Source organism: Gossypium hirsutum, chromosome A11, assembly GCF_007990345.1.
Source record: "Gossypium hirsutum isolate 1008001.06 chromosome A11, Gossypium_hirsutum_v2.1, whole genome shotgun sequence".
Classification (NCBI taxonomy): domain Eukaryota; kingdom Viridiplantae; phylum Streptophyta; class Magnoliopsida; order Malvales; family Malvaceae; genus Gossypium; species Gossypium hirsutum.
In genome coordinates this window covers 90,996,966-91,069,054 of record NC_053434.1, presented here as the reverse complement: position 1 = coordinate 91,069,054, position 72,089 = coordinate 90,996,966, and the positions used below count along the sequence as shown (strand labels likewise).

At 32.9% G+C, this 72,089-nt stretch overlaps 2 protein-coding genes across 4 annotated transcripts; both read left to right on the top strand.

The window, feature by feature from the left end:
* The first annotated feature begins 15,949 nt into the window (after window positions 1–15,949).
* Window positions 15,950–18,561, top strand: LOC107956267 (NADH--cytochrome b5 reductase 1). 2 transcript variants are annotated; one of them, XM_041082251.1, is made up of 7 exons: window positions 15,950–16,016; window positions 16,133–16,223; window positions 16,331–16,408; window positions 16,775–16,855; window positions 17,017–17,106; window positions 17,754–17,819; window positions 17,909–18,561. In XM_041082251.1, exons 3-7 carry the CDS (start codon window positions 16,331–16,333, stop codon window positions 17,927–17,929), a joined length of 336 nt encoding a protein of 111 aa, XP_040938185.1. In that variant the 5' UTR covers window positions 15,950–16,016; window positions 16,133–16,223; the 3' UTR covers window positions 17,930–18,561. The 2 variants fall into 2 exon arrangements, with proteins under 2 accessions (XP_040938185.1, XP_040938184.1); XM_041082250.1 differs by having other exon boundaries at window positions 17,903–18,561.
* Window positions 18,562–24,615: 6,054 nt separating this feature from the next.
* LOC107890103 (probable arabinosyltransferase ARAD1) lies at window positions 24,616–26,762 on the top strand. 2 transcript variants are annotated; one of them, XM_041082249.1, is made up of 3 exons: window positions 24,616–24,659; window positions 24,786–25,940; window positions 26,018–26,762. In XM_041082249.1, the coding sequence occupies exons 2-3, from the start codon at window positions 25,005–25,007 to the stop codon at window positions 26,573–26,575; spliced, it is 1,494 nt and encodes a 497-aa protein (XP_040938183.1). In that variant the 5' UTR covers window positions 24,616–24,659; window positions 24,786–25,004; the 3' UTR covers window positions 26,576–26,762. The 2 variants fall into 2 exon arrangements, with proteins under 2 accessions (XP_040938183.1, XP_016670106.2); XM_016814617.2 differs by lacking the exon at window positions 24,616–24,659 and having other exon boundaries at window positions 24,669–25,940.
* The last annotated feature ends 45,327 nt before the right edge of the window (window positions 26,763–72,089 follow it).

Sequence of the window (72,089 nt, the reverse complement as noted above, 5' to 3'; positions counted from 1 at the left end):
TCATCTATAATCAACCCTCATACACCTAAGCATCAAAAACAACTCAAAGAAATACAAACATCCATGACCGAATGTCATCTTCATAAATTTAAAAAACATTTGCCATGAGTTACTTCTATACTTGATGACCACTCCAAATATACAAAGACTTTCAAGAAAGAGCATTAACATACCTCTTCCTAACATCAACCAACCCATCATGAAGCAGAAAATCCTCTTCTCTTCCTTCCTATGTCACGGCAATAGGGGAGCAAGGATGAGACAACTTTGTTTTCATACCCTCCCTTTTTATTACTTTATTATACCTTTTATTTTATTATTTCTAACATAAATCACTAACACAAAAATGTTTATAATAGGCTTTAACCCATAACATGGCCGACACTACTTGTCATAGGTGGAAATTGACATGCAAGCCCATTATTTCATAACATGCACTAATAGGTCCTTATAGATTAACCTATCACCTTTTAAAAGTGCCACACATAAGTCCTATTAATTAAATTCACATGCAATCGACTAAATCGAAGCTCAAAACTTTCACACATTCATATTCACATATTTTAGACAATAATATAATATTCAAATAATTAGTGACTCGGTTAGCGGTCCCGAAACCGCTTTCCAACTAGGGTCATTTTAGGCTGTCACAGGGGCACTGGTTAATATGACTCCTCAGAGAGCACAGGGGTTGTTTTCGACAATGTTGTTAATCTCAAAAATTCGACCGGCCATAGAACCACGAACGGTTCATGGGTTAAATTCTTTATCCTTAGAAGATAAATTGATAAGCTAATTAACATTGTTCAAACTTTTCTTATAGATAAAACGGGTCCAACACGGTTGTGCAAAATTTGCGCTAGGCAGACCATCCGACGGACTCATGTCTGATTTTACATGAGGATTCGACACAACAAGCAAATTTCATCGAGACTTTCTAGGGACCACCCTAAAGGCGATATGACCCCTACTCGAACTCATATAATGTGGGGTGGAAAGATCATCCGAATCTAAGTTATCAGTCAAATCCGTGGTTCAATCAATCGTACCAACAAAGGCCGTCTCAGAATCAACATTTACCACCTCCAAAGTCATATTTGGAAGCCGTAGTGGAAAGGCTAGCCAACAGTACTGAGAAATTTCAACAAAAAACTAGCATACATTTGCAGGAATTGGATAAACAAGTGAGCAAACTCGCGCTTATGATTAGCCGTTGGAGTCCAAGGTAAGTTATCATCCCAAAACTAAGTCAAACCCTCAACACAATGCAAGTGCTATGACATTAAGGAGTGGAAACGTTTTGGAGCCCATACTTGACACGATTCGTGCCCACGACACTAGTCGAGATAAGATAACTTGAACAGAGGCTCCAATAGAATCAACACCACAAAAATCATTTGCAGTACACCTCCATTTCCAAGAAGACTTGTCCAGTGCAGAAGGAGCGAGAAGAGTGATCCTCGACACCTTTTGAAGGTAGAATCAACATACCTCTTCTCGATGTGATTAAACATTCCACGATATGCCAAATTCCTGAAAGAATATGCATGAGTAAGAGGAAGCTCTAGGCAATGAAAAGGTAAGTATAGGAGAAAATGTCTTTGCCGTTCTACAAAGGAAAATACCGCCAAATGTAAGGACCAATGTATGTTTTATATATTGTAAAATAGGTCGTGTGAAATTAAAAAAGCGAGTGTGACTTAGGTGCATCAATTAATGTTATACCTTTTTCAATTTATAAACTACTTAACTCGGGTTTTTGAGGAAACATGTTAATTATTCAGCTTGCAGATAGATCTGTGGTGCATCTAGAAGGAGTGTTGGAGGACGTTCTTGTCAGGTAAACTAGCTAATATTTCTACAAACTTCTACATTATCGAAATGGAGGATAACATTCAGCTAATTTGTTTGGCATACTTCTTAGAAGGCCATTTTTGAGTACCGCACAAACAAAATTGATGTGCAAAATGGGATACTCATATAGAGTTCGAGGGGAATGGTGAAATTTAATGTCTATGAGCCATGAACCGCCCTAGCATGATTTCTAATGTTTCTAATATTGATATAATCGACCATTTTACTGAATTACTCTAGAATATCATGACGAGGATGAATTACGAATTGTTCTTTGCAGAAGTCTAAACTTTGATGCCATGGAGGAACTAGAGGAGTAGATAAGCTTTGAAAAGTTTGTTCACGAAACAGTGACTCTTATGGAGGCATCGCAATTATGGAGAATCCAAGTAAAATTTTTAAATTATCTCCTTCACAACTAAGCTTGTACCATCTATTTTGGGGCTCTAGAGTTGGACTCAAACCACTTTTAGACCATTTAAAGTACTATTTTCTCGGAAAAGAATACCTTACCGGTAATAATCTTGAGTAACTTTGAAGATAGAGAGGAAAAACTGGTACAGTTCTTAGAGACTAAAGAGGTAAGTGGATGGACGATAGCGACATTAAGGGTTGAGCCCTTCGACTTGCATGCATAAATTCAAGTTGTGGATAATGCTATTCCAAAAAGAGGCTCAAAGCGTCTCAATCCGCCCATAATGGAAGTGGTAAAGAAAGAAGTGCAAAAGTACTTGATGCAGGGATGATCTATCCCATTTCTGACAGTTTGGGTCAGCCAGTCCATGTATACTAAAAAAACCGGCATAATCATAATTGAGAATTCGGTAGGTGAGATGGTTCCCACTTGGGTCCAAAATGGGTGAGAGTCTGCATCGATTACATGAAGTTGAATTCCTTAACTTGGAAAGATCATTTTCCATTTCCTTTTATTGACTAGATGTTTAAACGTTTAGCTTGGAAGTCTCATTATTGTTGTCTTGATGGTTACTCAGGGTTTTTCCAGATTTCAATGCACCAGAGGATCAAGAGAAGATGATGTTTATATATCTATTTGGCAGGTTCGCTTACAGACAGATGCTGTTCAAACTTTGCAACACACCAGCCACATTTTAGAGGTGCATGATAAGTATATTTTCCGACTATGTCGAGAGAATAATTGAGGTGTCCGTGGATGACTTTACTGTGTATGGTGAGTCTTTTAAGTTGTGTTTGTCAAATCTTGCAAAAATTTTGGAAAGCTGCTTAGAATTTAACCTTGTTCTAAATTATGAGAAATGTCATTTTATGGTAGATAAAGGATTAGTTCTAGGTCATATCATCTCTGCTGAGGGAATTTCTATCATAAAGCAAAAATTGACATCATTAACTCACTGCCATACCCCACAACTGTGAGGGAGATTCGTTCTTTCCTTGGTCGTGCAGGTTTCTACAGGTTGTTCATTAAAGGCTTTTCAAAGTTTCACAACTGCTTGCAATCTACTGCAGAAGAACAAGGAGTTTGAATTGACCAATCATGCAGAGATGTGTTGACACGCTCAAACATAAGCTCATTTCGGCACCTATTGTTCAACCACCAAATTGGAATTATCCTTTCGAGATAATGTGTGACGCAAGTGGCCATAGCTTAGGACTAATCATTGGGCAAAGAATCGAGAAAGAACTACACGTTATCTCCTATGCGTCTAAGACTTTAGATGTTGCCCAAACAATTACTAGACTACTCAAAAGAGTTTCTAACTATAGTTTTTGCTTTGGTAAAATTTCATTTGCATTTGTTCGAGACTAAAATTTTCGTTTTCTCTAATCATGCAGCTCTTAAATATCTGATCGGGAAAAATGAAGCAAAACCAAGGCTTATTAGGTGGATATTACTTTTGCAAGAGTTTGATCTCGAAATAAAGGATAAAAAAGGACACGAAATTTGGCAACCGACCATTTGAGCCAAATACCACCATTGAAAGACTTCACACCACTTAAAGACATTTTTCTGGATGAAAGCTTGCTTGTTAATCATACAATTTTCCCTTGGTACGCAGACATGGTGAATTACCTTGCTACATGTATAGTCTCTTCTAACTTATCGCGATCTGAAAAAATAAGATAAAATGTGAATCACGATACTATATTTGGGATGACCCTTACCTTTGGAAATACTGTTCCGATCAGGTAATTCGACGATGCGTTGCAGAAACTGAGGTAAAATCGATTCTATCTTTTGTCATTCTTATGCATGTGGTAGACATTTTGGCCCTACATGAACTGCGCATAAAGTACTTGAATGTGGATTATATTGGCCACATATTTTTCTAGATGCATATATGTTCTGTAAAACATGCAAAAAGTGTCAAAGGGTAGGAAATTTGAGCCGAAAAATGAAATACCTCTAACCCCTGTACATGTCTGTGAAATATTTGATATATGGGACATTGATTTTATGAGACGTTTTGTCTCGTCATACGGTAACATCTATATTTTACTTGCAGTTCACTATGTGCCAAAGTGGGTGGAAGAAAAAGCCACCTGTCATGCTGATGCCAAAACGGTAGTCGATTTTCTAAAGAGTTATATTTTTTCCAGATTTGGCACACCGTGGGCATTAATCAGCGATCGTGGAACACATTTTCTGTAATAAGGTAATCAACACACTTTTGAAAAAATATGGAGTAGTGCAACGAGTCACTACGGCTTATCACTCTCAATCAAATAGTCAAGCGGAAGTGTAGAATCGAGAAATCATGTTGATTTTGGAGAAGACCGTTAAGCCAGATAGGAAAGATTGGAGTTTGCAACTAAATGATGCACTGTGGGCGTACAGTACAACTTATAAAGGACTCATAAGTATGTCTCCTTATTAACTAATTTTTGGTAAACCGTGTCATCTTCTTGTTGAGCTAGAACATAAAGTATTTTGGGCGATCAAGCAATGCAACATGGAGTTGGAAGCTGTAGGTAAGTATTGTAAGTTACATATTCAGGAACTTGAGAAAATTCAACGAGAAGCGTATGAAAGTGCCTACTTTTATAAGGATAAGGTCAAAGCATACCATGACTAAAAGATAACATGTAAACAATTTATGGTGGGATAGAAGTATTACTTTATGACCCTACATTAAGAATTTTTGCAGGTAAGCTTCAGACAAAGTGGTTAAGGCCTTTTGTTGTTACTCATATGTTTCCACATGGTGTAGTTAAGGTTAAAAGCGAAGAATTCGAAAAAAAATTTAAGGTCAACGGACAACGATTAAAGCCTTTCTACAAGAATTTTCAAGTCCACATGGTTGAGGAATTAGTCCTCAGAGAATCGGTTAAATAAATTTCCAGGTCGTCGAGCTAACGACATTAAACAAAAGTGCTTCTTTGGGAGGCAACCCAAATTTATTTTCATTTATTTAATTTTGAGTTTAATAAGATTTAGATTGTACATAAATAAATTTTTATTTAATCCAGTTAATTTGATGTTTACAGGAACGTAATTGAGGTTATGAATTTTTTCAAAAAGTCGGATAATGGTGGTGGAGTGGACATGACATGCTAAAAGGTGAAAAATATTTACATACAAATAAAAAACCCCAATAACCTAACCTTTATAAAAACCCCAAAACCCAATCAAATAACCACCTACCAACCCATTTAACCAACATACCCAAATCCACTTACCCAAATACCGAATTACCACATAAAAACACCAAATGCCATGAACCAAGCCTAATACCCAAATAGGCCCAAAAGAAGTAAAAAGAAAGAAATTGGGCCGAACAACCTACCAGCCAAAAAGAAAAAAAATATTAAAAGGAAAATGAGTGGACAAGAAAGCCAACAGGCCACAAGGGAAAAAGAGAAAAAAAGAAAAAGAGAAAAAATAAAACACCCAAATCTTTAAATCCCCAAACCCTCTCTTCATATTCTTAACAAAATAACCCTAAACCCACACCAAATCCACATTACGTCGTCGCCCCCAAATGTCGACTCGTCGCTGCCACGTTGTTGCGCTATCGTCACCCCTTTTTTCAGCATTGTTGATAGCATGACCAACAATCCCTTTCTTTTCTTTTCCATTTTTCCCCTCTACCTAAAACCACCATTCGTCGGCCTTTTTCACCACGTCAACGCTGCGCTGCTTGTAGATTGAGCCCTCACCGCGCGCCGTCGCTTATCCCTTTAACAAACACCATCTCCTCTATTTATTTTCTTTTTCTCCATCACCAAACACCCAAACCACCCTCACCATCTGAACTAACACCATACCCGAAGTTCTCACCGTCACCTTCAAACAAATTGGCCCAAACCACACCGTCACCGTTCGCCACCGTTGCTGTTGCCACTGCAAGCAGAACCGTTTATTCTTGAGGCTTACACGAAAACCATGGTTCGAACCCAGAAGCAAATGAATGACAATATTCTGATTTCACTCAATCAAAGTCGACATCAATTTTCAAAGCCTTCAGTCATTGATATAGCCGATGACGACTCAGAACCTTTTCCACCTCCTCCAAAACGAACGGTTGCACCAATGAGAACCCGTCATCGAAGAAGCCTGACTCTGATCGAAATAGAACATTTAGACAGTAGCTCCACTACTCTCGAAAGGTCGATCCCTAATCCTTAACTTATTTTACCTTTACTATCGTATTATGCAGGTCATTCAAAGGAGGTTGGGACTTCTAATGACAATGTGGAAGGTCACTTAACTATGAACGAGTGTGTCTTTCAACGTTGAACACAATCATCCACCACTCGAGCTTGTCGACGACCAACACATTAGTCAGCGACATCCCCACACACCAGTACTAACGCTGCCCGAAATTCAAGTCCACCCGACTCGCCTAACGAATATGTTCGATCATTACAAGACGGCTAACGTAATAGACGAGGTCGTGCAAACACTATTCCTATCAAAGAACGATTACGAGGATTTTTAGACTGACCTCAGAGCATCGCGCAAGATAAGACGAAATCCGACAACGTCCGTTCCCGGCCTGTAAGCAAATCGATCTCTCCACTCTTGATATGTTAAATATTCACAATGCTGTGATTGATTATTTTGATGCTATTAGTTGGAACTCATTTGCAAATATTTCCTGTAATGCATATTATGAGTTGATTTATGAATTCTATACCAAATTTAGTTTCAATATTAATGCATTATGAACTGTTGAAACACAAAGCATTATCTGTTTTGTTTACTTGGTAAGGACTTTCGGATGTCGATTTCTGAATTTAACATTGCCATGGGTTTCGTCGACCCTAACAATATTCAAATCTAATTCCTATCATACTGCTCTGTTAGATATTCCAAGTAACTTTAATGCTCAAGATGTTTATTGTGCTTTAACTCATTCTAATCAACTTGATCATTTGAAGACCACAAAAGACTTATTGGTGCATGAACCTGCTTTAGATATATTCACTGATTTTAGCCTTTAATTTTTCAGGACGAAATGATTTGTCCTTTGTCCTAACTAGAACTGAATTGTTTTTTTTTGTGGTGTATGCATTATGGATTTAAAGTTAATTTAGGATATTAGTTTGCACGAAACTTCATGTTATTTTCTGATGTAATCGTCTACTAATACTGGGTCATAAATTACGAATTTAACCTCTAGACTTTTTCCATTTGAAATCAATTTCTCGTCCTTAACATGCGCATATAGTATAGACAGCCTAGATAAATATTGTCTGGATTCTATGGGTTTGCTTGCTTTCATCTCTATTGTGTGTTACGAAAATCTGGTTTTTCGCCAAAGCCCACACTTCAATACGAGGGAGCAAGAGGAGCAACCATTAACTTTGGAGGCACGTTTAAGCCAGATCGAAGGTCGACTTGGAACAATGGAAGCCCAAGTTTCCACAATCCTCGACATCCTGCAAAGTCATTACTCCCAACACTGACAACATCGTTAAAAGACACATGAGGAGTATTACTAACTTTTCTTTTGAATTGTTATTTGGGTTGCTGCCTTTTATTTCATATGAAACGTGATTGAGGACAAGCAAAGTTTAAGTGGGGGTTGAAATGGTAAATATGCATGATTTTTGCTGTATGTCTCTCTTTTGCATATGTTCAATCTTATGCTAGAATTATTTGATAGTTTATTCTGACATTGAGCCTCTAATCTCATTACTTAGTTAATTTGGACAATTAGGCAAATTTTGAATTAAAGTGTTCAAGTATCTAGATTAGTCGACAATTGTGTTTTAAGGTTGATATATGTAACAAGATTTTTCATATAAATTGATTGTTTGAAAAAAAATATTTGCTTGTACATAAATAAATAAATAAAGGCTCAAGTAATGAGTGAAAGTTTAAAAAACGTGACCGAATTTAGTAACCCGGGTAAGGTGCTTGGGTTGTTATCTTATCTCGCGAAAAAAAGGTTCAAGTGACAAATCGATAACTTACAAACATTCCGCTAACCAAGCCTTCAAAAAATTGAAAAAAAAGACTATTGGAACTGAGTAACCGGGATAGGATGCTTGGGTTGTCATCCTAGTTCGCGTAAAAAGGTTTGACCATGTCTAAAAAATTTATTAATGCGTAGTTAATTAATAATACCTTGCAAATTTTGGATTCAAACTAAATTTAGTGAAATGATTTAGTTCACATATTTCAGTTTTATGACACTTGTTGATCAAACTATATATTTTGAGCATTTATTTATTTTTGCCTATGTTGTTTGAATTGATTATGGATGCAGAAAAGAGGCTCGATTTTTAATAAATTGTAGAATAATTTCTAATGTTTGAAGGAACAATATGCTTGAGGACAAGCATGAGCTAAGTAGGGGGATTTGATAACATGTTAATCTGCATGACATTTTTATTTTTAATTCGATTTATTTCTGAATTGATCCTTGCTAAATTAGTGCTTTTATGTTTTAACCTTATTAAGGACGCAATTGAGACATTAAGAGGCAACTACAAGAAGAAAAGGACCAAATTGAAACACAATCAATGAAATGAGGCCAATAAAAAATGTGGAGAAAGCCAATGACTCATCAGAATTTTGAATTTGTAAAAGTCAAAAATAGAAAAAAATCTTATTTTATTATTTTATTTTATGTTAAAATTAATTAAGTCTAAAATTAGTAAATTCTATGTATATAAATAAGGCCTTAATGTTTTTAGGAAAGACAATCTAATTCTGCATTCTACTTCAATTTGGAATTGAATAAAATAATTTTCATTTTCCTTTCAGTTTGCAGTGAGAATTCTGTTACTTTCATTTCAATTTCTTTGTTCTTTCAAAATTCATCCAATTGCCTTCCAAGTCCTTTCAATTTCCAATTTCCTCCATTATCATCAAACCACCTTTCATAACCTAAAAAGCATGATTAAATCCATGTTTCACTAAATACCATCTTAACTTTAGGTCGGTGTTCTTTCCGATCGGGAATCATGAGATACGCATTTGAGCTAAAAATCCTTCCAATCGGTATTCACATTTTTCTTAAGTATCGGGATTGACAACTCATCCCTTAAAGTTAACTCGATTTCAAGTCAAAAAGTGAACGTTGGGTTGGAGTCATGTTTGCTAAAAGTTGGAGAAATGAGTCGATCGTGCTGTATTTGGATCTCCGAGAACAAATTAAGGAGGAAGTGATCGGGTTTAAACGACCCAAACGATTGAGGCCGTTAATTCGAGTTGGGTTCTTTAGAGTGCAAAATTGTCAAAATCTGGAATCGGGAACACGTGTATCTTGGTTAGATAATCGGTAAGGGTTGTTTTGCAGGTCGTACTGGGACCACTATGAGAGGAAGAATTGGTGGTTAGGACGTTCTTAACTGCTATAACCGTCTTATCGTTTAGAGGAGAAAATTAAATTTTCGAGGATCGATTCTTAATCCGGAATCTACCGAGTCTAAGGCTAAGGCTTATTATCTCTGTTTACAAAAATCTAAATTTATTTCTCGATTTAAATTTATTTTCAATATTAATTAATTGTTTATTTACGCTGATTCAATTATTTAATTTCTAAACATTTTCAAAACCCCTGATTTATTAGTTTATTTTTTTGCAAGTTCATTTAGAGTCACGGGCACGACTTTTTCCACGAATTTCGACACGACAAACATTTTGTTCACAAGTTAAACGCAGAAGTAGATTATAACATTCAATCCTTGTGGACTTGATCTTACTACTACTCTTTACTACTATTTACAGTTATTTTTGTAGGAATTATTTTTTGTGGTTTCGACACCCATCAATAGGCCTAACACACGCACGGATTTTTTATTGTTACGAAAATTTGGAAAAAAAAATATTTTTAACTGTTGTGTGAAACCCTAGAATATTTTACTCTTTTGCCCCTACATATTTACTATTTTAACCTTCTGTTACTAGTATAAATAGAGAGCTATTTTCCTCATTTTTACACAGAAAGCAAAACAAAGCAATCAAAAAATTCTTTCCTCCTCATCACCACTTTTTCCATCCCTTTTAAAATTCTAGCATTTTCCTCTAAATTACATTAGAGGAAATTCAGCTTAGGAATTTAGGTTTTAAGCGAGACCGACTGTGAACTCTCCAAACTTTCCTGAAAATTGATCCTAGTATGATTTCCCTGATAAGAGCAATAGGAATTGTGTTTCACTTTTCTTATTCAGGTGTACGAATATTGAAACATTATGTTAACTTTAGGGGACGACGTCCACTACATGATTACACCGATCAGGGTAAATTCATTTTTAAGACAATAATTTTACACGGCACAATAAATTTTAATTTTTTAATTCTTAATTTATATTTTTTAATCAATACTAACAAATTTATTTTACAATAATATATTTCCAACTAATCTAAACTTCATCAACTATCAATCAATATTATGAAAGAAAGAAAAAAGCCCTTACAGCAACAGAGTACAACATGATTGTTTTAACTTCAATGTGTTTTAAGTCTTTAATTAATTATATTTTTATTTATGCTATGCTCCTGTATATGTGTATATATGTGTAAATATTTTTAACATATTGTCCTAAACATTTATATGTACATATTAATAGTAACTAATAATAGACATGTTTGCGTGGTGACCGTTGGGATTTTAACATATGTAGTTTATTGTTATTATTTCTTACGTCTTCATGTTTCCTATAACACATGTAATTGTATGATTCATTCACTTTATCAGGAGAGCTTTCATTGATTATAACTAAAAAAGAATATCCTTCTCAAAATTGAGTGACAATTCTCAAATGTAAAAACAAAATTTTTTATGTTTCATCGACTTGAGAGATATGAGGAAAAGATATTTATTTATGTATTTTTGTTAATATAATAATTTGATTCACTTAAAAAATAAAACTACTTTTTCATTAAATATATTTGGGATTATAATTAAAAATAAAAATTTGATTTTTTTAATTTTCAAAGCTCCAGCAACATATAGTTAAAAGGTACTAAATTTAAGCGTTGTGGGAGTGCTACAACCTTGCCTACACATAACTAATTCCCAAACTCAATTTTTTTTAAACATCAACATAGACACAAAAATTATCTTCTTAATAATACATTAAATATAAATTAATCTAATATTATAAATATCATTTAAATAATTAATATAAATACAAATAACCTCAATGAGAAGAGTAATAAGTTCTAGGCACGAGAGTTTGAGTTTGATCCTAAGTAACCCCATTTTCTTTCTTTAATTATTAAATTAAAATAAATAAGTAATTTTGATAATTTCACTTCAAAACATAAAAGATAAAAATAAAAAATAAAAACACCTAAATTTCAACATTTATGAAAAAACATTTTTTTGACAATATTTTTACTAAAAAATAAAAAAAAATTCATACTTTTTTAAGATTGAAAAATGCTTTAGTAACCAAATGAGCAGGAGTGAAAGTTACTTGTTAAGCGCAGGGTTAGTGTACTCAACCTACTACAACAATCATGAAATTTTGGAAGTCATCCTTTCTATGTGATAATGAGTACATATGCATTCCAAATTGATATTGTTTAATTTGAATTCAAAGTAACTTAAAATAAATGAATTTATGATTTTCTGGTCTATTTATTAAGATTGCTTATCTAGTATTTACATTGCGGATTTGAGTAGTAAGGATTACTTATTATTTATATAAATAGTAGTGATTTGCTACTGATATTAACGTATGATTTGCTACTTATTATATTAATTTATTTTTGTGCTTTTAAAATATTTGTATATTTAAATACATTTTAATATGTCAAATGTTTATTTTATGTGGATTTTAAAATTTTTATATATACATCATATTTTAAGTAATTTTTCATATAATATTTTCATCATATTTCATTTTTCTTTTCAAATTATTTGATTTAAGCAATGTCTGCTTTTTTCTTTTTCTTTTTTTCATATCATACTATCTTATGGTGTTAGAACAATGTGAGTAAAAAAATATATGGAAATTATATATTTATAAAAAATTTGTATAAAAAAATTGACTCTCTAATTAAAATGATAAAATTAATATTTTAAAGACTAAGGTTCAAATCTCACCACAGGTTGATCTTTTTTATAGATATATTGTGTTTCAAATGATTTTTATAAATTTAATATATATATATACATATAAGTATGATCATAGTAGTATATGAAACTTTATAAGAAGAATGAGTTTTTAGTCATCTTTTAATTAATTTTGTACTCAATAAATTTTTGATACCAATTCAATAAAAAAATTAAATATAATAATAATTATAGATATATTACAATTGATATAATAATTAGTTTAATTTTTTTAGAAAGTGTGCCTAAGAAGAGCAAAGGCATTTTTATCTTTGAATTTATTTTAGTAGTTGTTATAAATAAAATATTTTGAATTTAATTTAATTGTTGATGGAGATCTCTGTAATTCTTTTTATAATGAAAATAGTCAACACTATTTTTTATATTTCAAATTGCATTTGTAAGAAGTTGTGATTATTAATAGATTTATATAATTTTTAAATAAGAATATTAATTTTATTTAAATTCTTCTATTAAATATCTTTATATTTATAAAGTTTTCAATTGAGTTGATGCCATAGATTAATTGGGCATCAATTTAATTAAAAAAATATAAAAAACCCTTATTTTATAAAATAAATTGTATTATTTTAAAAGTATTTTTGGTATTGTATATCTTTTATATAGAAAAATAGAAAAACAAATACATGCACAATAAAATTTAAACCCATATCTTTTTAACTTTTTTACATTAATAATTTACCATTCAATCAAAATCTTACTTATTATTTATATTATTCTTCTTCAAATTTATTTATTACACATAGTTTTATTTTTCACTCAATAGCCATAATATAATCTAATAGGAATTATATCACATCACCCTATTTCTGAAAGAAATAAAAAAAATTATCTTCGTAATTATGTTAGATTTTAAAGATAAAGAAGATTTTTTAAAAGGGGGGTTTTAGTGATTTACATTATTTTATTTAAATAAATTACCTTAAAACTTAGAAATAAAAGACATTTAAAATAACATTTTTATTTTTAAAAAATAATTGTTTTTATATTTTTTTCTTAATTAATGGGTTGTTTGATAAATAAAAAAATTAAGTACTAAAATATTAAGTATCGAATTTATATTATAATACTTAAGTGCAAAATATAATTATGTCATTTGATAATAATAAATCTTGATTTTTGAAAATTATTTATTTTATAATTTTAATATAATATTTTATATCATTGTAGACAATTTTGAAAAAAAAACTAAATATAATAATTTTGATATTTTATTCTTTAAAAAAATTAAAGAAATAATTTATTTTAAATATATTTTTAAAAGATAAAAAATTTTATTTTCTATTTATTCTATTCAACATTTTTTTATAAAAAAGTTGAATTAAACAAAAATTTATTACGGTGATGAAATAGGTTGAATTTTTTATTATAAAACATAAATCGAATTAGTGTCTAATTTATGGCTAACACCAAAGTCAATTAATTTATATTAATATAAAATAAATTCCGGATTAACAGCACCGCACTCAATTAATTTAATATTAATATAAATTGAATTAATGATACTTCAAAAAATTATTAATTGAATTTCTTTCACTAGTGTTATAATATAATAATTTTTATTTAAAAATGAATTTATATTTAATAAATTTATTTGATAAAAAATGAAAAAGACAAATTTATATGTAATTTTATTACTTATATAACTAAATTAAAAGATAAATATTTGGAACAGGGAAAGGCACAAGGAAGAAGTCTGAACTGTAAAGAAAGCCCACTTCTTCAGTAAGACCTCCATTCAGAAATCAAGAGAAAACTGAAACATAAAATCAAAACTAACGACGTCTAATTACTTACTGTTTCTTTTTCTTTTACAGTTTTGTTTTTTCTTGTCCATCAGTTCACCTTCACTGATAATAGTTTAATTTCCCTTCTGAGAGTCTGGATTGGTTTTATTCCACTCTGGGGTTGTTTCCTTTGTCAGCTTTTGGAAAGAAATTAGCTAATTTCACATACAACAAAGGGTCTCGAAGTATAGAGAGCATCGAAGAGAATATTCTTGAATGGAGGAAGAGGAAATGGTGAGGATGGTGCAACGCACATCTTTTCTTGTGTTATTCTTGAAGTTGTAAGATATTCCGGTACCATCTTCATCTACTATAAACATTGAATCTCCTTCTTCCTCGGAGTGAGTCACACACAAGAGCTTAAATACCATACGTTTCATCTTTAGAATACGGTACGGATCAGCTTCAAGATTTAAACTGTACTTCAAGTGCCAATGGGAATGATCCTCCGCCATCTCAAATACACTGTACTCTAAAAGACTAGGCACAAGGGCAACTACAAGATTCAAATAGCCTCCACACTCTCCGAACCAGCGATACCCTTGGCGATGAACCTCAGATGTCAATGGTTTCAAACATTCATTTTCAACATCAAAATATTGTGATTCAAAGACCTCACTCTCCCAATAAATCGTACCCTTAAGAAAACCCCTTGATAAAATTTCATACCCTCTTCCCAACTGAAATTGATTTTTCGGTAACTCCAATGACAGTTTTGTGATGAATATATGTCAATAAAATATTCAGCTTTCCTCTCCATCTTCATCCCCATCTCCATCTCCATCCCCATCTCCTCCAATATTAAATAACGTCTCTGTTGCCAAACTGAAATAATTTTGTAATAAGATGATTTAAGAGGGTCAAAAGCAAGATTAACCCCACACAGCTCATACTGTTTAAATATAGGGAATGGAAGAGGGAGCATCTTAAATTTCCTGGTAGCAGGGTTACAGATAAAAACCTTACACAAACAAACATAAGGATTTTTACTGAAGGAATCGCAAAGAAGCAAGCCTTGACACGATTGCAATATCTAGTTGAGGAGATCTATAAAATCTCAGCAGGGGACTTGGATGCAGTCACGAGTTAAAGGAAGGAATCCCAATGACATCGAGGAATACAGCACGAGGGTTGAGAGAAGCTTTGGCATGCCAGGAGCGAATGTGGGCGAGGCTAAACTTTTTGCTAGAAATAAGATACATCCATTGTTTCGACACCGCCTTGTATCTCAGAAGCGATTTTGTGGGCAATTTAAGAAAGATTTCAGTTAAAAGATCTTCATTGTATCTTATTCGCTGTCTAAAGTTGAAACCCATCGTCGTTATTTTCGTCTCGTATCTAAACTTGAAACCCTTTATTTATTTACAGGTGATCCCTGAGTGGAGGTGTAAACGACTTTTGACTACTCAAGAATTTTAATCTGAGTGGAAAACAACCTTCGAAGATGTACTTCAATTTTCTTTTTAGGGAGGATACGAAATTCTAATAAGACCACAACTCAAAACTCTTCAGCAAAATATCCTATTACACGTGGAGTTGAGTTGGTGAGATATATATATATTTTTTTAAATTTTGTTAGTTATTCACTTAATGTATTATTTAATAAAATTACTTAATAAAATTACTAGTATAATTTTATTTTATTATATTATATTTTATAATTTTTTTAAAAGGGACTGATTTATTATTTCACACAAGGTCTAAAAATATCAAGAATGGACCTAAGCAGAAGGAAGTCTAAAAATATCAAGAATGGACCTAAGCAGAAGGAAGTCATAATGTGACAGAAGTTGACATTTGAACTTCCTACTCCTACTTTAGTTTTGGGTCTTCCCATCGAACAGCATATATGTTGCAGGTTCAGTTTATTGTATTCATCCTTTTTGTATTTCTTCTTATATTATGGTTTTAGATACTTCCCAAATGCTTGCGAACTGGACTAGTATGCAAGTTAGATGCTTCTCATCTTAACAGGGGCAAGGATAGCCAAGGTGAGGAGGTTATTAAACCATATACGCCTACTACATTGGATTCTGATGTTGGTCATTTTGAATTAGTTATTAAGGTACTTTCCTAAAATTTCTTGCTGGTTAGAGTGAACTTTAGTGTGATATTTATATATACGAGTGTTCCCATCTTCTAACTGTATGATGGAAATTTTCTTGTAAGTAGATGTATCCTCAAGGAAGGATGTTACACCATTTCAGAGAGTTGTGTGTTGGTGATTATCTTGCTGTGAAGGGTCCCAAGGTATACAGTTTCTTAAATATGAATTCATAGAGTGCTCTTGTCTATAGTGTACTCCATTACATTTCCTGCATGTTTCTTTGTTAACATTGCTTTTGATGTTAGCAACAACTTTTTTTTCAGGCGAGCTACTTATCTTGCTTTTATTGCAACCTGAAATATTAGATTATCTCCATAAATTGCAACCTTACCATTGCAATGCATTTCCTATAGAATACAAACACATCATGTTTGTTTAAACGCTTTCCTTGTATTATCGAAGGCTTGCTGCCTAGGGCTTTTTTTTGCCTTGTCTGAATCTTGTTCAACTTGAGAATTCACCTTTGATTATAATTTTCTTAATGTTGTTCCATGAATTGTTTCTTCCAGGGGCGGTTCAGGTATCAACCTGGTCAAGTTAGAGCATTTGGGATGATTGCTGGAGGCTCTGGCATTACTCCAATGTTCCAAGTATGTCAATCATTTGTCAACTAGTTCTTCTTTTAATGTATTTGGTCCTATTAGAGACATGTTGCCTTTTCACATGTTTTTATTTTTAGCCTATTGCAAAATTTTAAATATTTGTATAACATGTCTCCGATATTTGTTTTCTGGTTTTGGTTTGTGATTAGGTAGCCAGAGCCATATTGGAGAACCCAAAAGACATGACAAACGTACACCTTATTTATGCCAATGTTACATATGAGGACATTCTTTTGAAGGTATTTTACTTTCTACTTTGTTTATTATCTTTCAACGACTCAATTGGTCCAAAGTAACAAACCCCGGACAGGCTTCTTCTGTCTTCCATTGTGGAGAACAGAATAGCCTGTCTCTACGAGCAATGCTGAGCTATATTGGGCCCTGAATGGAATTGTGTACTAGGCCTGACCCTTTTGTATGGTGCAGCAGGGTCGGAGCATATGATTGGCCCAAACCCTTGTTTATGTCCTTTTTTTTTTTTTTTTTGATGTTGCCAAGGTTTGACCCCTGGTCTCTGGAACTAAGAGTCCAACACTCTACCAACAGATCACATGCCTGTTGGTGCTTATATCTTACCCCGGGCAGGACCTTTAGGGTCACCTCGTATGACTTGGAATGACTCGAACTTTTAGTTTATTTTATAATAAAAAACATCATGGTGGATTTTATAATTTCCATTCCATGTTATCATTATTATAGACCACATTCCAAGTTTCCTTGAATAGATTTATTTATTTTTGAATGTTGTACATTCAATGTGCAATGATTATTATGGCTGCTGTGAATGTACACACTGAGGATGAAATACGGCCATGGGTGCTTAGTGACTAGTTTACAAGAATTAGGAAATGGATCAAGAAGTGAAATTCAAGTGGTTTATTTGCAGGAAGAGTTGGATAGCCTTGTTGCCAACTACCCTGGTCGCTTCAAAGTCCACTACGTTTTGAACCAGGTTTGTTGCCTTTCTCATGTGGCTATCTCCTAACATGTTTTCTTTCATTCTTTATCTGGCTCAGATTTCTGTAAATCTCGTAGGAGCAGAGAAGTTTTATCGGAATATGAAGTCCCGAAATATTCTTCTCCCCTTTTTCATGCATAGCACCAATGCAAGTACAAATATGACCGATAATACTGATAAGCTTTTCTCGGAATGAAGAATAATAAATGCAAGAAAACTTTTCTGCTTTGACAGAAACGCACAATAATTATTTTTTAAAATATAAAAAATCTTCATATGTAGAAAGGACAGGCATAGTGGCTGTTACATGGGCTTGTGATGAGATTCGGATGAGTATGCGTCTGACTTGGCTATGCTCTTTAGTTTTTCAAGTTTTTCCATGTACTTGGATGCCCAATCATGTTTTAGGTACAGATACTTAAAAAAAAAAAAAAAAGGGAAGAGCATGACATAGTGGAGCCTGTTAGAGAAATTATTTGAAAAGCTTATGGCTTTTGAAATTTCTATCTATGATTCAACTTTCTCACTCCATTTAGCTGAGCAGATACCATTTTCTCTGATCAGGTAATGCAAATGGTTTGTGGTTTGAACAATCTTAATATAAGTGTCACTTTGTCTTGAAAATCATGTCATCGTTAGACTAATTAATGGTATTCTTACATGATTCACTAAGCTGTTGTGATATGTGATGTAACTTTCATGTGCATTCCATATATAAAGATTTTATATTCTTGCATCTCTTTCAATGTGTATGCAATCTTGAAGTTGATCGGCTGTGGTTAGTTTCTTTTTACATACTATACGTTAATTCTAATAGCCATTTTTACATTTGCGTTTCTTCTCTTCTTCTTTTTTTATTTTATTTTATTTTATTTATTCTTTTCTTATATTTTTTCTTCTTCCAACAGCTAGGATTCTTAAATTGAGTTTCCATATAGTAACTAATTAACATCCAATAACATTAGTTAGTATGTAACTTTTCAAATTTTAATGATTGTTTTGCTGCGAATGTACTTCACTCAAAAAATAATTATTAGCTCAAATACAGGATGATTTTAATGGCAAATTTTTCATTTGGATTTTTTTAGATTTTCAAACAATGATTTGTAAAAGCAAATGCCAAACTTATTTATTCAGTATTGCATTTTAAGGAAAGCCAATATATTTCAATTTTTTATTTTTAAATTTAATTTTTGCCAAAAAACATAGAATCTAGTGATCTTATTTTTACCAACTTTTAACTTTAAACATTTAATTGAGTTTATGTGATGAATTAATCAAATATTAATTTGATTAGAAAAATGATTTTTTTATATACAAAATAAATTATATTATTATGAAAGTATTTTTATTTTTTTATAATTTTATAAAATAAATAAAAAACTTAAATAGTGATATTTAAACTTATATCTCACATCTATTATGATTTTGATATCAATTTTTTTTATATTTTTATACAATTTTTTCATTCACATCATTATGTTAATATTAGCTTTAAACCTCTGGATATTATTTTTATACATGCACTTGTATTATAATTACGTAATTTTAACTATTAAACATTTATTATTTTTATTATTTTTCATTTTTTCTCTGTTTCGCAATAGGAAGATGGTGCGAATGTTGTATTCAGTGAAAAGGCGTTCAATTTTTGTTAGGTTTTCACCTATATCTAGTTTATTGTTATTATTTTAATATATGTAGTTTTATTACAAGTAGGCCGGGCTTTATTAACTTTCAAAAATCATTACAACTAATTAATGGCCCAACAAACTAACCTGCGGGCCTTCAAAGAAAATAAAATAAAAATACTTGATCCAAAACAAAAGAAACAAACAAAAATAAAAACTGCCCAACCGTGCTTTCATTTCCCAAAAAAACCGACGGTTTCAGCTTCCAAAGAACACAGCCCCATTTCGACCTGTCGTTTCATGTTCTTTCATATTTTGTATAACTTATGATTCATTCACCTTGTTAGGAGAGATTTTATTTATTGTAGTTAAAGAAATTCCCAAAATTGAGTCACAATTCTCTAATGTAAAAACAACATTTCTTATGTCCCATCCAATCGAGAGAAATGAAAATAAATATTTATTTATATAATAATATGATTCATTCGAAAAAAAATAAAATTACTTTTTTCTTAAATATATTTGGGATCATAATTAAATATGAAAATTTGATCTTTTAATTTTCAGGATTTAAGTAACGTATAGTTAAAAGATATCAAGTTTGAGAGTTGTGGAAGTGCTACAACCTTATTCATATGTAATTGACTCCCAAATTTAATTTTTCTTTGGATATCAACATAAACACAAAAATTTCTTCTTAACAATACATTAAATATAAATTAATCTAATATTATAGATATTATTTAAATAATTAATATAAATACAAACAACGTCTTAAACCAATGATAAAAATAATAAGTTCTAGGCAAGAGTAAAGGTGTAAAGGTGACACCAATACTTCTTGTCTCGTTCTTACCATGAAATTTTACATCCTCTTATTTAAGCACAAGGTTAGTTTTACTCAACCTACTACAATAATCATGGAATTTTGGAAGTCATCCTTTATATGTGATAATGAGTATACATGCATTCCAAATGATGTATATTATTTAACTTAAGCATTATTGGGTTTAGATCCTTGTAAATTTAATTTGAATTTGAAGTAACTTAAATTTTTTTTTATTTTTTGGACTATTTGTTAAAATTATTTATATGATATTTACGTTACGGGTTTGAATAGTAAGAATTACTTATTATTTATGTAAATAGTAGTGATTTACTACTAATATTAAATATTTGTATATTAATTTATATTAATTTTATGCTACTTATTATATTAATTTATTTTTATGCTTTTAAGATATTTGTATATTTAAATACATTTTAATATGTCAAATGTTTATTTTATGTAGATTTAAAAACGTTTATGTATATATATATTATAAATAATTTTTCATATAATATTTTCGTCATATTTCATTTTTCTTTTCAAATTATTTGATTTAAGCAAAGGTTTTTTTTTTTGTTTTCATATCATACTACATTATGGCATAACAACAATGTGAGTAAAAAATTATATGTAAAATAGATAATTATAAAAATTTTGTATAAAAAATTGAATCTCTAATTAAAATGATAAAATTGATATTTTAAAGACTGAGGTTCAAGTTTCATCACAAGTCAATTTTTTTTAGATATATTGTGTTTAAAATGATTATAGTGGTATATGAAACTTTGAAAAAAAATGTGTTTTTAGTCCATTTTTAATTAAATTTGTACCCAATTAATTTATGTTACTAATTCAGTAAAAAAACTTAAATATAATAATAACTATAGAAATATTAAAATTGATATAAATGGTCTAATTTTGTTAGAAAGTGTGCCTAAAAAGAGCAAAGACATTTTTAACTTTGAATTTATTTTAGTTGCTGATGCAGATATCTGTAAATAGTCAATGCTATTTTTTTATATTTTAAATTGTGTTTGTAATTTTTAAATAAGAATATTAATTTTATTTTAAATTTTCTATTAAATATATTTACATTTATAAAGTTCTTAATTGAGTCTGTGTCATAAATTAATTGAGTATCAATTTAGTTAAAAAGATAAAAATATCTTTATTTTATAAAATAAATTGTATTATTTTAAGAATATTTTTAACATTGTATATCCTTTATATAAAAAAATAGAAAAATAATACATGCCTTTTTATTTTTTTACATTAACATTTTACCCTTCAATCAAAATCTTACTTATTATTTATATCATTTTTTTAAAATTTATTTATTACATAATTTTATTTTTCACTAGTGAGCCATAATATAATTTAATAGGGATTATATCACATTACCATATTGCTGAAAGAAATAAAAAATATTAACTTATCTAAGTAATTATGTTAGATTTTCAAGATAAAAAGTAGATTTTCTAAATGGAGTTTTAGTGATTTAAATTATTTTATTTAAATAAATTACATTTAAAACTAGAAATAAAAGACCTTTATAATAACATTTTTATTTTTTAAAAAATTATAAAATTAAGTAATGAAAAATTAAGTATTAATAAGTATTGAATTTATATTATATTTATATTATAATATGTTTGTTTTGTTAATAAGAATTAAGTGCAGAATATAATTGTGTCATTTGATAACAATAAATATTGATTTTTGAAAATGATTTGTTTTATAATTTTTAATAAAATATTTTATATCATTGTAAATAATTTTGAATAAAAACTAAATATAATAATTTTAATATTTTATTCTTTAACAAAATTAAAGAAATAATTTATTTTAAATAGAGTTAGAAAAATTAAAATTAACTTAATCTTTTCAATGATGAGTAATTATCTACTTATTTTATTCAACATATTTTTATAAAAAATGTGAATTAAACGAAAATTTGTTATGGTGATTTAATACATTTAAAAAATTTAAATGTTGAAATTTTTTATTATAAAACATACTAACACTAATCTCAATTAATTTATATTAATATAAATAAATGCCGGATTAACACATTGCACAGGACTCAATCAATTTAATATTACTATAAATAGTATCGATGATACTTAAAAAAATCATTACTTTATTTTCTTTTGTTATAATTTAATAATAGTATAAATATGTGTATCTAATGAATTTTTATTTGATAAAAAATGAAAAAGATAAATTTATATATAATAATTTTATTTGATAAAAAATGAAAAAGATAAATTTATATTGTAATTTTATTGGCTTTTTTATTAAACTAACCTAAAAAAATAAATTAATTATCAAAATAACCCACCTTTTTAATTAAATACAAAAATGACCCGTTTTCTACAGTAAAAAATGGTGGAGCCATATGATATGGTGCCACCACAGTGCCACGTCAGCAAGGGGTGTTAAAAAATTATTTTTTGGTGGAGCCATGTTGAATGGCGCCACCAGTATAAAATACCATAGAAATACTTAAAGTTCTGAAAAAACTGGAGACTTAAAAAAACAATTACCATTTTTCGGTGGAGCCATTTTAAATGGCGCCACCACTTTTTTGCCTGACACGTTCTTTTTTTTTATTTTCATATTTCTTTTGTTTTTTTCTTTTATTTTCTTATTTTTTTACTTTTTTATTTTGTTCCTTAATAAATTGTCTTTTTATTTTTTTTCCTTTTTTGATTTTTTTTCTTATTTCATTTTGTTTTATTTTTTATTATTAACTTTAAAAAATTTGTAATGTATATTTAAAATGTTTTATAATATTTTTTTAAAATTTTAATTATTATTTTTAAAAATGTTTTTTTAACTTTAGATATATATTTGTGAAATTAATTTTTTATATATTTTAAAAATTCAGTTTTCAAATTAAGTTTTGAAAATTTTAAATATTAATTTTTAAATATTAACCATATTTTTAATAATATAAAATCATTTAAACTTTTAAAATTTGTAAATACAATTTCTTTAATTTCTTTTTAAATTTTTTAACTTTTTTTAAATTTTTAAAAAGTTGGGGGACCTTAATAATAATTTTTCATTTCTGGTGGAGCCATTTCAAATGGTGCCACCCACCCTTATTTTTTTTTACTTTTTTATTAAATTTTGTCTTTTTCTTAATTTTTTTTCTTTTTTAAGTTTTATATTATTTTTTTATTTTATTTTGTTTATTTAATTTATATTATTAATTTAAAAAAATTTGTAATGTATATTTAAAATGTTTTACAATATTTTACATACTATAAGTGGATAAGTTAAATAAACGTTACTTAAACTATATTAATATATATTTTAAAAATGTATTTTTCAAATTAATTTTTGAAAATTTTAAATATTAATTTTTAAATATTAACCATATTTTTAATAATATAAAATCATTTAAACTTTTAAAATTTGTAAATACAATTTCTTTAATTTCTTTTTAAATTTTTTAACTTTTTTTTGGTGGAGTCATTTCAAATGGCGCCACCAGTTTCTACCACCCTTATTTTTTTTACTTTTTTATTAAATTTTGTCTTTTTCTTAATTTTTTTTCTTTTTTAAGTTTTATATTATTTTCTTATATTATTTTGTTTATTTAATTTATATTATTAATTTTAAAAAATTTGTAATGTATATTTAAAATGTTTTACAATATATAAAAAATTAATTTCACAAATACATATCTAAAGTTAAAAAAATATTTTTAAAAATAATAATTAAAATTTTTAAAAAATATTATAAAACATTTTAAATATACATTACAAATTTTTTAAAGTTAATAATAAAAAATAAAACAAAATAAACAAAATGAAATAAGAAAAAAATCAAAAAAGGAAAAAAAATAAAAAGACAATTTATTAAGGAACAAAATAAAAAAGTAAAAAAAAAAAGAAATAAGAAAATAAAAAAAACAAAAGAAATATGAAAATAAAAGAAAAAGAGAACGTGTGAGGCAAAAAAGTAGTGGCGCCATTTACAATGGCTCCACCCAAAGATGGTAAAATTTTTTTTAAGTCTCCCGTTTTTTCAGAATTTTAAGTATTTCTCTAGTATTTTATATTGGTGGCACCATTCAACATGGCTCCACCAAAAAATAATTTTTTAACACCCCTTGCTGACGTGGCACTGTGGTGGCGCCATATCATATGGCTCCACCACTTTTTACTGTAGAAAACGGGTCATTTTTGTATTTAATTAAAAAGGTGGGCTATTTTGATAATTAATTTATTTTTTGGGTTAGTTTAATAAAAAAGCCAATTTTATTGATTATATAATTATATAAATAAATTTAAAGGGTAAATATTTGGAACAGGGAAAGGCACAAGGAAGAAGTCTTAACTGTAAAGAAAGCCCGCTTCTTCAGTAAGATCCTATTCCCACGTTTCACTTTTCTCCATTCTCTCTTCCAAACAGAAATCCAGAGAAAACTGGAACACAAAATCAAAACTAACAAAGCCTAATTACTTGCTGTTTCTTTTTCTTTTACAGTTATGTTTTTTCTTGTTCATCGGTCCACCCACAACAATTCACTGATAATAGTTTAATTTCCCTTCTGCGAGTATTGGTTTTATTCCACTCTGGGGTTGCTTCCTTTGTCAGCTTTTGGAAAGAAATTAGCTAAAAGATACTTTGGTTGTTGATTCATAGTTTGAGTAATGGAGTTGAATATAGAGATGGTATAGATTCTTGGTATTTGGATACATCACCATGGCCGAGAAACAGAGCTCTTCTGCCGCCAGAAAATCTTTCTTTGCCTTGTTTTTGACCACCATAGTGTTGTTCGTATTATCCTGGTTGTTTGTGTTGCGTTCAACGGGGCGCCCTCGACCTTTGGATCGTAAAGTGTTGCCAACTCAAAAGCTTCCCACTGTTTTCCACCATGTCAAATCCCAATCATCAAATGGATTAAGGCGAGCGATTCTTGTAAACAATGGAGGGAGAGAGGAAGAACCTCCAAAGAGAGAACAAGGGTTCCAAGATAAAGATGGGGCAATGAATTGCAATGGCAATGTTAAAGAACCACTTAAAATTTTCATGTATGATTTAGACCCAGAGTTTCATTTTGGACTGTTGGATTGGAGGCCCCAAGGTGGTCGTGTGTGGCCTGATTTTAGAACTGAAATCCCCCCTTATCCTGGGGGATTGAACTTGCAACACAGTATAGAATATTGGCTCACACTGGACCTCTTAGCTTCTGAAATTTCTGACAATCCAAACAACAGAGTTGCAATGAGAGTGCAAAATTCCAGTGAAGCTGATCTTATATTTGTACCCTTTTTTTCATCATTGAGTTATAATCGATTTTCAAAGCAAAATCCCCATCAGAAGAAGAGCATGAACAAAGTGTTGCAGGCCAAGTTGGTAAAGTTTTTGACGGCTCAAAAGGAATGGAAGATGTCAGGTGGAAGAGACCATATTGTTATGGCTCACCATCCAAATAGTATGCTTGATGCTAGGATGCAACTTTGGCCTTCAATTTTCGTACTTGCTGATTTCGGTAGGTATCCATTAAATATTGCAAATGTTGACAAAGATGTGATTGCTCCTTACAAACATATGGTTGAAAGCTATGCCAATGATACTTCCGATTTCGATAGCCGCCAAACTTTGTTGTTCTTCCAAGGTTCCATTTACAGGAAAGATGTAAGTATCCCCACCTTACCAACCTTTCCTATTTTATTTTATACGTATATCCTTTAGGAATTTCGTGGTGTTTGTAGGGTGGATTTGCTCGACAAGAATTGTTTTATCTTCTAAAAGATGAAAAGGACGTACATTTCGCTTTTGGAAGTCTCAAAAACAACGGTGTCATCAAAGCTGGCCAAGGCATGCACTTATCCAAGTTTTGCCTAAACATAGCAGGGGATACACCATCATCGAACCGCCTTTTCGATGCCATTGCCAGCCATTGTGTACCCGTGATTATCAGCGATGACATCGAACTCCCCTACGAAGACATACTCGACTACTCGGAATTCTGTATATTCGTTCGTACTTCAGATGCTGTCAAAGAAAATTTCCTTATAAACCTCATTAGGAGCATAAGCAAGGAAGAATGGACACAAATGTGGGAGAAGTTGAAAGAAGTGGAGGCATTGTTTGAGTATCAATATCCAGCAAAAGATGGGGATGCAGTTCAGATGATATGGCAGTCATTAGCAAGTAAGGTCCCTGGTGTTAAGATGAAGATAAACAAATCAAGGAGATACTCTGATGCTGTGGTTCCTGGTAAAGATGGAGGGTTGAGAAGTATACCAGCACCAAAGAATTTCTGGTGAGAATTTATGATTTGAAGCAGATTAGAGATGAATGTTTTTAGGATAGGTTTAGGCAACTCTGTTCGTGTAATAATTAGAGATGTACATGGGCCGGCTCATTTGGCTCGAAATGTGAAAGGGTTTGAGTAAAAGTATAAGCTCAGTTTAGACTCAAATTTTTTAAAAAAGAGAGACTGTTGTTTTGTTATTTTCTCACTGTTTTGTTACCATGTCACTATTATGTTATTATTGTTTAGATATTATAGTGTTATTTAAGTATAACGATTTTTTAATTTATTTTCAATTTGCTGGAAACATTTATTTTAATGTTTTAGTATATTTGATGTATTATATTTTTATTTTTTATATAAAAAAATAAAAAATTAATATGATTGAACTCAAATTTTAATATTTTTATCCGAATTGAGTTTAAGCAAAAAAATTAGATTCATTTTTTATGTTGGATTGAGTTGGGCTTCTCAGTTTGAACTTGACTTGACCTATGAACAACTCTACTAATAATATCTTTTAAAATCTTACTTTGTTATTCGACTCTAGAATTTTGGGTGCGAATTATTAATAGTATGAAATTTCAAAATAATCTCAATATTATATATATATCTTTACGGTAGTATGAATTTTTGTAATAATCTCAATATTTTATGTATATATATTTACAGGAAACAATAGAATTTTATTAAAGGGATCAAAACCAAAAACAAATCTGCAACAGTTTTGGGCTTAATACCTAACAATCTACAAAAGAAAGCCTAAAAATAAAATGGGAAAACGAAAATGAAAAGCCTAAACTAAACCTAATCCCCTTGACTGTTTAATACCCTTATTTCAAATCAAAATTTGTTAGGGCTTAAAATTTTGTTACAACCCGAATTGATTCATGAACAAATCTTGTAATAATGTCTTTTAAAATCTTACTTTATTGAAAATCTTACTTTATTGAATTATTCAACTCTTGAATATTGGGTGTACCTAAGCATTTGCTTGAATTATTAATAGCATGAATTTTTTAAATAATCTCAATATTATATATATATTGATGGGATACAAATGGGTTTTATTAAGGGTGATTGAAATAAAAAAAATAAGAATAAATTTGCATCAGTTTTGGAATTAAACACATAAATATTTCATATTAAAAATACTAAATGAGTACAATTATTATAATCGTGCCAACTCAATCAACAACATTATTAATATATACAACTAATGATAGTATCAAATTGTGCATATTAAAATAAAAGTATATATAAAATATCAAAATGAAGTTTTGATTGAGTCGTAATTTTAAGGTTTTATTAATCTAATTGACATGGGTTCAAATCTCACTATATGTATTTTTTTAATTGATTTTTGTTAAAATGAAAAGACTAAAGTACCTTTATATGCTAAAGCTTATTTTAATTATAAAAGAATATTTTTGTAATTTCTTTAATCGAGTTGGTGCTCGATTGACTCGTAAACTCAATAAAGGGCTTTATAAATAGCCTAGATGATATACATATATGGTTGGTTAGTTAATTTTGGTTCTTAATTAAAAAATACATAAAATATAGAAATGATCACTATTGTGTTTTATTTTGGTCACTAAACTTTTAAATTTTTTATTTTGGTCACTAAATTATTTGATCACTGAACATTAAGAGCCGTTTGAAATTAGACGGAAGTGTTGACATGGGCTTTTTTTTATTGGTCTAATAACAGATTTAACCATCTAATGTTTAGACATTCTATCAATTTGATTCTAAATATAAAAAAAAAACAAATTTACCTTTGATGTTTCCAAAATTTATCATTTTAATTTAAATAAAAAAAATTCAATGACAAATTTTAATCAAATAAATTCCTAAAATAATTTCATTCAAAATTAATCTCCTTTCGGTAAATTATGATATCTAAGTAGTTCTAAGTAACCTGATTGTTCAGGTTGCTACTCCAGGTCCAACTCTTCGAACTGCGCCAGGGTTGACTATGTCACCAACATTAGCAATGTATCTTTGGAATTTGTTACTTTTTACATAATTGAAATTTTTTAAGCTAACTGTACTGCTCTCTTATAATTGCTTTACCATGTTATTCTTTTCTCAAGCTTTGATAGATTACTTCGTTTTATTAATATTCATTTCTTATATTAAACAGATTAAGCCCCATTTTTATCCACTTTGCTATCATAAAGGAGGTTACTAAAATGAAGTTGCTTCAAACTACTCCCAAAATGCTAAGTGATACTATAATTTACTCAAACAAGATTAATTTGAATGAAAATATAGTAGGAATTTATTTGAATAAAATCTTTTACAAAATTTTTTCATTCGGCTAAATTTATTGAACTTTTTTAGAATTTTAACTAAAATGAAAAATTTTGTAAACACCAAGGGCTAAATTTGTTGAATATTTTTTAAATTTAGGATCAGTTTGATAGAATGTCTAAATATTAGATGAGTAAATTTGTTATTATATAAAAAAAAGTTCACATCAGTACTTTCGTCAAATTTCAAATAGCTCTTAATGTTTGGTGACCAAATAATTTAATTTCGAATAGTTTAGTGATCAAAATAGAAAAAATTAAAAGTTCAGTGACCAAAATAAAACGTAGGCAATACTTTAGTGACCATTTCTATAATTTACCCTAAAAATATGGGTTGAATCAAAAGTTAAATAACTATTTTTATTTTTATCAAGTTCAAAAGTTACGAAAATAAGCATCAAGTTTCTGCCAGCGAATTGATTGAAAATATATATAATTTAGCCACTCAATTATGTAATTAGTTCTATTTCAGTCATTTAATTATTAATTTTTTTCAATTTAATCACTTAACTGTTTGAAATTAAATATTTTAATCATTCTTCCATTAACTCACTAACAGAAGTTTAGTGTGGGTTTTTTTTATTGTTCTAATAACAAGATTAACCATTCAATGTTTACATATTCTATTAATTTGATCTTAAATTTAAAATAAAAAATAACAAATTTAACTTTCAATGTTTATAAAATTTGTCATTTTAGTTCTAACTTTAAAGACGAATCCCTTCACCCTCAGTTTCTTTAATCTTATTGCTGGCATGAGGATTTCTTATGTTCCTTGATTAGTACTAACTAATAACAGATGCTTGCAATTAGGTTCTGGAGTTCTGTCTAATAGACTAGTAATGAATTGACAACATTTGGTTCTGTAGTTCAACAAAGAGACATGGTTTTAAGCTTCTGTGGCTTTCTTAATTGATTGTATTTGGAATTTGTAGTTTAATTTAACCCAGTTGTAGATCCCAAGAACTTGCACTTATTGGATGATACTGTGAAAAAAAACTGCAAACAAAATAATGGGTGTTCGTAAGGCTTTCCTGCATGTCCTTGTGTCGGCAGATCATTACAATTTTTGCATTTATTTTGTTGCTGTATTCAAATGATATTATGTACAGAAGCTACTGAAGTTGCAACAAATTTATTTTACTCTACTTCGTGCATTCCTTGCATCTATGTTTGCCATATTGTATCAACCTTGCTTTGCACAACGGCTCTTGAGGCATCTTCATTCATGGTTTTCTCTTTAAATAAAATAAAAATCTTCATCATTAATATAATCCTCGACTTCCTCACTTTCACTCGATCAAGTCCATCTATCTCATCTTCATGGTCATTTCCCTAACTTTTAATCTCTACTTCAACTTATCCATTTTAATCTATAAGTTTGTTGATTTTTTTTTTAAGATTTAGGATTAACTTAATAAAATGTATAAATATTAAATGATTGAACTTGTTATAAGGCCAATTAAAAAAAGTTCATATTAGACTTTTAATATTAAGTTAACGAGAGGAGGATTAAAATATTTAATTCTAAAAAATTAAATAATTAAACTTAAAATATTAATAATTAGGTGAACATAAATAAATTTTCTTGCCGGTAACCTAATTTTAATTCCTCCGTTTATATTTCGGGTTGAGTGTTTCTTTTTTCTAAATATATATAAGATAGACAGAGATATGATGGCATTTATAATTTGGAAATTAGTCTCCAGAAATACATCTAATAAATTATGTACATCGGAAGGACATAAACCACAAAAATATTTATAATTTTGTAAAATTCAATATTTAGCACTTCTTTCATTATAAAAAAGAACTTCTACTTGATTAATTACAAGCACCTAATTTTCCAACTTCTATTTTTTCTTTTTCTTTTTCCCAATAACTTCTATTTTTTCTTTTTCTTTTTCCCAATAAATTAATATTTTTTTATAAAAAAAAAACAATCTAATCATTCATTCAAACTCAAATTTTTATTTTAAAAATTCGGCTTGAATAAGTAAAAATGATATTGATATTCTATATAAAATTGATATGAACTAGTAGAAAATGGACCATGAAAGCTTTATCAGCCTTAGAAGTATAAATATGCTCATTTATTATAAAATTATTCTTTTTTAATTAAATTCTATTGAAAACCCCTAACCTCCCGCTTCATCTATGTTTCTATATAGAAAAACAATAAACTTAATTTAAAGCAAAAATTAAATTGAAATATCATATCATTAGAACTAATAATATGAATTTGACATGCATATTATTGTCAATTTTTGAAATTTTGCATTTTCAAAAGAGATTAGATGTGTAATGTGCATTTTGGGTGAGCTATTTAGCTAAGGTAGGGTGTTATATCTAAGATTAAAAACTTCAAATAAAAAATAGTTACTAATTTATTTATCAAAAGTATTTTTTTTCATAGATCTTTTTCTTGTCCATTGCCCTTTGAGAAAATTTTGATTTTGCTTTTACTCATTTTTCTTTAATGGCCCCATATACTTATTAGCCTAATTTGAAGGCTATAAAGCAATCTCACTTAATGCACTTGGACTTATTTGGATTGTGAAGTTTAACAATTTCATTTTCCTACAATTATAGCTTAGATATGGATTGTTTTGACAAGAGAAAGAGATAGAACTCTAAGGCATGGATTTGAGAATTGGAGAATCAATTCATATAATGATTTGGGGGAATATTACTAGGGTTATCCTATACCAATACACTTTCTTAATACCAAAAGTTAAGGTTTTCCATTAGATTATATATTTTTTAATAATTATTATACCTATCCAAATATTAAGGTTTTCATTGAACTTCTATAAGTTAAGCATTAGGCAAAACAATTATAAATTTAGACGGATGTAATCCAAATTCCTATTTAATGTTAAAAAATTAATTAAAGTTAATTATATAAATATATAAATATTAATAGAAAATCATTTTTTTATTATTTTAATATTCCAAATAGCAAAATGAGTCGCTAAGATGGTTTGAGTTGGTCTTGGATAAGATTGCAAAGAAAAGTAAACATTCTCCTATCCAATCTAACCTATGGATAGATTTACTAAATATTAGGTCTTTCGACACTAACTATAGAAAGACAATTAATATCTATTTTAATAATAAAACCCTATTTTGGAGGGGAACAAAGGGACATCAAATTAGTTTAAGAAAGCAAGGGTGTAAAACAATCCCTGGTATGCCTTACAGTATCCTTTAACAATATGTCCCTAAGGCTTCCCAATCATCTGTTTTGCCATAGAGCCAGCAACTTCATTGGCCTTCTGGTACACATGTTTTGGCTTTATTTTCCTTTGCTATATACACTATAAACTCTCAAACCCAGTCTAGACGTTATGACGAGATTGAAAGGTCACATTAACCACCGAAATGACTAAGCTAACCTACGACACTTTTAAAAACCTTAAATCGACTTATCTAGGAAAACCACAGTTGTACCTTGAAGTAAATGTAAAATATTCATTTATTAGGTCATCTACACTTAAGATATCGGTAGTGATGTTTTTTTGGAAAAAACTGTTTGTTTGTCGCTTTGCTTTGTAAAAATTCGATGTCAACTAATGCAACAGAAAAACTATTATTCGAGTCGTTTTGAAAATCTAATTGCCTTGTCAATTTGCTTCTCCAAAACTGTTTCTTTGCAATGCAACGGAAATTGATGAACAATGTTAGATTTTACTTAGGCCAGATATCATGCTTTTACCGGTTATTACGTTTCAATAATCCATGTATGCAAAAAAAAAAAACCTAAATGAAAAGTTACCAAGCCATAGACCAGAAATATATAAAATTACAAACCGGACCAATAAAAACTTATTAAAAACACTATATCTAAAATAGCTTGATATTCGAGGTGATACTTTGAATGCCGAGTTTAGACCTATTCTCAAAGGTTACCTGAAAGTTCAACTCTGTGGGGGGAGTGTGCTTATGAAAGTTTATTGTGAGTCTCAACTTAAATACAACAGTAATTTAAACATACATTTCAGAAAATAACAGAAAATATATAAGCATTCCAATTTCACAGCTATCAATATGCATGATGATGCCGATGCAAAGTTTTTCAAAAATCAGTACAAAAATTTCGGAAAAACTTTCCTACCCAACTTCGCTACACGTCATAAAGAGTTTCCTAGAACTTGTCCATCCAATAACATACTAAAGTTGTGGATAGGCCACCAGATAGTGCAACAAGCTGCCAGATACAGAAATATGTGGACAAGCCACTAGAGCCAGAAATGCGGTTAAACTACCAGAATGTGCAGATCATTAAACGGTCAGAATCTTACCCCTTTCAATATCGTCTCAACCTCATGCATGTGATATGACATCCAAAAACAGAAATATTTCAGAGGGCATGTTTAACATGCGATCATTTTTTATTATAGATACAATACAATAGGCATGCTTAACATGCAAATCAGTTTTTTGTGTTAATAGAAATAGTATGGCACGGATTTTATTTACATGCTTATCAGAAAAAAAAAACAGAATAATAGCCATGTTTCATCATAAAATCAGATTAACTGAATCACAAATTGCCATATGATCACATATCATAAGGGTCAGGTCAAACATACAATTTCATCCAACATAATACAACACTCAAAACATATTGGCGACATTATAGGTTTAACATATCATAATTACTTACTTGGTAATAAGCCATTTAAGGAATTTGTCTATCACTATGTCTACTCATAGTACATAATTAATCACATTTTAGTGTATGTTATAATATATAATACTCATAATTAAGTAATCATTTAATAAATTATTATTAAGACTTTATTTGGCTAAACCCATACTTTATTTCGTAACTTGCAGAGCTAAGCCGTAAAAAATCATCACTTTTGCACCTTAAATCTTGAACGATCGCTGATCCAAAAACATCATTAAAATGTTAATTTTACACTTAGGGTTAGCCTAAAAACAACCCTAAGGGTTTGGCCAAAATAATGTTTCAATAACAAATTTCCAGATTCACTAAATCTAACAATCTTGCACTGAAACAACACCAAATGAGAGTGCAAGTAAATTTCAATTTTACTGCTGGCCTAGGATGTTACGATCAACACCTACTATCAATTTAAAAAAAAAAAGTAATTAAACAATGTTAAAAACCCTTAGGAAAACTCAACCAAAACAAGTGAAAACAATAAGACACTAATTTTCGCTAATTCCACTACTTACGCTACCCATTAGCTACTTCCAGATTGTCGAATGCGAGGGGATTGAACACACCAAAAAGTGAAATCATTTAACGCTGATTAGAAGAGTGAAATATCAATTTTTATTTGCTAGAAAGGGCTACAAATACGATAAAAAACAGCAGCTAAAGTGGTGTTAAAAGGGGTTGCACACCACCGTGGATGACACAAATAGGGGGTGTTTTGGGGTTATATAAGGAAGGGTTTTAGGTCCTGTTAAGGAACTATTTTACGCTTGAAAAAAATAAGGAAGAAAAAGGGCTGGAACAACAGCATAAAACAATGTTATAAAGGTCACCAATCGATAGCCACATAGGAGGGTTTGAGGGGCGGTAAACACACCCTTATGGTGACGGTTTAGGGCTGTCTTGAACGACTTAAGGGGAGTGTTTAATGGCTGAAAAATGACTATTTTAATTTAAAAAATTAACACCAAAATTCCAGATCTGAATCAGTAAATAAACTATAGAAAAATGGAAGAGAAAAATGAAAGTAAAAGACACTTACATAAGGAAGATAAGGGGGGCGGCAATGTTGTTTTTCGTGGCAGCAATAGATGCTGTTTTTGGTAGATCTGGGGCTAGAAAATAGTGAAAAATGATAGCAGTAAAGATGAAGAAGACGATTAATAATCCACCACCAATGGAGGTATATGACTAGGAGGATGATAGAAATCAAGAGAATAGAGTTTAAGAATCAAAATTGGGTGATTGGGTTTTGGGGGAGCATTGGACGGCAACACAAGGGAATGGAGAAAAGTTTACGTGAACATAAAACTATAAACAGGGGGTTTTAGGTTGAATTTTAAAATCTGGTCTAATTCCTTTTGAAAACTTTAAGTTTGGACTCTTTTACAAATCAATTCTATTTTCAAAATTAAAGGTATTTAAAATTGTTTTCCGAAATTGATTTAATTTTTTAAAAACCATAGTCGAAAACATATACAGTGTACCATGTTATAGAATTTTGAACACTCTAAAGCTAAAATCCCTAAAGTACCCCAAAAACTCCTAGGATCTATTTTGAGATGTTACAATTGGCAGGTTTCATCTATAATATTTTGTTGTGTACCTACAACCAAATTAGATTCTAACTACGTCGTTTTGTTGTGTGTCCATAGTCATTGGCAGTAAAAACTACAAACTAATGGTGGTTAATCCACAATCTGGTATTATGGTGGTTGGAGTTATGAAGAACTCACAATGTGGTGTGTAGTGGTAGGGTAGGCTATACTCTGTTTTAGCATGAAATTGTATGGCATCTTTGATATCATGGGCATACAGGACTAAAAATAATGTTATGAAATTCATGTGCATAGGGGTGGATACCTATATGTATATATATGTGTATATTTATATATGGTTATAGTATGCAAATATGAGAATTTGATTATTTTGGAATCTATGATTGTGAGTTCTAATGTTTAATTGATGGTTGCATTGAAAAACTGTACTTTTAACTGAATTGTTATCTATGATAATTATATGCAATGCTATTTAATGTATCCTAACAATTGTTTGTATTGGTTTTATTGTAAATGAACTCACACTGAGTGTCATAGCTCACTCCCCCTTTAATTTCCATCATTTTAGATAACCCACCAGGTTAGGACAAGGGCACGACATTCAGAGGGACTTGACTTAATTTCACTTTTTCTTAATATTTTAAGTTTCATTAGTATTCTTTATATCCTTAAAAATATTGTATTATTTATTTATGAAGCGTGGCATTGGACTTAAGATTTAGTTTTGATTTTATTTTGCATGACATTCATTTATAAATTTCAATGAGGTTATTAAGTAATTATTATATGATAAAACCCGGTTTTAAAAAACAAAAGTAGTTACCATTTATTCCGCTTCTAGGTAATAAATAAAACTTGAGGTATAATAAATCAAGTACTTAGCTAAGTTTTCTCTGATAGTTTACCAGATCACTTTGGTGGTTAATGTAATCTTCTAAACTTCGGTCTAACATCTAGGCCGGGTTGGGAACGTTACAATTCAAACCAGCATGGGTCGAAGCTCACGTGATTATTTACAGGATGCAACTAGCACATTCAATGGACTCCTGAGACATAATCGTCGAAATAAGGTAGATAACTGTCTTAGTAGGATTGGCTTGAACTCTTCAGATGATGTCTTTTTGTTTAGATTATCTTCATTTGCCTCGTATGCTTATGTAGAGCTGGCAAATGGCCGGGCTTGGATCAGACTTACTTGAGACTCTGATTTTCTTAGACTTGGATCAACTCAGGCTTGAGCTTTCTCAAGCTTAGGCCCTTTTGGACTCGACATTTTCTAGGCTTCGATTTTTTTGGATTCAGTATCAGATCGAGCCGGGAGGGCTTTGATAGGTTCAAATAATTTTAAATTTTATAAGTTATAAATATTTTAATTTTGAATGGAATAATTCATTTTACTTTTATGCGATAACAACACAATTCAAATTTGTCTTATAAAAAGCATAAATTATATATATTCAATAAAATTATTTTATATAAAATAATTAAAATGCTTATTGTATGTAAAATTTATTATTTTATAATATTATATGAATTAACGAAATTATCTTTTATTTTTCATTATTATATATTGACAATTGAATAAATTTTTTTCATCTTTCTTATTAAATTTATAAATCTAATACGAATATTCTAAAATATTTATTCTAAAACTTAACTATATTATACTAAGCCCAAACCCAAATAATATTCTCAGATTACCCAAGCTCAAAATAAACTAACTATAGCCTAAATCTCAAGTCTAAAATTAAAAGAAATTAAACTTAATACCCAAATACAATTTGTAAAAGCTAAAACCCAATTCAAAATCTAATTTAAAAAATATTAATATATTAATATATTAATAATATTTTATATATTTTTAGTTATAATTATAAATATGTATTTTAATATATTAAAGTACACATAAATATTGATGTTATATCTTTTATTATAATATATAATATAATAATAGTTATTATATTAATACTTATATTATTTCATTATATAATACTATATCACATACTATAATAGTAGAGTAATACATAATATATTAATTATTAACATATATTTTTGCTTATTATACTGATTGAAAAATGCTCTAAGTCTTTATACTTTTCGTACATTTGGAAGTTAACCCTTCTACTATAATGTTATATCATATCATATAATATATAATATATTAACAATAACTCTTCTACTATAATGTTATATCATATCATATAGTATAAAATATATTAACAATTTATATATATGCATAAATAATTAAACATTATAATATCATGTTGTAACACCTCCAACCCGGCCTAGGAGTTTCGGCTAAGTAGAAAGCGTTACATTCGATCACCGAAGTAATCCTGTAAGCTATTTTATTAGATTAGTAGGAAAATCCCTTCTTGGAAAAACAACGTGTGGCATTATGAAAACGACTAAAGTTTTGAGAAAAGAAATCTTTTAACCCTTTCATTTTGAAAAGTAGCAGAAACAATTATTAAAGATAGTATGTAAATAATATAACATCATGCTTAAGTATGAAAACTAAACAATATTAATTCTATTATATAAAAGAAGAAATTAATAATAATTATAGTCTCGATAAAAAAGGAATAAGAAATGCTTTTAAAACTTGAAAATAGACATATTGAAAAATAAACGACTTGCGAGGGTCCTCCAATGTCGTCCTGAGTCCTAACTTTCAGCACTACTTGAGAGGAAAAGAAAAGGGGGAGTGAGCTTATAATGACTCATATGAGTCTAAATTCTAAATCATCATATACAATAGAACAAGCATAACTCATATAATTAATAACATAACAATGAATTTAGACATGGCATGCGAAACATATAAAGTAATGCATGTATGGTTCATAGTATGATGTGATGCAAATATCGCTTTTAATTCCCACCCATCCATCTGAATCGCCCTCAAGCTATATCTTGACACTCCAAAACCCACTACAATAATCAACCATCCCGGTTTTGATTTTCGGTGACGATGGTCAGTCACTTATCATCAGTGACGATAATTTTCACTTCAGTAACTTACCATTCCGGTTTCCCGATTTGGATGGCTTTTCAAACTATCATCTTGGTTTCATCCGGTTTGGATAGTGTTCGCAAACTAACATCCCGACTTATCCAGTTTAGATGACATTACCTCCTACTTCATGCAATATTGACTTTCGGTGTGGACTTAAATTGCTATTGTCTCCTACGGAACTGCTCGGTCCTCTAAACTCAATTTCATGTAATTATGCACATATACTTAGCATATTTATGATTTTTTATCATCAATTGATGCAACACTCAATATCTCATGTTTAAGCATTTGAATGATATGTGTTCACACATTCATCAATTTCACACACACATGTATTTGGTTCGTGTAAAATAAAAGAATATCAAAATCACATGTACAGGGGTTTGCATATAGCGTATAAAGGGTCCGCATATATCATATCTACATGTGACATATATATATATAGGGTTCGCCCAGGGGTTCACATATAACATAGATGTAGGGTTCGCATATATCATATGCATGTACATATATAGTTCGCATAATACTAGGGTTTGCATGGAATAGAGGCTCGTATAATCCTAGGTTTTGCATAGTTCATATGTACATAGGGTTTACATATATATATATAGTTAGCATATATCTAGGGTTCGCACACATATACAGTTTGCATATACCTAGGGTTCGCACACATATACAGTCCACATGTTACCTAGGGTTCATACACATATACAATTCACATGTTACCTAGGGTTCGCATACATATACAGTTTGCATGTACCTGCCATAAATAACTATGGTTCGCATGCAACATATAGACATATATATAAGGGTTCGCCTATCCTAGGGTTTCACATGCAACGAGGGGTTTGCTTAATTAGGATGTTTACACAAGGTTCTTGTATATGGCTCACACATATAGGGGCACGTGCATGGATTCGCACAAGGGCTCGCTCATACTGTGGGTTCTTCCTGGGTTCGACTAACCTTAGTTCACATATATAGTTCACATAATACTAGGGTTTGCATGGCATAGAGGCTTGCATAATCCTAGGTTTTGCATAGTTCACATGTACATAGGGTTCACATATATATATACAGTTCGCATATACCTAGGGTTCGTACACATATACAGTTCACATGTACCTAGAGTTCGCACACATATACAATTCACATGTCACCTAGGGTTTGCACACATATACAGTTCGCATGTACCTGCCATAAATAACTAGGGTTTGCATGCAACATATAGACATATATATAGGGGTTTGCCTATCCTAGGGTTTCACATGTAAAGAGGGGTTTGATTAATTGGGAGGTTCACACAAGTTTCTTGTACATGGCTTACACATATAGGGGCACGTGCATAGGTTCGTAGAAGGGCACGCTCATACTGGGGGTTCTTCCTGGGTTCGCCTAACTTTAGTTCTCTACTTCCTAAAATTTCAATTATATACAAATATTTAGGTTTAGATCTCACACCTGATTTGAAGACTTTAAAAACCTTTTGCTTGGAAAGGAGACTGTAGATCCACACGGGGGATTTTTTGAAAAGTTTTAGCTATTTTGGTTTTGAAAGTTGATCTAGGAGAGAAAGTGTTTATGGGTGTTTTTTTTCTTAAAAAATTACTAGGTAAATCTTAGGGTTTGTTTTGAGATTAGCTATTTATAAAACGTGTTTTTCCTAATTGTAATCAGTTTTACAAATTCATGTAGGATTAGGATAAATTTTAAATGAATGATTAAATTAAAAAAAATAGTTTTTGGGTTGGGTTGTTTTAAAATTTGTCACTTTTGGGGGCAAAAACAAGGGAATAAAAATATTTTGATTGAATTCTCACTAAATGGTTCAAACAAGAGACCTATAGGTGGGCTTAAAACCTTACCATTAAACCAACAAGCTCCTTCTTACTAACTTTTAACACAAATAATATTTAAGGCATTCTAGTTCTTTTACCCTATTTTAGAGAAAATAAATAACAATTTAAATTTTATCCTATTTCTTCTAGGCCCTATTTTGGGAAGTGACACATGTAATACTATATATTTTATTATAATCTATAATATAATAATAGTTATATATAATATTAGTACATTATATATTAATTATTAGTGTTGTTTGTTATTATATTGGTTGAAATATGCACTAATTCTCTTTATTTTTTGTACACTTGAAAGTTAACCCTTCTACTATATTATATAATGTTATATCATATCATATAGTATATAATATATGAAAATTTTATATATATGCATCAATGTTAAAGATTATCACATTATGTAATGTTATATCTTTTATTATAATCTATAATATAATAATATTGATATATAATAGTAATACATTATATATTACATATTATTATATATTATGTATTATTTTTTTATTCTTATACTAATTGAAATATGTTCTAAGTCACTATATTCTTTGTGCATTTGAAAGTTAGCTCTCCTACTATATTTTATAATGCTATATCATATCATATATTAATTGTTTATAGATATGCATAAATGATTAAACATTATAATATCATGTAAAGCTATATCTTTTATTACAATCTATATAATAATAGTTATATATAATAGTAGTACATTATCTTTTACTTATTATATATATTATTGTTTATTATTATACTAGTTAAAATATGCTTTGAATCTCTATACTCTTCTTACATTTAAAAGTTAACTCTCCTATTATATTATATGATATATATAATATAATATATTTATAATTTATATATATACATCGATGATTAGACATTATAATATCATGTAATATTATATCTTTTATTGCAATCTATATTATAATAATAGTTATATATGTATTAATATTTTATGTAATAGTTATATATTATAATATTATTTTATTGATTAGTAATATATTAATTTATTATATTGGTTTAAGGTCAAGTTAGGTAATTAGTTTTGGTTTCGGTAATAGTTATATACTATATTATTATATTATATTAAAGTTAGGTAATTGGTTTCGGTTTCGGTAATACTAAACACGAATACTCTTATTACACATCTTTGATGATTATTGAAGATTAGACATTTCAAAATTCACATTTTATCTAGGTAAGATTTTAAATATAGTTGCAGCTAATTATAAAATATAAAAAAACTATTATTAGTTCGTATACTTTGTTCAACTTGTGAACTTAAAACTCTATAACTTATGTTGTGTTTGTTTCACTCAAAATAGCTTCTAAAAAATGATTTCTATAATTGAATTTTCAGATTGGCTTTAGTTAATTCAATTTTTTTTCTTCATTCAAACTATTTTGTTTAAAAACAATAGAACAATAATTCCAGTTAAACAATACAATTGTCACAAAAGCTATTATAACATGAAAACCAAGCATTCCAATCACTAATCTAACATTCACCACCACGCCTTGAACATAACCCTGCGATTAATACATGCTGTCGCTAATGTTTCTACCATTTCATTGCCATGTTGCTTTGCTTTGGAAAATGCTACTTCACCCACACAGGCTAATATTTCATTTGGATTTTCATTTTTGGGAATTAGTTATATAAATGAACAATTGATGGATCTTTCAAGCTTCCCAGTTCTATAAAACTCTGACTTCATTTTATATAGATCTTTTTTAACTGTATTCCCACATTTTCTGTAAAAACACATGTTAAATCCATTCGGTCTAAGGGTTTTCAATTCATCACAGCTTCATACTGCTTCTCTAATCTCCTCCCTCGAAAACGGTTCCTCCAACTTAACTTCCTTTTCCTTTAGTCTCCTAAAATTAAGCTCTATTTCCATCTTCCAATTTCTTGATCGACCATGAGAATGATTCTTAAAGAAATCATACATTCTATTTTTTAATTCATTTGGTTCACGGTACCAAAATCTCCCAATTTTCATTCTGTATACTATCTTCCTTTTTGCTTTTATCTTCACAGCTCTATTGAAAAATGTTGTATTTGCATCACCTTTTTTCAACCACGTCATTCAATATTTTTTTCTCCATAGCGGTCCTTTGAATTTAATTGCATCCCATAAATCAAAATTCAATCTTTTAAGCTCCTTCCTTTCTTGCTCGTTCAGATTTCTCTGATCACTAATTTTAACTAGCTCATTATTCCTTTTTTCACTATCTAAAATTCTATTCTCCAGAACATTTCCATTATTCACATTCTATTTCTTAAGGACACCCTTAAGTTTCTCAATTTTCTTGCTACTTGCCCATTCAAATTGCTCATATTAGACCATTCTTTCTCAATCAATCCCGCAGATTCCTTCTTCTTAAGCCACACATTCATAAACTTAAATGGCGTAGGTCCTCAATCTACTTCATCTGGTAGCAGAATGGGTATATAATCTGAAATAGATCTCTTTAATCCCTTTTGTTGTAAGTTTTTAATCTGAATCAACCAGAATTCTTCCAATAAAAATCTTTCAAGTCTACTCCTCTTATTATCTAGGCCATACCATGTGAATTTCTTTCTCAACAATGACAAGTCAATGAGTTTACAATTGTGGATAAAGCTATCAAAATCTCTAGATCCTTTTTCTGTTCCCATACAATTACTTCTTTCACTTTTACATCTCACCACATTAAAGTCTCCTCTTATGATCCATGGATTTGTAAACTAGGTTATCAAATTTGTCAACATCCCCCTTAGAGTTCTTTGCTCGGACACATTGTTTGGAGCATATACATTTATCAACGTCATTTCCATTTCCTCTTATACCCATTTTCCTTTGATCATAATCAATATGTTGTCACTCTATTTTATGGGTAAGTTGAAACCGTCTTTATCCCACATTTTCAAAAACCCTCCCGACCTCTTTATTGCTACAACAAACATGAATTCACAATTATCATCCCCTATATTTTCCTCACTAAATCCATAGTCACAAATTCTAATTTCGTTTCCTATAGAAAACAAATGTTTGCCATTGACATACAAATTAATCTTTTGACAGATTCCATTTTCACCTCCAACCTCATCCTCTTTATATTCCATGAAACAATTCTCATGATACCAATCTATTCAATGAAACACCACAATTCCTATAACACCCAAAACCTGGTCTAGAAGTTTAGACCAAACCCAAGATGCTACATTGATCACCGAAGTGATCATGGGAAAAATTTTACAAAACCAGTCGACCTTAAATTCATTTCCGAAAACCATTCATATCTTTAAGAAACAAAAACATTTAATCATTTAAAGTTCTTCTGATATAAGTATGAAAAATAACCAGAATAATGTAAGAATGAAAATCTGAAGTGGAAACTGTACCCCAGTCTTATAAAATCTTACAGCCATTTAATTGAATAATAAAGTCGTAATAGAAAACAAAATCTGACATTCCATTGCATTGAAACTGTCCGAGACCTCTACTTACTCAGTCCAGCATCCAAAATTCCAAAATGTACCTGAAAGGGGAACAGAAAAGGGGGTGAGCTACATGAGCTCTGTGTGAGTTCATAACCAACTACTACAGAATTAGAAACAGAAAACCCATAGAAGTTCAGATGCGGAACATACTCACAGAATCCAACAGTAACTTTGAGACAGAAGTCTCAATCAGACTATCATAGTTCATAAAAGAGTTATCAGTTTTATTTAGTCAGTCATATACAATTGGAGTTACAAAATATGTAGAACCAAAAAAGTTCTTTTTAGTCAAACAGAACAATCAGATATTCTAGCGCATAGAACAATCAAACAGATGCTTATGAATGCAATTGAGTTTTAAAACCCACCCATCCAGCCAACATACCACTCCGTCCCTCATCGCTCCTCATAAGAGCTGTTTGAGCTCATCCAACCAATCACACCACATAGGACATCGTAAAGCCCATCCATCCCTACACTCCAATAATGTCCATGACCCTCAGGGTATTGGGACTGCCCACGACCCTCTAGGTATTAGGGGCTATCAGTAAGCTATACAGTGCCATGTGATAAACCACGATACAGACATGCAGTATGAACTGCCAGATCAGATAGTGATGATATGCAATGAAGCTGACGTATAAGCGATATACTGCAATGCGGTAAACAGCTATACTGGTAAAGTGTAGTTAAACTACTAGATTAGATAAATACACACAACAAGGCTGACGTGTGCGCTGTACGGTGCAATGCGGTAACCCGCTAACAGCATAGTCCATGACCCTTAGGGTATTGGGACTGCCCATGACCCTCTGGGTATTAAAGGCTAGCAATCAGCAGATCAGCTGCTAGTTCAGTTCAGTTTCAGTCTTCCATCTCTTCACCATCCCACCCAAAAACATTGTATGCATATGTATGTGTGCAACCAAATGAACAGAATCAGAGTACAAGATTACAGACAGTCATTCACATACAGTCAGTCAAATTCAGATAGGAGTATACTAAATTACCCAGATTGAGTTTCAATGACTATGTAACCTCACAGAATAGTGACACCTAGTCAAACGATCAAACAGAAGTATGTTATGCAACCAATCACGAATCTCACCTAAACCGAAGTCGGAACAAAGTCATAATTACCCTTACTAAAGCATAGCCAAAGGTTGAAACACACAAAGTCACAAGTACGCTTAAATTGACCTAGAACCAAAATCTGGCGAGATAGGGCCACACGCCTGTATGCTCCGACCATGTGGAGCAGTCCAAGCCATATGGGGGTCGAAACGCCCATGTGACAGGTGGCACACGGCCATGTGACAGAGGCACACGTCCGTGTGGTGCAGGGACACAGCTGTGTGAATAGGCCATGCAACTCTCTGTCCAATTGCACTAAATTTTGAGACCAAGTTGACATGGTCGTATGAGGATCTCACAAGCCCATGTGCTCACCAGACACGGTTGTATGTCCAAGCCACACGCTCGTGTGGAATCCCTAAATCTCCAAAATAGCCACACGCCCGTGTGGCCAAGTCGTGTGACACCAAATTGCTTAAACCCTAATCTTCAAACTCACACGCCCGTGTGGAGCAAGAGACATTGCCGTGTGAGAAACGATAAAATCCCAAGTCCGTCATACGGCCATGTGGCACCCAATTTGGCTTGAAAACCCTAATGCCCAATTTCACACAGCCATTTGGGTTAACACACGCCCGTGTGACTGTCGGGGTGCTCACAAAACCACTCTAAAATAGCCCCAAAACCACCGTTTTAGCCACCAGATTCGTCCCCAACCTTTGCCCTATCAACATATATCACAAAGTGATAATTTCCCATTACTTCCAATGACTAAAAACCTAAAACCAATGGTTTAACCACAGTCAAGAAAAGCCAAACAGAAACTTTGTAAAAACATAAAATAGTGTAGTAAAAGCTTGAATCCCACACTTAATTTGACATTGAAGGAGCGAAATTCTTCGATATCTACACAGCAGAATCGTTTTCCCCCAAGCGATAGAAAGAAGAAGGAAAAGAACAGAGGGAAAACCATCCCAAAAAAAAGTCCCAGAGACAATTAAAAATAACAAATAATAAACAATAAATAATAAAATAATTATAAATAATTATTACCACTCAATAAAAATAAAACAAAATAAAAAGACTTCTAAAATACGCACACAGTAACTCAAACCCAGAACCCAAAAGTTCACTAACACTCACTCAACCACCAGACCAACAGGCCCATTCCACTACTAAATTGCACGCTAAACACATATGTGCAGTCTCCTCACTGTCCCTATACTCAAATCTCAAAACTTCTAGGCCCAAAATTCGAGGTGTTATAACTCACCCCTCCTTAAAGAACTTACGTCCCCAAAATTTCCAACTATCAGAATAGTCATAGATCACAACTATACCACTACACTCTCGCTGCACACTCTAATCCCCAAAACACTATCAAACTTTACCTCGCACTCAAGACCTCAGACACACACCTAGAACACTTAGTTACTAAGGCTGACAGATAATTACTACACCTACTTGTTACACTCCAATCAACACATCGAAACATTTACCAGCATATTTGACTCAAAAATGTTGAGGGCAATCTCGGATTCGATGCTCCTTAGACTTGGATCTAGGACACGCTCCCAGCTTTCTCCAACAGTCACCTGAATGTCGCTTCTTACAGTGCTCACAAGACGTACGCTCGTCCCACTGCTAGTACCACCTTTACTATCACTCGGATACGTCCTAACACACTTTGTAGAATGAGGCTCTAACCTCGGAGAACTGCAATCTTTCTTCTTCCCACAGTCCATGTACCTAGCCTAAAGCCTTTCACTAATCTCCCTTATCCTAGCCTCAAACACTTCCTCTAGCATTTCCCTCACTACCCGAGTCAGTGCCTCAGTACCAAGCTCGGGGTTATCACCACCCAAAGTTGGTGGACTCATATTAACTTCAACTCCTGAACAGTCATACGTTCTAGAGGAACAGACGACTCCTCGTAATCATGCTCACCTTCGGAATCCATATCTGGCGTATGGCTAACTTAGAAGGCCTACATTATTAGAACACAGAAACAGTTGTAATAACAGAGTCTACATTCCTAATTTTACGTTTCTAAATTTTACCTGGACCAGCATCGGAGTCTCATACATTTCATTTTCGTAAACCATTTCCAGAACACAAATCATTTCAACATTCTATGGTACAATTTTCCAAATATTTTTCAAAAACAATTACTTGCGCACACGTTTACGTAGAAGCACAAGCTGAGTTATGGTAAACCTGGCTTTGATATAACTAAATGTAACACCCCAAACCCGGCCTAGGAGTTTAGACCAAACTCAGGATACTACATTGATCACCGAAGTGATCATGGGAAAAATTTTACAAAACCAGTTGACCTTAAATTTTTTTCCAAAAACCATTCATATCTTTACGAAACAAAAACATTTAATCGTTTAAAGTTTTTCTGATATAAGTATGAAAAATAACCAGAATAATGTACGAATGAAAACCTAAAGTGGAAACTGTACCCTAGTCTTATAAAACCTTACAGTCATTTAACCAAATAATAAAGTCATAATAGAAAACAAAATCTGACATTCCATTGCGCTGAAACTGTCCGAGACCTCTGCCTACTTAGTCCAGCATCCAAAATTCTAAAATGTACCTGAGAGGGGAACAGAAAAGGGGGTGAGCTACACGAGCTCAGTGTGAGTTCAAAACCAACTACTAGAGAATCAGAAACAGAAAACCTATAGAAGTTCAGATGCGAAACATACTCACAGAATCTGGCGGTAACTTTGAGATAGAAGTTATCACAGTTCACAAAAGAGTCACCAGTTCTATTCAGTCAGTCAGATACAATCGGAGTTACAAAGTACGTAGAACCACAAAAGTTCTTTTTAGTCAAACAGAACAATCAGATATTCTAGCGCATAGAACAATCAAACAGATGTTTATGAATGCAATTGAGTTATAAAACCCACCTATCCAGCCAACACACCACTCCATCCCTCATCACTCCTTACAAGAGCTATTTGAGCTCATCTAATCAATCACACCACATAGGACCTCGTAAAGCCCATCCATCCCTGCACTCGAATAATGTCCATGACCCTTAGGGTATTGGGACTGCCTACAACCCTCTGGGTATTAGGGGCTATCAGTAAGCTGTATAGTGCCATGCGGTAAACTACAGTATAGATATGCTGTATGAATTGCCAGATCAGATAGTGATGATATGTAGTGAAGCTGACGTATAAGCTGTATAGTGCAATGCGATACATTGTTATACTGATAAAGTGCAGTTAAATTGCCAGTTCAGATAAATACACGCAGCAAGGCTGAACTATGCATTGTACGATGGAATACGGTAACCTACTAACAACATAGTCCATGACCCTCAGGGTATTGGGATTGCCCATGACCATCTGGGTATAAGGGGCTAGCAACCAATAGATCGACTGCTAGTTTAGTTCAATTTCAGTTTTCCTTCTCTTTACCATCCCATCCAAAAACATTGTATGCATATGTTTGTCTGCAACTAGATGAACATAATCAAAATACAAGATTATAGACAGTCATTCACATCCAGTCAATCAAATTCAGATTGGAGTATACTAAATTAGCTAGATTTAGTTTTAATGGCTATGTAACCTCACAGAATAGTGACACCTAGTCAGACAATCAAACAGAAGCATATTACACACACCCCGTCAACCGGGTTTAGAAACAACATGTTACACAACCAATCATGAATCTCACCTAAATCGAAGTCGGAACAAAGTCATAATTTCCCTTACTAAAGCTTAGCCAAGGGTTGAAACACACAGAGTTACAAATACATTTAAATTGACCTAGAACCAAAATCATAGGGCCACACACCCGTGTGCTTCGGCCTTGTGGAGTAGTCCAAGTTGTGTGGGGGTCCAAACGCCTGTGCGAAGGGTAGCACATGGCCGTGTGATAGAGGCACACACTTGTGTGGTGCAGGTATATGGCTGTGTGAATAGGCCGTGTAACTCTCTGTCCAATTGCACTAAAATTCGAGACCAGGTTGACACGTTCGTGTAAAATCCCTAAATCCCTAAAATAGCCAAACGGTCGGGTGGCCAGGCCATGTGAAACCAAATTGCTCAAACCATAATCTCTAAAATCACACGCTCGTGTGGACTAAGAGACACGACCATGTAAGAAATGATAAAATCCCCAAGTCGGCCATCCGGCCGTGTGACCAGGCTGTGTGGCACCCAATTTGGCCTGAAAACCCTAATGCCCAATTTCACATGGCTGTGTGGGTTGACACACGCTCGTGTGGCCATCGGGGTGCTCACGAAACCACCCTAAAATAACCCCAAAACCACCGTTTTAGCCACCAGATTCGTCCCCAACCTTTGCCCTATCAACATATGTCACAAAGTGACAATTTCCCATCAATTCCAACGACTAAAAACCCAAAACGAGTGGTTTATCGCACAGCAAGAAAAGCCAAACATAAACTTTGCAAAAACATAAAACAATGTAGTAAAAGCTTGAATCCCACACTTGATTTGACGCCGGAGGAGCGAAACTCTTCGAGATTCTACACAGCAGAAACCGTTTTCCCCCAAGCGATAGAAAGAAGAAGGAAAAGAAAATAGGGAAATCCAAACAAAAAAAAAAGTCCCAGAGACAAAATTAAAAATAATAAATAATAAAATAATTATAAATAATTATTAGCACTCAATAAAAATAAAACAAAATAAAAAGACTTCCAAAATACACACACAGTAACTCAAACCCAGAACCCAAAGGTTCACTAACACTCATTCAACCACCACACCAACAGGAGTATTCCGCCACTAAATTGCATGACTAAACACATATGTGCAGTCTTCTCACTGTCCCTATGCTCAAATCCCAAAACTTCTAGGCCTAAAATTCGGGGTGTTACAATTTTAGAAGCAAGAATTCCAAAATTAGAAAAACTCACCTAAAATCATGTCTTTGTTGCATCTGTTTTCTCCGTCTTCCTCCCTCTACTACTCTTCTAATCTCCTAATTTCATCAATTACTTCCTCCTCATTGTAACAACCCATTTTTCAATAGTAATAGAAAAGTGGTTTTGGGACCACAAATTCTAGTCATGTCAGCTTGTAAATATTATTTATGAAATATTTATGAAGTCATTCAGGTTGTATTAAAATTTGGTCAAGAAATTGTAACGTTTGGATAACTAATTCAAGAAAAAGGACTAAATTGTAAAAGTGCAAAACTTAACAATTATTGTAATTAGATGAATTAATAGAGTAATTGATAAAGGAGAGGGTTTATAAGGAAATTAGACCTTGTTGATAGTTAGTGGATGGTAATGAGTTAAAAATTGAAAGAAAATTACGGTAGTGGCAACTTTATAAATAAGTTAAAATTAATTTAAAACATAATGAAAATTCAAAATCAACTTCTTCATTTTTCTTCATTTTTGGCTGAAACCTCTAGTTTCAAGAGCTTGAAGGTTCGGTGGCTGTTAGGGTGTGCATGTAAGTGAATTTGATATCCGTTTCTTGTAATTTTTATGTTTTTGAGATCGTTACAACTAGGTCCAGCAAACCCGTACCCTCGTTTTTGAATCTGTTAAAAATTTTAGAAGTTTCCATTGATGAATCTAGGTTTTCTTTGTGATAATTATATGTTTGAAGCTTTGATTGTGGTATTTGGTTGTTTTGTGAAGTAATTTTTATTAGTTTTTGATTTAAGGATTAAATTGGTGAAATGTCAAAATTTCAAGGTTTGATGGTGATTTAGAGGTATAATTGGGACTGTTTAAGGGCCTAGATTATTCAGCTATAAATTTTTAACTTGAGAAAATGGTTAATTTGATGATTTTCGGGTTAAGGGACTAAAGTTTAAAAGTTAGGGGAAATTGTGTAATTTAGAAAAATAAAAAGGGTATAAAATGTAAAATTAATTTTAATTTGAATATAAGCTAATAAATGGAAAATTTTACATTTTAGATCAAGAACCTGTATACTTACGTGGAAAAAGGAAAATTACAGAATAGTCCTTAAACTTTTACAACTAATACAATTTAGTCCAAGTAAGTTCGTACGATTAAATTTTAGTATAATTTAAAAATTTCGTTGCTTTTGGATTGAAAATTATTAATTGACTTGAAAGTATTGAATTGTGGTAAGTGAATTGATTTGAGAAAGAAATTGTATTAAATTTTGTTAAATGATAAATATGTGAGTCGATGAACGTAGGATAGGATACGATTGGCATGTCAATAGGTTATTTGTGTGCTATATGGGATTGGTTGATATTGTGATGATGATTATGGATTCATTCATGTTCACTGAATATACCGAAGTTCAGCATTTTTTGTGAACTATCGCATTATATTACAGTATTTCAGGTGTGTTTCGGGGGTGGATGTAAAGCCTACGGGCTTGGCACTTGGTTCTGAGGTGTGTTTTAGAGGGATGTTAGCCTACGAGCTTAGCACCTGGTGCCTAGGTGTGTTCTCAGTTGGTTAGCTAATTTGAGCTATTTAGTGTGTTTGGTTGGTTAACCGTATATCTGAGTCCATTACAACGTTCATCGGGGATAGTAAATGATATAACATATTTGAGTGAATTAATTCACTCGTATACAAGTTTATGACTCACCTGTGATTTGGTTATGAACCCTACACTTGAGTCCTACACTGGGACGGGATACGAGGCATTACCTCATATAAATACATACATTCCAACGTTTCTGAAATCATTAAGACTTGATCAAACTTAAAACTTTTCAAACTTTTTTAAATTTCTTAACCAGGGCCTACGAGGTCTCAAGTGTCCATTGGAAATCATTTGGGACCAGTTCGGGTCCTTATCCAACTTAGAAAATTAACCCTTGAAAAATAGGGCACACCCCGTGTGGAAGGGTAACACGCTCGTGTGGTCATTAAGACATGGCTGTGCTAATGGCCAGTGTAACACACACGGCCTAAGCAACTAGGGACACGCCCGTGTCCCATGACTGTATGAATTAAACTCTATATTCGAACCTATAGGGGATTTCACATGGCCTGACACACGCCCGTGTCTTTGGCCCGTGTCCCTCACACGGCCATGACACGCCCGTGTCCTAGCCATTTCTAAAAACCTTGACATTCTATTTCTGATGTCAGCATCTATTTTAAGGCACATGGCAGAGGCACACGCTTGTGGCCAGAGGCCGTGCCCTCTACACGGTTGAGACACAAGGCCGTGTCTCTGCCCGTATGTTTACTACCATGCATACTGACTTGAAATTTTTACGTGTAGGGGACACACGGCTGGACAACACGCCCATGGGGCTGGCCGTGTGTTGGGCTGGCCGTGTGTCACACACGGCCTAGACACACGCCTGTGGGGCTACCCGTGTAGACAATATAGGGCTATCTACCAAGCCCTTTACCACCCTAAAACACAACATAACAACAACCATAGCTAAGGTCTATATACAATTCATATATTTCATCCATACAAACAATTCTTCATTCATGAAAGACTACTTTACATTCAAATAATAACTTTCATATTAGCCATTTTTCATGGCCTTGTACAAAATGAGTCAAATGTTAAAGCGAGCCAACACACTTGGAACCAAAATAATGTGACACTAAAATAAAATCAAAGAGTCCTATACATGTCAAAATCAAAATAAAGAGATCTAACTATACTAAGTGCTTCGATTGATAGTGTGATCGATGCCTCCAATGATCGTTGATCCACGAGCTAATTAGGCGGCACAATAAGAAAATAGAAAGAAATAGGGTAAGCATAAAGCTTAGTACGTTGCATGCAAATAAATATAACAATAACTTTACCATCCATCATCATGCTCATAATACAAAAGTAGGCATAAGCACCACTTACTCGTCACTACCTAATACAACTCACATAGCATATTTTAAGCTCTCATATCATACATTTCAAATAGGTACCTGTACCACTCAGAACATGGTTATACTTTTCTCGCTAAACTTAAACTAAATGTCTCACCGTTGAACTATTCGGAATGCTATCGGATATTCATTAAACCTCAAACATAGGGTATAATGTTGATGTCATGTCCCAGACATGGTCTTACACTAGCTCATCTATCAAATCGATGCCATGTCTTAGACATGGTCTTACACTGACTCTCACATATCCGTGCTGATCCCATGTCCCAGACATGGTCTTACATTGACACATTTTGTAGTCGATGCATGTCCCAGACATGTCTTACACTAGCTCTCGTCTCAATGCCGATGCCATGTCCCATACATGGTTTTACACTGGCTCTCATAATGTGGCCAATGCATGTCTCAGACATGTCTTACACTAGCACACAAATAACCCGAATGTCATCGCATGAATATCCAATTTATTTCCTAAGGTTCAAACGAGAGTTCTACTATCTCAATATTCATCATATATAATCATTTCCACAAACAAGCAGTTTATGCTATATCAATTCAAACATATATAATAACAATGTAGTTGTATTATTTACATAAAACTTACCTCGAGTTACAAAATGTAGACGACTAGCTCAGCTTAGTCCACTTGCTTCGCTTTTCCCCGGTCTAGGCCCGAATTTTTTAATTCTTGATCTAAAATGATAGAAATTTGTTCATCTCATCAGTAATTTACTCTAGACACTCAAAAATTCATAATTGGGCAAAATAACCGTTTTGCCCTTAGACTTTCACAAAATGACCATTTTATCTCTAGGTCCAAAAATTGATTTTTATCACATTTTCTCACTAACCAAGCCTGGCTGATCACTTTTTATACTAAAAGCAGCCCACAGTTCTCATTATTTTCCACATTTATCACCTACTTTACAACTTAAGAAAAATGGTCCTTTTTAGGGTTTTCATGAGAAATCTCTTCAAAAAAATTTTTATTTCACAACCATGATTCATTTTCTTCCATAAAATTTCAGAAAGCAACATGAACACTCTCATGGTAAAACCCTAAACTTTCAACTATTTTGCAAAATAGTCCCCTCATTTTGAAAGCTCATGCTACAGGGGTTCTAAAAATGCAAAAAATCATCAAGAAAAATAATCAAAATCACTTACTTGTAGAGAGGCTAAATGGCTGATATATTCAGTCAAGAAGAAAGGATGGAGGAAGAAGATGATGGCTAGACTTTTAAGGTATTATTTTATCACATATTATGTCATCAAATACCTAACATTTGACCATTAAATTTTCTTTGTCTCATGGCCGGCCAAGCTCTATTTTAGGGCCTAATTTCACTTTAAAGACCCCTAGTTTATGATACATGACAATTTAACTCCCTTAACTATCAAATTAAAACTTTTGAACTTTATGCGATTTAGTCTTTTTTTGCAATTAAGCTCACAAACGCTAAAATTACTTTGCCAAATTTTTCATGAACTAATATAAACATGTTATAACTATAAAATAATAATTAAATACTTTCTCTGACCTCAGATTAGTGGTCTCAAAGCCACTGCTCCAACTAGGCCCAAAATCGGGTTGTTACAATTCTTCCTCTTAGGGATTTTCGTCCCCGAAAGTCTTACCGGTGAACAAGTTCGGGTATTGATCTCTCATAGTCTCTTCGGGCTCCCACGTGGCTTCCTCGACTCCGTGTCTATGCTACAAAACCTTTACGAGTGCTACACTTTTATTCCTCAACTTCTTGACCTCTCGATCCAAAATCTTAATCGGTTCTTCACCATAGGTCATATCCGGGCCTATTTCAATTTCTTCTGGTGAAATCACCTGTGAGGGGTCAGATCGGTAGCGGTGCAACATCGATACATGGAATACATCATGAATTTTTTCTAACTCACGAGGCAAGGCTAATCAGTATGCTACCGGCCCAATTCTCTCGGTCACCTCATAAGGTCTAATAAACCGCGGACTCAGGCCTTTTCTACCGAATCTAAGGACTTTCAAAAACACTTTATCCCAGACTTGAAACTTGATTTCTTTCCATTTCAAATCTGCGTAAGATTTCTGTCTACCTGATGCGGCCTTTATAATTGCGAATCACTTTGATCTTTTCCTCAGTTTCTCTAACTAAGTCACCTTGTGAATCTGATTCTCTCTCAGCTCGGTCCAATATAAAGGCATTCAACACTTACACCCATACAAAGCCTCATAAGGTGCCATTTTCAAACTTGGCTGATAACTATTGTTGTAGGCGAATTTGACCAGTGGTAGATACCTCTCCCAACTACCTTGAAACTCAAGAACACAACACTGTAACATGTCCTCTAATATTTGAATTACTCTCTCTGACTGACCGTCGGTTTGCGAATGAAAAGCCGTGCTAAAATTCAGTTTCATTCTTAATGCCTCTTGCAACTTCCTCTAAAACCGCGAGGTAAACCTCAGATCTCTATCCGAAATAATCGATAAGGGCACTCCATGAGGTCTCACTTTCTCAGAAACATAAAGATCGACCAATTTCTCAAGGGAATAGTTAGTACGCACTGGTATAAAATGCACCGACTTAGTAAGTCTATCAACAACAACCCACACTGAATCCTTTTTCCTAGGCGTCAAAGGCAACTCTAACACAAAATCTATGGTTACTCGGTCCCATTTCCACTTGGGGACCATGATAGACTGAAGTAAAACCGAAGGTACTCAGTGTTCAGCTTTCAGTTTTTGACAAATTAGACACTTAGAAACAAACTCAGAAATGTCTCTTTTCATTCTTGACCACCAGTACATTTTCTTCAAGTCATTGTACATTTTCACACTACCCAGATGGATAGACAAACAACCCCTATGTGCCTCTCGTAAAATCTTCTGGATGAGCTTATTATCCTTGGGTACACAAATTCTGTCTCGGTACATCAAATAATCTTCGGAACCAATATGAAATTCTGATTCAATACCCGACTCACATTGAGTTCTCTTGGCTTGCAATTCACCTTCGTTATTCTAAGCTTCCCAAATTTCTTGAAGAAACGTCAGTCTAGCCTTTAAATCTACTAGAACAAAGCCATCCTCTGACAATCCCAATTGGGCGTTCATTGCTCTCAATGCAAATAAGGATTTTCTACTCAATGCATCGGCGACCACATTTGCCTTTCCTGAATGGTAGTCGATAATCAACTCATAATCCTTTATCAACTCTAACCACCGTTGTTGCTGTAAATTCAACTCTTTTTGAGTCATCAAATACTTTAGACTATTATGGTCAGTGAATACTCGACATCTCTCACCATACAAATGGTGTCTTCAAATCTTTAATGCGAATACTATAGCTACTAGCTCCAAATCGTGGGTCGAGTAATTTCTCTCCTGTGGATTAAGCTATCTTGAGGCATAGGCTATAACCTTGCCTTCTTGCATGAGCACACATCCTAACCCATTCAAGGATGCATCACTATACACCACAAACTCTTTTTTCGGTTTCGGTTGCACTAAAACAGGGGCTTCGGTCAACAAGGCCTTTAGTTTCTCGAAACTTTGTTGGCACTTCTCTTTCCATTCAAACTTGACATCCTTTTGTAACAACCTTGTCATCGGAGTGGCTATAATACAGAATCCATTCACAAACCTTCTATAGTATCCAGCTAAACATAGAAAGCTTCGAACCTCTATCACATTGTTCGACGGTTTCCATTCAACAATATCGAGATCTTGCTTGGGTCAACTCTGATCCTATCTCCAGACACAATGTGTCCTAGGAATTTGACCTCTTTAAGCCAAAATTAACTCTTGCTGAACTTGGCGTATAACTGCTTATCTCTCAAGGTTTGTAAAACTGTCCTCAAATGCTCTGTGTGCTCATTCTCATCACACAAATAAATCAATATGTCATTGATAAAAATGACGACAAACTTATCCAAATATGGTTGGAAAATACGGTTTATTAAGTCCATAAAAACTGCCGGGCATTTGTTAAGCCAAAGGGCATGACAAGAAATCGTAGTGCCCATACCTCATCCTAAACGCGATTTTCGGTACATCTTGATCCTTAACCCTTAACTGGTAGTAGCTCGACCTTAAGTCAATCCTAGAAAACATAGTGGCTCCCTTCAACTGATCGAACAAATCATCGATCCTTGGCAAGGGATACTTATTTTTCACAGTCACCTTATTGAGTTGTCGGTAGTCTATGCACAACCTCATCGATCCGTCTTTCTTTTTCACAAAAAGTACTGGAGCACCCCACAGTGTATAGCTCAGTCTTGCAAAGCCCTTGTCAGTTAATTCTTGCAACTGTACCTTTGACTGTTTTAATTCCGTCGGAGCCATCCTATATTGAGCAATCGAGATAGGCACCATACCAGGGACCAACTCGATACTAAACTCAACTTCTCTAATTGGAGGCAACCCAACCAACTCTTCTAGAAATAAATCTGTATACTCGCATACCACAGGCACTGTCTCAAGTTTCACTTTAGACTATTTAGTGTTCAACACAAATGTTAGGTAGGATTTATACCCTTTCTGTAAATATTTCTCGGCAGTCAAAAACGAGATTAGTACTGGTGAGTTATCTAGTTTACCTGATTCAACCCGAATAATATCCCCATTCTCATATTTCATTTCAATGAACTTGCCACCATAATTCATTATCACATTATGAGCAGTGAGCCAATCCATGCCAAGAATTATATCAAATTCATCAAATGCTAGTAGCATGAGCTTAGCCGAAAAATAATGACCTCTAATCATTAAAGGACAGTCTCTACACACTTTACCAACTATCATATGCTTGCCTAACGAGTTTGACACTTTTAAAACAAATTTGGTAGACTCAACAGACATATTCATACTGGATACTAATTTTATGCACACATAGGAATGAGTAGACCCCGGATCAATCAAAGCTGTAATAGAAATATCATGAAGAGAAAAAGTACCCGTAATAACATCTAGTAAAGACGCCCCTTCGTAAGCGCAAATGGCATAAGCCCTTGCAGGCGCTCGGCCCTCGGACCTCACAGTTGAATCTCTAGGAGCTCCTCTACTGCTAGCCCCACTACCTGAGTTCTTCTATGGTTTACCCCTCGAAGGAGCACTATTTTCCTTTACTTCTAGCTTTTTCTCTTTCTCATCTAATTTAGGGCAGTCTTGGATAAAGTGGTCTAGCGACCCACATTTGAAGCACCCCCTCTCATTCCCTCTACACTCGTCGAAATGACGCCTACCACACTGCAAACACTTTGGCCTATTTGGCCGAGCATTACCAACACTTGCAACAGAAGTGGTTTGAGGTTTAGAAGCCGTGTTCTGCTTGTTCTTGTTCCTATTTGAAAACCCTACTGACGTGTTCGTTCAGGTAGGAAACTCTCTCGATATCTTAGATGAGGTCTGCTATGATTTCCCCATCTGTCTTTTCCTTGAGTCTCAGGACTCGGTGCCAGCTCTTCTATTTTCTTTGGCTTATTCCTTGGCCTTACATGCTCTCTCCACGAGCACCACAAATTCCCTTATCTCCAAGATGCCAACTAATAAATGAACGTCTTCGTTCAAACCATCTTCAAATCTCTTGCACATAATGGCTTCTATAGATACGCACTGCCATGCATATTTGCCGAGTCTCACAAACTCACGTTCATAGTCAGTCATCGTCCTATGACCTTACTTCAGCTTTAAAACTCTTTTCTTTTTTGGTCCATAAACCTCTGACTAATGTACTTTTTCCGAAACTCCTCTTGGACGAACTCCCATGTAATCCTTTCTTTTGGTACAACCAACAAAAGGGTGTTCCACCGTTGATAGGATGAGTCTTGTAGGAGTGACTCTGCGCACTTCACGTACTCCTCAGGCATGTACGATAACTCATCAAATACCCTAATGGCATTTTCTATCCAAAATTTTGCTCTCTCCGGGTCATTATCAATCTTAGCCCCAAATTCCTCGGCCCCTTGCTTTCGTATCTTATCTACTGGGGATTTCTCTCTCTTAACCAAATCCACTCCTTGGAGAGCTACATGGGCATACTGAGGAATTGAAGGAGGTGGGGGAGGTGGAGTGTTCGGATTCGCATGAACAAACTCCGAGTACCAGACATCCATCATGTTGAGGTAAGCCTCTCTAGCCCCTCCGCTTTGACTTAGTGTCATAGGCTCACTGTCTACTGGCTCGGTCCCTTCAGCGGGAACCGGCGCATTACTCTTCATATCATTCGCCTTAGCTACGTCAGGATCCATTTACTGTATAAATAAAAACACAATTTATCTCGTCAAGAGTCGTCACACTATCAATATACAATTATGGAATGTATAGCTAGACTCGTATTTATGCTAAGTTAGTCATAGAACCGGCTAAACCATAGCTATGATACCACTAAATGTAACACCCCACACCCGAGTCCTATGTCGGGACGGGATATGAGGTGTTACCTCATATAAATACATACATTCCAACGTTTTTGAAATCATTAAGACTTGATCAAACTTAAAAATTTTTTAAACTTTATTTAAATTTCTTACCGAGGGCCTACGAGGTCTCAAGCGTCCATTGGAAATCATTCGGGACCAGTTCGGGTCCTTATCCAACGTAGAAAATTAACCCTTGAAAAATAGGGCAAACGCCCATGTGGAAGGGTAACATGCCCGTGTGGTTATTAAGACATGGCCGTGCTGATGGCCCGTGTGACACACACGACTTAAGCAACTAAGGACACGCCCGTGTCCCATGACAGTGTGAATTAAATTCTATATTCGAACCTACAGGGGTTTTTACACGGCCTGACACACGCCTGTGTCTCTACCCATGTGTTTACTACCATACATACTGACTTGAAATTTTTACGTGCAAAGGGCACACGGCTGGACAACATACCCATGGGGTGGGCCGTGTGTCACACACGGGCTAGACTATAACACCCCTCATCCATACCCAATGCCGGGATAGAGTTCGATGAGTTACCAGGCTTACACATTCACAAGCACATTAAATCGGGTCACCTAATTTCACCCAAAATTAAAACTTTTCAAACACATGCATATCGCTCCTTATACAGGCCTTCGAGACCTAAAACATACATCGGGGCAGTTTGGGACAAAACCGAGAAAATTTGATAAAATTTAGGCAACTTGTTAAATTTCCTTGCTTTAGTGAGTCACACGCCTGTGTGGGTGGGGCCGTATAGTCGCACACGCCTGTGTGGCTTGGGACACGCCTGTGCCCTCAGCCTGTGTAACTCTCTGTTTATGACATCAGCATATATTGAGGGGCACACGCAAATACACACACTCATGTGTCTAGCCCGTGCTCGACACTAACTTAAAATTTTAGGTGCAGGGGACGCATGGCCATACCACACGCCATTGGGGGCAATCCGTGTGTCACATACAGCCTAGACACACGCCCGTGTGTCTACCTGTGTGGACCTTGTTAGGCTATTTTCTAATCCTTTGGTCACCCTTTATCAACCAATCACACTTATAGGTTACCTTAATACATAATAAGGCCAGATTATATACTTACATATATCCTTGATAAACCTCGTTGCATGTAAACCTCATATCATCAGTTTTATACATTCTAGGTTATTTCCTTTGTATTAAGGATTTTCCATGCCTCATTAACACCTTTAAGATTGGCTCATTATTGTAACTCATTGCCAATTATGGGCAAGCCACTCCATGTAAACATAAACATGCATAGATTTGTAGGTCATAGCCTATTTCAAAATAAGCCAATTTCCATGGCCAAATATAAGAAGATATGTAAACTTTTACAAGCTTTCATATGGGCAATTCAAATGACACATATCACAAAATGAACCAAAGCCCTATACATGCCATTGAACAAAATAAGATATCTATATAGCAAAGCTGGACTAATTGATAGTGTGTTGATTCTCCAACCGTCTTCCAATCTTTATGAGTGCTTGAGCTTTGTAAGACAGGGAAAAGAGAGGGGTAAGCATTTACATGCTTAGTAAGCCTGAATAACTGGAAAGTAAACTTACCAATTAATTAGCATACAACCATATTAAGAAAATAAACCAACAAGAATGAAATAGTTTCCCTATCACATGTATTCAGTCAACAAGTTAGTCACAATAATAATGCACAATGTAATTTGTCTTAGATGAGCTCATCATTCGTCATTTCATTTATATACATCATATTAATCCCATTGAGTTTCTAGGAAATCTCGATGGATTATCCATTATCTGTCAAGTCATAAGGATGATCATTTCAAGTATGAACTCCCGTGAATCTCACATCTTACGGTGGGATTACCAGTCCAGGCTAAATCCCCCGTATCGTAAACTCATAAGGTGAAGTCGGGATTACCAGTCTAGGCTAAATCCCTTATAGCGACAAACACCCTTAATGAGCTCGGATCTAAATTACCAGTCCAAGCTAAATTTAGACCCTAATCGGATTACTCGTCCGAGCTAAAACCACAATGCACAGATATTCTTCGGGAGGCTCGATCACTCAAGGAACACCCATTCGGGCTAGATCCTTTTTATATTTGAGATCAACAGATTACCTGTCCTGGCTGAATCCTTTCTGCAACACATGCAGGATCTCAAGTCATTGAAGCTATGGTTTATCCATCAGATTTCCTTTCCAACCTCAATCGGGACATTTATCAACATGTCATTATTAAGGATATATTTCATAAATTTTCATGCCATCATCAAATGCAATTCCCATACATTCATAAATCATGCAATTAAGCATACTATGAGTTTACTTTAAGTTATTCGAACTTACCTGAAATTTGTCTCGGAATCGTGTTTCAGTTATTCTGAAACTTTTCGTTTTCCTCGATCTTACTCTGAAATTTATTCCTCGAGGTCTATAATAATAAAATTAAATTACTAACACCTCACATTATACCTTTTCAAGTCTAAATTTCACCCCTGGTCCAAATGACCGTTTTACCCCTAACCTTTCACATTTTTACGTTTTAGTCCCTAGGCTCGTATAATGAAATGCATGCTATTTCTACCTTACCCAAGTCTAGCCAAACACTTTTCCCTCTTATGGCAGCCCACATTTTTCCATTATGTCACATTTCTACCTCATACTTTACACCTTTTGCAAAAAGGTCCTTTTAGGGGTTTTTCATGAAAATCACCTAGGAAAAGATGTTTAACACACATCCAACCTTCATATTCCTCCATAAACATCAAAATACAAGTAACTAATGCATGGGTAAATTTCTAAAAATGAACCCTAGCATGAAATATGGGTAGAAATAGAGAGAGTAAGCTACCAGGATTTCAAAAATATAAAGAACATTAAAAACGGGGCTTGAGAGTACTTACTATTGAGCTTGAAAAGCTTGAAAACCCTAGCTATGGAGAACCCCAAATTTTCGGCAGCAACATGAAACAATAAGCTGATTTTTGGCTTATTTTTCCCATTTTATTTGATTAAAATGCCAAATGACCAAAATGCCCTTAAGCCATTTCTTTAAAATTTCATCCATACAAGCCCATTTTTGTCCAAAAACTTAGAAATTGGGAAACTTGCTCCTCAAGACCTTCTAATTAATATTATAAAGCAATTTCATACAAATTTCTTCTAAAACCCAAGTTTTGCCATTTATTCATTTTGGTCCCTAATGTCCAATTGGACACCTTACTCAAAGAATTCCTTCATGAAACTTTAACACATGCATATTCTCATATTCTAGACCTCATAATAATCATAAAATAAATATTTTGATGTCAAATTTGTGGTCCCGAAACCACTGTTCTAACTAGGCCCTATTTCGGGATGTTACATAGACGCACATCCGTGTGTCTACCCGTGTGGACAATATAAGGCTATCTACCAAGCCCTTTGCCACCCTGAAACACAACATTACAACAACCATAGCTAAGGTCTATATACAATTGATATATTTCAACCATACTAACAATTCCTCATTCATGAAAGACTACTTTACATTCAAATAATAACTTTCATATTAGCCATTTTTCATGGCATTGTACAAAATGAGTCAAATGTTAAAGTAAGCCAACTCACTTGGCCCCAAAATAATGTGTCACTAAAACAAAATCAAAGAGTCCTATACATGCGATAATCAAAATAAACAGCTCTAACTATACCAAGTGCTCCGATTGATAGTGTGATCGATGCCTCTGATGACCGTTGATCCACGAGCTAATTAGGCGGCAGAATAAAGAAATGGAAAGAAATAGGGTAAGCATAAAGCTTAGTAAGTTGCATGCAAATAAATATAACAATAACTTTACCATCCATCATCAAGCTCATAATAAAAAAGTAGGCATAAGCACCATTTACTCGTCACTACCTAATACAACTCACATAGCATATTTTAAGCTCTCATCTCATACATTTCAAATAGGTACCTGTACCACTCAGAACATGGTTATACTTTTCTCGCTAAACTTAAACTGAATTCCTCACCGTCGAACCATTCGGAATGCTATCAGATATTCATTAAACCTCAAACATAGGGTATAATGCTGATGCCATGTCCCAGACATGGTCTTACACTGGCTCATCTATCAAGTCGATGCCATGTCCCAGACATGGTCTTACACTGGCTCATCTATCAAGTCGATGCCATGTCCCAGACATGGTCTTACACTGACACATTTTGTAGCCGATGCATGTCCCAGATATGTCGTACACTAGCTTACATCTCGAGGCTGATGCATGTCCCAGACATGTCTTACACTAGCTCTCGTCTCAATGCCGATGCCATGTCCCAGACATGGTCTTACACTGGCTCTCATAATGTGGTCGATGCATGTCCTAGACATGTCTTACACTAGCACACAAATAACCCGAATGTCATGGCATGAATATCTGATTTATTTCCTAAGGTTCAAACGGGAGTTCTACTATCTCAATATTCATCATACGTAATCATTTCCGCAAAGAAGCAATTTATGCTATATCAATTCAAACATATATAATAACAATGTAGTTGTATTATTTACATACAACTTACATTAGATTACAAAATGTAGACGACTAGCTCGGCTTAGTCCACTTGCTTCATTTTTTCTCGGTCTAGACCCAAATTTTGTAATTCTTAATCTAAAATGATAGAAATTCATTCATCTCATCAGCAAATTACTCTAGTCACTCAAAAATTCATAATTGGGCAAAATGACTGTTTTGCCCTTAGACTTTCATAAAATGACCATTTTACCCCTAGGTCTGAAAATCAATTTTTATCACATTTTCTCACTAACCTAGCCTAGTCGATCACTTTTTATATTAAAAGTACCCCACAATTCTCATTATTTCTCACATTTATCACATATTTTACAATTTATTTAAAATGGCCCTTTTTAGGGTTTTCATGAGAAATCTCTTCAAAAAGTTACTTATTTCACAACCATGATTCATTTTATTCCATAAAATTTCAGAAATAAAATGAACACTCTCATGGTAAAACCCTATACTTTGAACTATTTTGCAAAATAGTCCCCTCATTTGAAAGCTCATGCTATAGGGGTTTTAAAAATGCAAAAAATCATCAAGAAAAATCATCAAAATCACTTACTTGTAGAGAGACTAAATGGCTGAAATTTCAAACTTCAAAAACCCCTCCAATGGCTGATATTTTTGGTTAAGAAGAAAGGATGGAGGAAAAAGATGATGGCTAGGCTTTTAGGGTATTATTTTATCACTTATTATGTCATCAAATGCCTAACATTTGACCATTAAATTTTCTTTCTCTCATGGCCTACCAAGCACTATTTTAAGGCCTAATTTCACTTTTAAGACCCCCAATTTATGATACATAGCAATTTACCTCCCTTAGCTATCAAATTAAGACTTTTGAACTTTATGCGATTTAGTCCTTTTTGAAATTAAGCTCACAAACGCTAAAATTACTTCACCAAATTTTTCATGCACTAATATCAACATGTTATAACTCTAAAATAATAATAAAAAAATACTTTCTCTAACCTCAGGTTAGTGGTCTTGAAGTCACTATTTTGACTTGCCCAAAATCGGGTTGTTACATGAATGGCAGGACTATGATTTATAACATTTTTGTATTATGTATTGATTAAGTTTATTTCGGTAAGATTCATTGTTTCTATTCGTCGAACTTATTAAGCTTCAATAAGATTACTTGTGTGATTTGCATTTATTGTAGATATCTTTTTATGGGATGGAAGACCAAATCAGTACCCAAGTTACACTATCCCTCCAATTTCGATAGTTTTTGAACGTTTATTTTGGATTATATGGCATGTAATAGGTTGTTATGCCTATGAACTTGTTTGATATGTATATATATAAAACATGTAAATATTTTATCTTTTGATCGATGTTGTCTTGTAATGTGATGATGGTTACATGGTTGCTAGGTTTGGTGGTGAATATAGTTCATTTATTAAAGTTGTGGTTAAATTTTTGGTAAGTATAGCTAGGAATAAATATGATACATGTTTGATCTTAGCTTGGAAATTTATAAGGTTGGGTGCTTAACTTATGAATGGATAAGATTGTATGTTTGAATAGTTGACTGGTTGATGATTTATGTTGTTGCATAGTTGTGTATATGTAACACCCCTAACTTGTAACCGTCGCCGGAATAGGTTAAGATGCATTATTGAACTTGTAACTCAGTTCAGAACATTCATTTATCAATTATCATCTCATTTCAGTAACTATCATTCAATTATATTCAATATATACTTAAATTTAGCATATAAAGCTTTAATCATGCAATCGGGACTAAATTGATAACATATAAAAATTTTAGAAACTTAGAAAAATTTCAACATTTCAAGTATCACACGCCTGTGTGAATAGGCCGTATACCTCACACGGCTAATAGACACGTTCGTTTCTTAAACTGTGTGGAAACAAAGCATACCTACTAACTTGTGTCACATAGCTGAGGACACGCCCGTGTGTCAGGCCATGTGAAAACTGAAGAGTATACTGACTTGGGTTACACGGCCAACCACGCCCTTTTATCTAGCCCGTGTATCCTTCGAAATGGTCACACATGCTCGTGTACTAGGTCATGTGCCATTTAGGGGGTATACTGACTTATGTCACACGGTCAATCACATGCCTGTGTGACACAAACGGCTAGTAGACACGCCCATGTGTACAGGCCGTGTCAAACCTAAAGGGTATACTGACTTTATTTGAAAGGGTGCCCTAGGGGCACACAGCCGTGCAGCGTGACCGTGTGTTGCACACGGCTGAGACATACGCCTGTGTCTCTACCCGTGTGGATAAAAATAGGCCATTTGCAAAGCCATTTTACCACCCTAAAATCACAAGCATTTATAAGCATAATTGACCATATTTTCTCAGCTCAATAGACTGCCAAAATATTCATTTCAATACACATTATAAGCTATATCAAACCTACTAATTATATATCCAAAATACCTATTTAACAACATGCATAATCGATTCATTTAACAAATACATATTAAGATTTTACTTACATAATTTCATTTAATGATTTCTTGCCAAAACTCACGATAATTGAGCACTTCAATTAAACCAAAACATAACATCAAAATAAGCCAAATCACATGGCTTACTTATTCACAAAATATATCAAAGTCATGATATCAAGTAATATAACTATCATTCTTAAAACTAGCCTATACATGTTATGTTTACAAATTCACAAGTTCAAAAGTACCAGTCGGAAATTGGATAATGTGATGTGTAACTCTGACTTGTCCAGAACGAGCAAGCAAACAAGCCTCTATAAAACATAGAAAAAGAAATAGAGTAAGCTTTATAGCTTAGTAAGCCCGTATAATTCAGAATTAAACTTACCCTTTTATACATAATCAAAGCAACATTAAAAATGCCAACAATTCAATTAAATAACACCTAACACATCACATGTTAGTCATTTGACAAATACATGAAAGTATCCATTAATACAAACTTTGCATTACTCCAAATTCACATATCATATATAATATTAGTAATATTTATAATCTGTAACTTATTCGTATAAACAATATTTATGCCTGTTGAACCTATTTGAACTTCAAAGGATACTTGAGTGAACAATGGCATTAATCCGTCAATTCATTATCATATATGCTCTTTCGAGCCATGATCGGTAAGCCCCTCCTAAGCTGATGAACAGTAAGCTCTATTGAGTTGAATCGGTAAGTTCTATCGAGCTAAACAGTAAGCTCATACGAGCTGAAATGGTAAGCTCTAATGTGCTAAAAACAGTAAGCTCTTACGAGTTGATATATCGTAAGCTCATACAAGCTGTGGTGAGTTCGCAACAAATGCAGGAGCTCGAGCAAAATGGTAATTTCAATATCATGTCACTTATATCCAGTGAATTCATACAGTTCAAACAGGGCTCGGTAACATATATCTTATATCAATAAAGCATTCATACTTTAAGTATTTCAATTATAGATTTTTTTAATAAGTACAAGTATAGAAAATTTTGATTTTAATTATATGAACTTACCTTGTATCCTCGAAAAAAATATCGGCTATTCGTCCACTTTTTGTTTTCCCCGATATAACTCTGGTATTTGCATATCTTGATCTTAATTGCTCACTAAAGCTTGGCTGAATGAAGGAAGAAAAAATGGTGCTTTTTCACCCTAATTTTTAGTTGATGATGATGAATGGAGAAGGAAATTTTGTTTTATTTTATTATAATTAACCTTAATTAACCATTTACCATTTTAACCTTAAAAATAATTCAAAATTACACCATTTCCATGCTATCATCATCCGCTAACCAAAATTGGTCTATTTACCACTTAAGGACCTTTACTTTAAAGTTCTATAGCGATTTGACAATTTTAGCTAATAGAACACAAGTTTTACACTTTACGCGATTTAGTCTTTTTTACCGAATTAAGCATTTAAATGGTAAATTTTTTTACGAAACTTTCACATAATAATTCTGTCATGTTGTAAACCTTATTAACATAATAAAATAAATATTTTGACTTCAGATTTTGGTCCCGAGACCACTGTTCTGATTTGACCTAAAAACGGGCTGTTACAGTATACTTGTGGTACCATTGAGGGTACATTGGTTAGACACTTAAGATGGTTGATTTAGCATGATTTGAGCATGTTTAATGGCATTTTGAATAGGTCTAATGGCTGGTAATTGGATTGCTTAGTATCCAAGAAAACTTGAAATGGTAAACTTGATGTTTAAGGTTCATTTTAGTACACACAGCCAGCGACATGGGCTGCCACATGGCTGTGTGCCATACATTGTTTGAGACACGGCCTATGACATGGCCATGTGTATCAAGTCATGAGTCACATGGTCTGGCACACGGTTTGTGACATGGCCTTATGTATCAAGTCAGAGAGTTACACAGCCTACGACACGACTATGTGATCCAAGTCAGTGAGTTATATGGTTTAAGACATGGGCTGGGACACGGTCGTGTGTCTCATTGTTCAAATACTACATGGTCTGGGCTATGTCACATAGCTTGGCCACACGACCATGTGACTCCTATTTCCTAAATTTCCAACTTTCCCTTAGATTTTCTGAATTGTTTCAAATAAATCCCTGAGAGTTTCTAAATAGTTTTAAAGGTTCCCAAAGCTCGTTTTCAGCTTAGTAAATATATATTAAGATTGATTTTTTTATAAAATCATTTGTTTGATTAGTTACTTGTACTTAAACTATTTTTTATGTATAACTTGTTATGATTTGTAAATATGTTGTGGCAACTCGTAACCCTAATCTAGAAACAAGGACGGGTTAGGGGTGTTACACTCATCCCCCTTCACACTAAAACCCAAAATTTTCCCACTTTTCAGGTCCTCTTTGCCTCCTTTAAGATGACTCTTCTATGGTTGCTAATATCTGAATCGGACAACAAAATATTTGTAGTTGTTTCTTCAAACCTTGTTATCCTTTTCCTTTTTCTTCTTCTCCCTTCAATCCCTCTTTTTTTTTCTTTTGTCAATAGAACACTGTCTTGAATTTCTCGCATATTCGGATCCTTTTATTCAACGTCTTTTTTTTTCCTTCTATTTTGAGTTGTTTGAAAAAATTCCTCTTCTATTCCAAATCTTACTCCCGATTCCTCTAAAATCCTAGCTTCTATATTATAGTGTACTCTTTTTTTAAAACTTGGATTGTTAACTTTCCTTGGGATCTGCCTTCCCTCACCATTTGAACCCATTCTTAGATCCATACTCTTTTGTTGGGCAAGCCCCTCTTTCGGGTCCGCTTGAATTAGTGGGCCCATATTTATCATATCCTCCTTAGCCCTATCCAATTCTCTACCATATTCTTCAACCCAACAGATACTATTTATTTACACCTAATTAAATTTTCTTCTGCAATTAGTACTACTACCGACAATCCCTTACCTTCCTTTTCTATTTCAGCTTCTTCGACACTGATTGCATTTATAACATCTACCACTTCGTTTCAGCTGACCTCCGAAAATTATTTCGATTCTGATTTGGTCTCAGACCCAGTTTCCGGTGTTTCTCCTTCATCTTCCTCCGTTGCCCCCTTCTTTCATTGGATTCTCCTTTTTCAATTCTGTCAATCCTTTTTCTTTGATCCTGATTGGAAACTTTCCATCTTCGACCTCTATAATTATCAACTCATCTATCTGGTATGGTTGGTTGATCGATATCAACATCTCTATCCTCTCAAAACTGCTTGTATTATTCCAATTTTCTGCCATTGTAATTCTGTTTAGAAAGTCGAGTAAAATGGGTAAGTCAAGTCGGGTCGATTTCGATTTTAGAAAACTAAATTTAAATTAACTGAATTTAAATATTATATTTTTAGCTTTCTTTACCCAAGTGATGCCCAAGATCTTTTATATATTACATTTAATTATTTCTTAAATTTTTTCATAAATTTGTAGTGTTTTATTTATAATATGGTTACGAAATTAAAATACAAAATATATATGTTAAATATTCAAAATATGATAATTGATAATTAGATTAAATTTGAATAAATAATATTTTGAAATTATTTTTAAAATATAAATATTATAATAGTTGATTGTGTTCAATTCTATTTATATATAGACATTATAAGGGCAATTTACTAAAAAAAGCCATTTTATTTCGTTATTTACTGAAATGACCTGACTTTTTGATTATTTATCAGAAATGACCATTTTTCCCAAAAGCACGTCCAGGTCAGCGTGAAGTCAGGGGACGTGTCAGCAAAATGCTTCCCTGGGGGAGTGTTTTGTCCAGGTCAGCACAAAGCATGCCCTCAATGGGATCGTTTTGCCCCTTTTTTAGGGTTAGGGTTTTTGATTATTTTAGGGTTAAAGTTTAGTGGTTTAGGTTTTTTAGGCTTTAGGGTTTTAGTGTTTTTAAGGGAAAAAGTTAATTTAATTAGAGTTTAGGGTTAATTAATTAAATTAACTATGAAATTAAAAAAATCAATTAAATTAGGGTTTAAAGTTTTTTAGGGTTAGGGTTTTTGATTGTTTTAGGGTTAGGGTTTAGTGGTTTAAGGTTTTTAAGGTTTAGGGTTTTAGTGTTTTTTAAGGGAAAAATTAATTTAATTAGAGTTGAGAATTAATTAATTAAATTAACTATGAAATTAAAAAAATCAATTAAATTAGGGTTCAGGGTTTTTAGGGTTAGGGTTTTTGATTGTTTTAGGGTTAGGATTTAGTGGTTTAGGGTTTTGGTGTTTTTTAAAGGAAAAATTAATTTTAGAGTTGAGGATTAATTAATTAAATTAACTATGAAATTTAAAAAATCAATTAAATTAGGGTTTAAGGTTTTTAGGGTTTATTAATTAAATTAACTGTTAATTACGAAAAAAGCTCCCATGTGGACGCTCTTTTACTACAGTAGTATTTGAAAAAATAATTATGAGAAGATGTTTCTGAACAAATAGTGTTAAAAACGCTTCAAGAAGGATGCACTATCAGCAAAATTACGAAAAAAAGCTCCCACGTGGATGCTCTTTTGCTACAGTAGTATCTAAAAAAATAATTTTGAAAAGATGTTTTTGAACAAATAGTGTCAAAAACTCTTTAAGAAGGATGCACTATCAGCAAAATTACGGAAAAAAGCTCCCACGTGGACACCCTTTTGCTACAGTAGTATCTAAAAAAGCCTTAGACTATAAATGAGCCAAATTTCATTCTCAGGTTGTATAATTACAGCAAGAGAAATTGAGGCTAAAGTAAAATAGAAATTGATGAGTGAACGTATTAGTTTTGTTATTTGCTATGATTGTGAGGTCCGTGACACTGAAGACGGTGCTGTTTTTTTATTGGAGACCACAGCATGATTGGTTTTTAACCAGAACATAGATTTGACAGAACTTTGTAAAAGAATTAGGCGTAAAATCTTCGGAACGACGCCAATGAAAGTTTTGTCTATTAAGTATTGATTTTGTACTTCTGTTGATCCCATGAGATATGACTCATTCGACATCAAAGGTCCTCGTAGGCAATGGTACAGACTCATCTTGCTAGTGGATCACCTTATCTTGAGTTATATGTACAATTTTCATCGTCAAATGATGCATTTGCGATTTCAACATCTAATGCTATTCGAGAGGAATACATGACCCCTGCTCGACACTCCGTTAGTGGGTGGCAAAACATGGAAGCGCCCGTGTTTTGTAGCAGTATGGAATACACAACCCCTGCACGACACTTCGTTGGTGGATGGGACATGCACCTCAGTGGGTCGATGTTTGATACTGGAAATACATACTAGGGAATGACATCAACTTTTAGTGGTTGGCAATCCACATCTGATTGGGGGTGTTATGAAACATCCAGAAGAAGGGATGATGTACTCCCTACGACATCCACCGGCGAGGGGACCTCGTTCATTGCAGATGATGGTGGGTCGAATGATGAGTCCGATGTGGATCTACCTCGAGAGCTCGGCCCCGATGGTGCAAAAGTTGGATTATTTTTTTGAATTGGAGCCTGTTCCAACCATACCTGAAGATGTTGAAGGGGGTTCAGATGATGAAGAAGAAGATCTACGATTCAAGGTGTACTCGCCTTCAGCCCACATGCATAATGTCGATCTATCTCAAGATGATGCTTTGGAGTTTCCAGATCTACCACACAGAAGGCATGACCGTACAAGTTCGTCATCAGATTCGAGTGAAATTGAAGTTGGTAGGGAGTTTTCCAATAAGGGTAGTTTTCTTACAGCATTGAAACAACATAGCATCATGAGTGGAGTTAACTACAATGTGGTTAAATCCAAATCCAATAAATTTGAGGCCAAGTGTGCATTGCAAGACGGTACATGTTCATGGAAAATCATGACCTCATTGAGGAAAAGGACAGGCTTGTGGGAGATAAAAAAGTACAAAGGTCCACATACATGTGTTGGCGGTAAAGTATCACTAGGTGTTTAGGGTTTTTGAATAAAACTATTATTACGTAATGTTGCATTATTTAACATACTTCGTTGATAGGTGTTTCACAAGATCATCTTAAGGTGGATTCAGATATGTTAGCTAGCTTAATACTACCGAGCTGAAGGCGGATCTTAAAACTTCAGTGCCAGTTTTAATTTCCAATATTCGGAGCCAATTGAAGTACACGCCCTTTTACTGCAAGGTTTGGATAGCTAAGTAGAAGGCGTTGGAAAAGATGCATGGCAGGTGGGACGCTTCATATAATGAAGTGTAGCAGTGGTGTCAGGTGATGGAGAG

What these genes read in the sequence shown, in the direction of transcription:
- LOC107890103 (XM_041082249.1), top strand. Translation starts at nt 25,005, where the DNA reads ATGGCCGAGAAACAGAGCTCTTCTGCCGCCAGAAAATCTTTCTTTGCC. An exon ending in GTTCCATTTACAGGAAAGAT is followed by an intron (nt 25,941 to 26,017) that starts GTAAGTATCCCC and finishes TGGTGTTTGTAG; the next exon opens with GGTGGATTTGCTCGACAAGA.
- LOC107956267 (XM_041082250.1), top strand. Translation starts at nt 16,331, where the DNA reads ATGTATCCTCAAGGAAGGATGTTACACCATTTCAGAGAGTTGTGTGTT. An exon ending in TTGCTGTGAAGGGTCCCAAG is followed by an intron (nt 16,409 to 16,774) that starts GTATACAGTTTC and finishes TGTTTCTTCCAG; the next exon opens with GGGCGGTTCAGGTATCAACC. An exon ending in GCATTACTCCAATGTTCCAA is followed by an intron (nt 16,856 to 17,016) that starts GTATGTCAATCA and finishes GTTTGTGATTAG; the next exon opens with GTAGCCAGAGCCATATTGGA.